This window comes from Haliotis rubra, unplaced genomic scaffold (genome assembly GCF_003918875.1).
Source record: "Haliotis rubra isolate DU_JTF1 unplaced genomic scaffold, ASM391887v1 Scf762, whole genome shotgun sequence".
NCBI lineage: Eukaryota > Metazoa > Mollusca > Gastropoda > Lepetellida > Haliotidae > Haliotis > Haliotis rubra.
In genome coordinates this window covers 182,577-254,665 of record NW_025767482.1, presented here as the reverse complement: position 1 = coordinate 254,665, position 72,089 = coordinate 182,577, and the positions used below count along the sequence as shown (strand labels likewise).

Here is a 72,089-nt window from a genome sequence, read left to right as displayed (position 1 = left end):
CCAGCAGGAGCTGAGAAGTCTTGCCACAGATTAATCAGCATTGGCCAGTGAGTTACCAATGATTCCAAAATGACTGGGTAACCAACAAAAGACGATGTCATTAGGTGATGCGATGCTTACAAGTAAAATTGAACTGATATTTTTATATTGCCTGAAGACAGAACGGACAGTCACAAAACGAGTCCTTCGGTTATCTATTCTAAATCTGTTAAACTGAGGCTTGATGTAGTCTATAATGGATGAGTTACCACTTGAATTCTGAATCTAATTATGGTGGCGCAAGTAACAGCGACACCATACAAGGATCCATGTGTATCTATAGATTTGTAACTATGTCCATGCTCCTTTACTGGCTATATTCGTGTTGAAAGTGCATGTAGTTAATTTGTTTCAGATTTCTTCAGACCAGATAAGGTAGGATCCACCTGCGTGATATCTTGTACAAATAGTTCATTAGAAATGTTTTAGCTCTTTGCATATACTCATGATATAGCTAGATTTAATCGACTATTATCAAAGATTCCTTCTGACTATATACAGAAATATATCATTTTTACATTCAGGAGGTGCACAAAATGTAAAGATTGTCATACCAGCAGATGATTCACGTATGCACACTCTCGTGCTTTGGTCGTCGAACGTGGTGGATAACTGGGTAGTGCGTGCCGTAGATGATGGAGTAGTGGCTGCACTAATGTCGGATGTCGTAGATGACGACCTGGTGATTGCACTGGTGTCGGATGTCGTATGTGACGTCGTTGTGACGGAACTGATTTCGGATGTCGAAGATGACGTGCTGCTGATTCCACTGCTGCTTGGGGTGGGTGATCCTAAGGGTAAACACGTTGTTTCTTTGAGTGGCATTTCAGAAGTTGGGAAAACAACATATTGAACAATCTTTATGGATAACAACTTCTCTTGGTTCGTGAGTGCGACGTTTCCATACAGATTCTTGTACTGTTGTCAAACAGGAATGGAACATGAAGGGAAGGGGGTGTATATATACTGAATGTAACAAAGAAAACAATATAATTAACATGATTGGCTAGGCAGTAAGCTGATGAAGCCAGTGAGTTGACAAAGGAAAGTATCTACAGCCGGAGCTGGATGTGGAACTGAATCTACGTGTGTTGAAAATAGTAACTCATGTGATTTAAGAGGGCAGACCACTGCCATGTTCTTTAAATGACATAATAAAACATGCTGACCATGTTTTGAAGAAGTGAGAATACGAATAATCATGTCGTCTAACCCTGTGATGGTGTCCCTCGGATAGAAGAGGTTGTCGGGGTGGTAGTCGACGTAGTGGCTGATGTACACGACCCTGTAGTGAGACAAACATGCTAGCTTTGCTAGCTTTGAAAATAATCGAAATTGTCGATAATCCAAATTTTCATTTTTTTAAAATTCCGTGAATACAGACTAACCCGTCCTACAAAGAAGTCGGATAGATTACCATGTTGGACAACACAAGATGTTGATTCATAAGTTAATATATTTATCCATCTTATCATTTCATGTTTATGTAAAACCAGGTTCAAAAAATCTTTGAAACAGTGTCAAACGCTTTTTCAAAATCCATCAGAATTAGCAAGCCAGGAATATTTCGTTTCTTTGTTTCAAACATTATATCATATAACAATCTTGTATTTTCACCAATAGTCCTACCCGTATAAAACCAGCTTGGTTAGAGTGAATAAGTTCATCTAAAGTAGTTTTAAATCTATGTGCAATGCAGGCGCTAATAATTATATAACTAGCATTAAGTAAAGTGATTGGCCTCCAATCTTTTATGGGTTTTGGAATACAGGTGATAACACTCCTTTTCATATTCAAAGACATTTCATTTTTTGTTGATACTTCTTTAATGAATCTATAAATCTATATTTTTGATTCTTTCGAAAACAATTAAAGAAATCAATAGGAAATTAATCCCTGGGCTTTTATTATTCTTCATCCTGTAAACAGCATTGCTAAATTCATCCAAACTGATTTCTCTTTAAAGATAATCTCTTAGTGTTTTGTTTAAAGGTGGAGTTTTAATATCCTTTAAGCAGTCTTCTTCCTTATATTGTTCCTGAGAAGCATAGAGAATTTTATAAAATAGTTTTACTTCATTCAGTATTGATTTGCTGTCAGTGATTTCATTCTTATCATTAGTCATTAACTTATTAATTGATTTTTTTAGAATTTCCTATTTTCCAGATGGTAGAAATATTTTCAAGATTTTTCTCCTTCTTCTCACCAAAGAATTCGGTTTCGGATTTGTATTCCTTGCATTTCCTCACTTTTAATTTCTTCCATTTCTTTCTTATATGTTAATAGTTCTCTCAAAAGTTCTTCATCAATGTTTTGAAGTTTTTTCGAATATTATCTTCGACCTGTTTTAGTTTTAATTCTAGTTCTTCTGTATTTTTTACCTTTGTTTTCTATATGTAGGATGAAAAAGATATGGTCTTTGCTCGGATTTTCATTTATAATGTTTCTAGAAATAAGGAGTTGGAAATTGTAAGTTAAATATTTTCAGTGTTTTCAAAGTCATCAATTTTTTTCTGTTGAGTATTCCTGAACAGTGTCATTTAAAATATTCTGACTAAGTTTCCATATTCAGGATTTAACAACAAGGAATTATTAAACTTCCAGTACCCATGTCATCGTTCCTGGCTTAAAGCGTTGGAAAAGGTTAATGTTATTGTTGAGTGATCACTTTTATATATCAAATATATCTTCTGATACAATAAAGAAATCAAGTCTTCATTATTGATGAGGATTAATTGACTTCAAGAGTATAAAAAGTTTAATTAATCAACTTAGTATGTAGATATGTACACATTATTAAGTATTTCAACTCCCTGTCGTGCTAAAACTGCTCTAAAATATGCTCCATAAACTAAGCATGCATGTGATGTCGGCTAAATATAATATTGGAATAATAAACAATCTTCATTATTCATTTGGCGCTTTTGGGTTTTTTGGCCTACATGATGGGGGGTTTGGTCCTAAGGGGCTTTTGTCCACAAGGTATTTTGTTCGCACACCAAAAATAGCGACCTCCACAGACTCGAGGTCTTGGTGTATTGTGAGATGGTATAGGCATGCCCCTATATACAGTGTAAATACCCTATTGAATTTTCCTGGTGTATTGTGAGGTGGTATAGACATACCCCTATATACAGTGTAAATACCCTATTGAAGGCTGTTAGTGTATTGTGAGATGGTATAGACATAGCCCTATATACAGTGTAAATACCCTATTGAATTTTCCTGGTGTATTGTTAGGTGGTATAGACATACGCATATATACAGTGTAAATACCCTATTGAAGGCTCTTGGTGCATTGTGAGATGGTATAGACATACCCCTATATACAGTGTAAATACCCTATTGAAGGCTCTTGGTGTATTGTGAGATGGTATACACATAGCCCTATATACAGTGTAAATACCCTATTGAAGGCTCTTGGTGTATTGTGAGATGGTATACACATAGCCCTATATACAGTGTAAATACCCTATTGAAGGCTCTTGGTGCATTGTGAGATGGTATAGACATGCCCCTATATACAGTGTAAATACCATATTGAAGGTTCTTGGTGCATTGTGAGATGGTATAGACATACGCATATATACAGTGTAAATACCCTATTGAAGGCTCTTGGTGCATTGTGAGATGGTATGGACATAGCCCTATATACAGTGTAAATACCCTATTGAAGGCTCTTGGTGCATTGTGAGATGGTATACACATAGTCCTATATACAGTGTAAATACCATATTGAAGGCTCTTGGTGCATTGTGAGATGGTATACACATACCCCTATATACAGTGAAAATACCCTATTGAAGGCTCTTGGTGCATTGTGAGATGGTATACACATAGCCCTATATACAGTGTAAATACCATATTGAAGGTTCTTGGTCCATTGTGAGATGGTATGGACATAGTCCTATATACAGTGTCTATTAATGTTATGTCGACACATTCTAGTAAACAAATATGTATAGACATGTCGGCCAATACGTATATTGCTGAAAACAGAGAGTGGTAAGTATTTGACCCACACACACACTCAGATTTGTCACGACAAGCATTTGGCCACGCACACAGTCACATTTGTCACGACACGCGTGCGCGCGCGCACGCACACACACACAGAGTCAAACACGGTCAAACACACACACAGAGTCACGCAGTCACATTTGTCACGAGAGGCATTTGGCCCCAACATATACAGAGTCAGACAGTGACAAGTGCACATTTCAAAACGTCCGTGATGAATTGTAAGATTGACTGAACAACCTGCTGGTCTGTTCCTAGATATGTATGTTAGGCCAGGAGGAGACCGAAGCTTGCTATGAAGATAACTGTACCTGGTGTCAGGAGGAGGACCCCCCACAGGAACAGGAACCCTGCCATGTCAGTCAGCACCAGCAAGGAAAACTTCATCCACTCCCATACCAAACACAACAAGGATATTAATATTTCTCCCAGGTTTGCACGATGTGTATAGTTTATTACCTTCCGCAATGTCAACAACTTTATCAGAGCGTAGAGGAAAACCACAATCGTCATCGAGATATAGCGTTCTTTCATAACCTTGATCAGAATCGGAAACTGCAAAACCAGGCATTACGTCCATTTTGTGTGAATGAATCCGTGAGGACTTTAAATGAGTAAAATGTGACGACACAGTAGAGGGCAACATGTTGACATGAGTGCACTCACATGACACGGGAGAGGGCAGCGTGTTGACGTGTGTGTAGCCACATGACACGGTAGAGCGCAACGTGTTGACGTGTGTGTAGCCACATGACACGGTAGAGGGCAACGTGTTTTCATATGTGTAACCATATGACAGTGCAGAGGGCAATGTGTTGACGTGTGTGTAGCCTCATGACACAGAAGGGGACAACATGTTGACATGTGTGTAGCCACTTGTCACGGTAGAGGGCAACGTGTTGACGTGTGTGTAGCCACATGAGACGGTAGAGGGGAACGTGTTGACATGTGCGTAGCCTCATGACACAGAAGGAGGCAACATGTTGACATGTGTTTAGCCACTTGACACGGTAGAGGGCAACATCTTGACATGAGTGTAGCCACATGACAGTGCAGAGGGCAACGTGTTGACGTGTGTGTAGTCACAAGACACGGTAGAGGGCAACGTGTTTATGTGTGTATAGTTGACGTGTGTGTAGCCCATTTGACACGGTAGAGGGCAACGTGTTTTCATATGTAGCCACATGACAGTGCAGAGGGAAATGTGTTGACGTGTGTGTAGCCACAAGACACGGTAGAGGGGAACGTGTTGACATGTGTGTAGCAACATGACACAGTAGAGGGCAACGTGTTGACGTGTGTGTAGCCTCATGACACAGAAGAGGGCAACATGTTGACATGTGTGTAGCCACTTGACACGGTAGAGGGCAACATCTTGACATGAGTGTAGCCACATTACACAGTAGAGGGACACATGTTGTCGTGTGTGTATCCACATGACAGTGCAGAGGGCAACGTGTTGACGTGTGTGTAGCCACATGACACGGTAGAGGACAACATATTGAATGAGTAAAATGTGACGACACTGTAGTGGGAAACATGTTGACATGTGCGTGCACTCAAAAGACACGGTAGAGGGCAACGTGTTGACGTGTGTGTAGCCACAAGACACGGTAGAGGGCAACGTGTTGACGTGTGTGTAGCCACATGACACGGTAGAGGGCAACATGTTGAATGAGTAAAATGTGACGAGACTGTAGAGGGAAGCATGTTGACATGTGCGTGCACTCAAAAGACACGGTAGAGGGCAACTGTGTGTCAAAATGACACAGAAGATGGCAACTTGTTGCCATGTTGGGTGTTGACACGAGTCCTACATGACACAGGGCAACATCTTGACATGAGTGTAGCAAACATGTAGAGGGCATCGTGCTGACGTGTGTGCAGTCACATGACACGGTAGAGGGCAACATGTTGACATGAGTGTAGCAACATGACACGGTAGAGGGCATCGTGTTGACGTGTGTGTAGCCACATGACACGGTAGAGGGCAACGTGTTGACGTGTCTGTAGCCACAAGAGACGGTAGAGGGGAACGTGTTGACATGTGTGTAGCCTCATGACACAGAAGAGGACAACATGTTGATATTGGTGTAGCCACTTGACACGGTAGTGGGCAACATCTTGTGTAGCCACATTACACAGTAGAGGGCAACGTGGTGACGTGTGTAGCCACATGACAGTGCAGAGGGCAATGTGTTGACGTGTGTAGCCACATGGCACGTTAGAGGGCAACATGTTCATGCGTGTGCAGCCATATGACACGGTGGAGGGCAGTGTGTTGACGTGTGTGTAGCCTCATAACACGCAGAGGGTAACGTTTTGACATGTGTGTAACCACATGAAATTGCAGAGGGCAACGTGTTGACTTGTGTGTAGCCTCATGGGTAGAGGGCAACGTGTTGACGTGTGTGTAGTCACAAGACACGGTAGAGGGCAACCTGTTTATGTGTGTATAGCCACATGACACGGTAGAGGGCCACGTGTTTTCATATGTGTAGTCACATGACAGTGCAGAGGGCAATGTGTTGACGTGTGTGTAGCCCATTTGACACGGTAGATGGCAACGTGTTGATGCGTGTGTAGCCACATGACACGGCGGAGCGCAATGTGTTGACGTGTGTGTATCCACATGACACAGTAGAGGGCAACGTGTTGACATATGTGTAATCACACGACAGTGCAGAGGGGAACGCGTTGACGTGTGTGTAGCCACAAGACTCGGTAGAGGGCAACGTGTTGACATGTGTTTAGCCTCATGACACAGTAGAGGGCAACATTTTGACATGTGTGTAGCCACTTGACACGGTAGAGTGCAACGTGTTGATGCGTGTGTAGCCACATGACACGGTGAAGGGCAATGTGTTGACGTGTGTGTAGCCTGACAACTGCTGCAACTAAAGCCCTTGTTCGAGCTCTTGTTACATCTAGGCTTGATTACTGTAACAGCATCCTTTCACGCCTCAGTTCTAAACTCCTTGATAGCTTCAGAAGATCCAAAATACTTCCGCCCGCATCATCAGCAAGACTTCTAAACGTTCCCATATAACACCAGTGTTGAAAGAACTGCATTGGCTACCAGTTAGGGCCAGAATTGACTTTAAGATCCTCTGTCTGACATACAAGTGCCTCCATGGTTTGGCTCCCTCCTACTTGTCTGAACTCCTACATCCGTATGTCCCCGCACGCAACTTGCACGCGACCGACTGGTCATCCCATCCTACAAACTGAAATCCTTCGGACACCGATCATTCTCTTACTCCGCGCCTGTGCTCTGGAACTCTTTCCCATGTGCCCTTAAAAGCCCTGCCACAATTGACATTTTTAAGTCCAGACTTAAAACCCACCTTTTCTCAGTATATTATGTATAACTTCATCTGTAAATACTCCAGTGTAAATATTCTGTAGCGCTTTGAGCATGCCTTAGGGTGTGGAAGGGGCGCATTATAAATATGCATATGCATTTATTATTATTATTATGTTTTACAGATTAAAGATAGTATGCAGCAGAGAGGGTTCGGGTGATCCTGGCACAGTCAGGCTGGTAAGGCTCATCATCAGCTCAGGGCTCTTGCCCCCTCTACACGCAGCCCAGACAGCGAATGGGACTTCTCCCAGGAAACGCTGCCTAGTCGAACCCACCAAGAACTTTCCGGAGAATATGAAGGCTCCCCAACACTGCAGCCTTCTGCATTACCCAGAGTGTCAGAAGGGCTGTACTCCCGGTGGAGAACCCGGGCACTCTCCTGATCTGCGCCAAGAGATCAGGAGGTACCAAACCAAGGGCACCGAGAACAATGGGGAGCCTGGCGACAGTGTACTTGGGATGCAAGCGAGACATTTCAAAGGCGAGGTCCGCATATTTATCATGCTTTTCCTGAATCTTGTCAATCACATTGGTGTCAAAAGGGACAGAAAATTCAATGATATATATAAATTTATTGGCTTTATCAAAAAGGACAAGATCAGGTTTGTTGGCAGGAATTCTTCTGAGGCTGTATATGGGCCTATTCCACAGAAGTTTGAAAGCATGTTCAGGGTCGTACCATGGATGGACCTCGGAGTCAAAGCCACAGGCATGTCGGAGACGGTAGTAAAAGCAGCGAGCCACGCCATCATGTCGTTTAAGATATGCTGTTTGTGCCAAGGAAGGGCATCCACTGACAAGGTGTTGGACAGTCTCTGTAAATTCATTGCAAAGTCGACATTTCATGTTGATATTCTCTTTAAGAATCACATTTAGGCGATTACGAGTGGGAAGTGACTGGTACTGAGCAGCAAAAAGGAAGCCCTCAGTTTCACATTTAAGACCAGCCGACTTCATCCAGGCGAAGGAGTCGGTGGGATTGCTATTCTGTTCAACACACTGCATGTACACACGATGCAATGGCTTCTCAGAAAGCTTCTCCACAAAAGACCGACTCTGGGCAGACTTGGTGAAGGACTTCACCTGGTTTACTCCCATCGCTGTACCGTCCAGCAGTACATTGCCATCAGCAAAGTCAACCTCAAATTTCAGATTCTGTCCAACAACCTTGGCACGCTTAAAATAGCTGTGGAATTCCTTGCTTTCATCATGAGTCTTCACATGCATCACCAGAGGATCATCCGATAAATAAATATGTGCAAAAGTACACAATAAAATTCTGTCATGAAGAGCCTCCACATTAATCAAACCCCGACCTTCAGAATTGATTGGCATATATAAACGGTTAAGAGAGGAACGAGGGTGGTGGGCTCTGTTATCAGACATGATCCTTCTGGTCAGGCGGTCAAGACTCTGGATGTCTTGTTTCGTCCAGTCAACTACTCCAAAGGAATAGGAGAGGACTGGCACAACAAAAGTATTGGTGGCTTTGACCTTGTTTCGAGCATTTAGCTCTGAGCTCCAGATTTTCTTTAAACGAGATTTGTACTGGGCCATAGGTTTGTCTTGAATCTGGGCATTCTGGAGCTTATCTCGAACTTGCATTCCAAGATAGGTGTAGGCCTGATCTTCCACAAGTTGCTGAATAACTCCTCCCCCTTGTAACTTGACCGATCCATCATTAGTTACCTTGTCACGTTTCAAATGAAGAGTATTACATTTGTCGAGTCCAAATGTCATGCCAATATCCTTATCATTAGAAAAGGACTCGACAAGGAGAACCTGCTCTTTCAAATTGGAATCTCCTTTGGCAAGGAGCTCGATGTCATCCATGTAAAGGAGATGAGTAAGAGGTGTTGGGGATCTGTGCTGAGGAGGTCCGGGATGGTAACCCTCCTCTTTATTGAGCAGAAAGCTCAAAGGATTTAAAGACAGACAAAAAAGCAAAGGACTAAAGGAAACCCCCTGAAATATTCCCCTTCTGATTGGAATAGATTCCGAAGTCTGCACCTGCCCTAGCGAGTACATCTCAAGTTGTGTCAGCAACTCATTAAAGACTTGAGTAAATCAAGTAGTCGCTCAGGGAGGTCAATACAATGAAGAGACTTCAGAATCCATTCGTGAGGAACAGAGTCGTGTGCTTTTTTGTAGTCAATCCAGCACATGGAGAGGTTGCGGTGATATCCTTTAGCCTCTTCCAAAATCATTTTTTGTACAAGAAGTTGATCCTTGCACCCCCAACATCCCTTTCTCGCTCCCTTCTGCTCTCTGTAAATCATATCATTGGAAGAGCAGTAAGATGACACGAGGTTTGTCAAACACCCTGTGAATATTTTGTATTGTGTATTCAAACATGTGATAGGGCGGAAGTATTTGGGATCAGTCAAGTCTCCTTTCTTGGGAAGGAGTATTGTGCGACCTATGCAGAACCATGGAGGAACATCACCTGTGTCCACAAGAGAATTGAAACAGTGAAGTAATGGTGTTTGGACACAGGGGACAGTTTCCAATACCGGTTTCGAATGTCATCAGGCCCTGGAGCTGTATTAGATTTGGACTTTTTGATGACACTTTTCAGGCAATCTGGTGAGATGTAACAGACAAACGACCTAGTTACTTTCTCATGCATTGCATGGTCATAATCACGGACCCATAGTGCCTCAAGGTTACAGTGGCCGGGTATAGACCACAACTGTTTCCAGAACCTTTCATTGGCATCCATGGGTGGCCGTTTATCATGCTCACCATCACCTTTTGTTTTCAGTTGCCTGTAGAAGTGTTTTTCATTATTTCTAAAAAGTTTATTTTGTTTGATGAATTTATTTTTCTTTTCCCATTTTGTCTTTCTTTCAGTCCAAACTTTTATTTTGGCCTTAAGGGAATCGACAATTTGAAGAAGTACCTTTTCTTTTGTTGTCTTATACTGCAATTTTAATTTATTCCAAATTGTCTTTTGCCGTTTTGACATTGGACTCCCTGATGATCTTAGTTTCAGGCACAGTTCTATCCAGGAAATGTATTTTCTAGTTTCCGTTAGTTTTACTTGAAACCGGTTTTTCTTCGGTGTATTGTTCTTAGTATTAGATGTTTTTTTCTTTGGAAACTGTGTGAATTTCCTTCAAGGTTCGAGCGGCAGCATAGACACAACAATTAACTTCATGTAATGAACAGTCCGATGAAAGTTTCATAGAAATAATGTCATTTTATAAATTAATTTCATGTTTGGGAAAAGATACATTTGTTTGTTGAATTGGCCTCCGTTTTTCTAAAGGTAAGTCAAATATTTCATCATAAACAGAATGAAACAAAATATACACAGGGTTTTCGGAAAGATCTGCAACTGAAGAAGAGGAAGAGTGAGGGTCTGAAATTTCGGGGCCAATTAGCTCTTTGTCGGAAGAGTTTCCATCAGCAAGAGGAAAGAGGTTGACACGGACGTCCATTCGAAGTTTTGGGTCTGCTGCCACTTGAGCATTCTGTTCATGCAAAGGTTCCTGACGGGCACCAGTTGTGGGTTGAACTGGCTCACGGGGCAAGAGATTTTTAAGCCGCCGGAATTGGTCGCGGAGATTTTGCTCCGTCAGGTAAGCATACATGGGCATGGCATTGTCCCAATGCAGCTTCAGCGACTTGCCATTGATTCGTGGATTTTCAGGCCATCCTGTCGCTCTCGCACACTCAAGTAGTGTGGTTTTAAGGTGGTTTGACCAAGATATTCTTGGTCGGGTTCTGTGCCTTCCCCTGGGGCAAGTCCCATCTCCAGTGTGGTTGGTGTCACTACCGGAGGAAGGCTGACTGGGCTGCGGAAGTGAATTTAAACTTTCCTTTTGGCTGTCTGTAACCCAGTGAAAAACCAGCTTCGGGGGGTCAGCCCTAACTGGGTGATGCACGTTTGGTTCAGGGAATATAATTCCCCTATCTAGGCCCACCACGGAGAGGCGTACATCATCAGGCCATTATTATTATGTTTTACAGATTAAAGATTGTATGCAGCAGAGAGGGTTCGGGTGATCCTGGCACAGTCAGGCTGGTAAGGCTCATCATCAGCTCAGGGCCCTTGCCCCCTCTACACACAGCCCAGACAGCGAATGGGACTTCTCCCAGGAAACGCTGCCTAGTCGAACCCACCAAGAACTTTCCGGAGAATATGAAGGCTCCCCAACACTGCAGCCTTCTGCATTACCCAGAGTGTCAGAAGGGCTGTGCTCCCGGTGAAGAACCAGGGCACTCTCCTGATCTGCGCCAAGAGATCAGGAGGTACCAAACCAAGGGCACCGAGAACAATGGGGAGCCTGACGACAGTGTACTTGGGATGCAAGCGAGACATTTCAAAGGCGAGGTCCGCATATTTATCATGCTTTTCCTGAATCTTGCCAATCACATTGGTGTCAAAAGGGACAGAAAATTCTATGATATAAATAAATTCATTGGCTTTATCAAAAAGGACAAGATCAGGTTTGTTAGCTGGAATTCTTCTGAGGCTGTATATGGGCCTATTCCACAGAAGTTTGAAAGCATCATTTTCCATGACGCCCTGGACATGTTCAGGGTCGTACCATGGATGGACCTCGGAGTCAAAGCCACAGGCATGTCGGAGACGGTAGTAAAAGCAACGAGCCATGCCATCATGTCGTTTAAGATATGCTGTTTGTGCCAAGGAAGGGCATCCACTGACAAGGTGTTGGACAGTCTCTGTAAATTCATTGCAAAGTCGACATTTCATGTTAATATTCTCTTTAAGAATCACATTTAGGCGATTACGAGTGGGAAGTGACTGGTCCTGAGCAGCAAAAAGGAAGCCCTCAGTTTCACATTTAAGACCAGCCGACTTCATCCAGGCGAAGGAGTCGGTGGGATTGCTATTCTGTTCAACACACTGATGTACACACGATGCAATGGCTTCTCAGAAAGCTTCTCCACAAAAGACCGACTCTGGGCAGACTTGGTGAAGGACTTCACCTGGTTTACTCCCATCGCTGTACCGTCCAGCAGTACATTGCCATCAGCAAAGTCAACCTCAAATTTCAGATTCTGTCCAACAACCTTGGCACGCTTAAAATAGCTGTGGAATTCCTTGCTTTCATCATGAGTCTTCACATGCATCACCAGAGGATCATCCGATAAATATATATGTACAAAAGTACACAATAAAATTCTGTCATGAAGAGCCTCCACATTAATCAAACCCCGACCTCCAGAATTGATTGGCATGTATAAACGATTAAGAGAGGAACGAGGGTGGTGGGCTCTGTTATCAGACATGATCCTTCTGGTCAGACGGTCAAGACTCTGGATGTCTTGTTTTGTCCAATCAACTACTCCAAAGGAATAGGAAAGGACTGGCACAGCAAAAGTATTGGTGGCTTTGACCTTGTTACGAGCATTTAGCTCTGAGCTCCAGATTTTCTTTAAACGAGATTTATACTCGGCCCGAAGTTTGTCTTGAATCTGGGCATTCTGGAGCTTGTCTCGAACTTGCATTCCAAGATAGGTGTAGGCCTGATCTTCCACAAGATGCTCAATAACTCCTCCCCCTTGTAACCTGACCGATCCATCATTAGTTACCTTGCCACGTTTCAAATGAAGAGTATTACATTTGTCGAGTCCAAATGTCATGCCAATATCATTAGAAAAGGACTCGACAAGGAGAACCTGTTCTTTCAAATTGGAATCTCCTTTGGCAAGGAGCTCGAGATCATCCATGTAAAGGAGATGAGTAAGAGGTGTTGGGGATCTGTGCTGAGGAGGTCCGGGATGGTAACCCTCCTCTTTATTGAGCAGAAAGCTCAAAGGATTTAGAGAAAGACAAAAAAGCAAAGGACTAAAGGAATCCCCCTGAAATATTCCCCTTCTGATTGGAATAGATTCCGAAGTCTGCACCTGCCCTAGCGAGTACATCTCAAGTTGTGTCGACCAGCAACTCATTAAAGACTTGAGCAAATCAAGTAGTCGCTCCGGGAGGTCAATACAATGAAGAGACTTCAGAATCCATTCGTGAGGGACAGAGTCGTATGCTTTTTTGTAGTCAATCCAGCACATGGAGAGGTTGCGGTGATAAGTTTTAGCCTCTTCCAAAATCATTTTCTGTACAAGAAGTTGATCCTTGCACCCCCAACATCCCTTTCTTGCTCCCTTCTGCTCTCTGTACATTATATCATTGGAAGAGCAGTAAGATGACACGAGGTTTGTCAAACACCCTGTGAATATTTTGTATTGTGTATTCAAACATGTGATAGGGCGGAAGTTTTTGGGATCCGTCAAGTCTCCTTTCTTGGGGAGAAGTATTGTGCGACCTATGCAGAACCATGGAGGAACATCACCTGTGTCCACGAGAGTATTGAAACAGTGCAGTAATGGTGTTTGGACACAGGGGAACAGTTTCCAATACCGATTTCGAATGCCATCAGGCCCTGGAGCTGTATTTGATTTGGACTTTTTTATAACACTTTTCAGGCAATCTGGTGAGATGTAACAGACAAACGACCTAGTTACTTTCTCATGCATTGCATGGTCATAATCACGGACCCATGGTGCCTCAAGGTTACAGTTGCCGGGTACAGACCACAACTGTTTCCAGAACCTTTCATTGGCATCCATGGGAGGCCGCTTGTCATGTTCACCATCACCTTTTGTTTTCAGTTGCCTGTAGAAGTGTTTTTCATTGGTTCTAAAAAGTTTATTTTGTTTGATGAATTTATTTTTCTTTTCCCATTTTTTCTTTCTTTCAGTCCAAACCTTTATTTTGGCCTTAAGGGAATCGACAATTTGAAGAAGTACCTTTTCTTTTGTTGTCTTGTATTGTATTTTTAATTTTCTCCAAATTGACTTTCGCCGTTTTGACATTGGACTCCCTGATGATCTTAGTTTCAGGCACAGCTCTATCCAGGAAATGTATTTTCTAGTTTCCGTTAGTTTTACTTGAAACCGGTTTTTCTTTGGTGTTTTGTTCTTAGTGTTAGATGTTTTTTCTTTGGAAACTGTGTGAATTTCCTCCAAGGTTCGAGCGGCAGCATAGACACAACAATTAACTTCATGTAATGAACAGTCCGATGAAAGTTTCATAGAAATAATATCATTTAATAAATTGATTTCATTTTTGGGAAAAGATTCATTTGTTTGTTGAATTGGCCTCCGATTTTCTAAAAGTATGCCAGATATTTCATCATAAATGGAATGAAACAAAATATACACAGGGTTTTCGGAAAGATCTGCAACTGAAGAAGAGGAAGAGTGAGGGTCTGAAATTTCGGGGCCAATTAGCTCTTTGTCGGAAGAGTTTCCATCAGCAAGAGGAAAGAGGTTGACACGGACGTCCATTAGAAGTTTCGGGTCTGCTGCCACTTGAGCATTCTGTTCATGCAAAGGTTCCTGACGGGCACCAGTTGTGGGTTGAACTGGCTCACGGGGCAAGAGATTTTTAAGCCGCCGGAATTGATCTCGAAGATTTTGCTCCGTCAGGTAAGCATACATGGGCATGGCATTGTCCCAATGCAGCTTCAGCGACTTGCCATTTATTCGTGGATTATCAGGCCATCCTGTCGCTTTCGCACACTCTAGTAGTGTGGATTTTAGATGGTTTGACCAAGATATTCTTGGCCGGGTTCTGTGCCTTCCCCTGGGGCAAGTCCCATCTCCAGTAAGGTTGGTTTGACTACCGGAGGAAGGCTGACTGGGCTGCGGAAGTGAAAGACTATACTCTTCTTGGCTGTTAGTAACCCAGTGAAAAACCAGCTTCGGGGGGTCAGCCCTAACTGGGTGATGTACGTTTGGTTCAGGGAATATAATTCCTTATTATTATTATTATTATTATTATTATTATTATTATTATTATTATTATTATTATTATTATTATTATTATTATTATTATTATTATTATTACAGTAGAGGGCCACATGTTGAATGAGTAAAATGTGACGACACTGTGGAGGGAAACATGCTGACATGTGCGTGCACTCACAAGACACGGTAGAGGGCAACGTGTTGACGTGTGTGTAGCCACATGACAGTGCAGAGGGCAACGTGTTGACGTGTGTGTAGCCACAAGACACGGTAGAGGGCAACGTGTTGACGTGTGTGCAGCCACAAGACACGTTAGAGGGCAACGTGTTGATGTGTGTGTAGCCACATGACAGTGCAAAGGGTAACGTGTTGACACGAGGGTTGCCACATGACACAGTAGAGGGCAACGTGTTGACACGAGGGTTTCCACATGCCACTGGCAGCATGAACCGTAGTACTGACATAAAGTGCCGAGTGGATCATAGTCACTGGCAGCATGAACCGTAGTACTGACATAAAGTAACGAGCGGATCATAGTCACTGGCAGCATGAACCGTAGTACTGACATAAAGTAACGAGTGGATCATAGTCACTGGCAGCATGAACCGTAGTACTGACATAAAGTACCGAGTGGATCATAGTCACTGGCAGCATGAACCGTAGTACTGACATAAAGTAACGAGTGGATTATAGTCACTGGCAGCATGAACCGTAGTACTGACATAAAGTACCGAGTGGATCATAGTCACTGGCAGCATGACACGTAGTACTGACATAAAGTACCGAGTGGATCATAGCCACTGGCAGCATGACACGTAGTACTGACATAAAGTACCGAGTGGATCATAGTCACTGGCAGCATGAACCGTAGTACTGACATAAAGTAACGAGTGGATCATAGTCACTGGCAGCATGAACCGTAGTACTGACATAAAGTACCGAGTGGATCATAGTCACTGGCAGCATGAACCGTAGTACTGACATAAAGTACCGAGTGGATCATAGTCACTGGCAGCATGACACGTAGTACTGACATAAAGTACCGAGTGGATCATAGTCACTGGCAGCATGACACGTAGTACTGACATAAAAGTAAGTGGATCATAGCCACTGGAGCATGACACGATCACTGAGCCACCGAGTGGCATAGTCACTGCAGCATGACGTAGTACTGACATAAAGTACCGAGTGGATCATAGTCACTGGCAGCATGAACCGTAGTACTGACATAAAGTACCGAGTGGATCATAGTCACTGGCAGCATGAACCGTAGTACTGACATAAAGTACCGAGTGGATCATAGTCACTGGCAGCATGAACCGTAGTACTGACATAAAGTACCGAGTGGATCATAGTCACTGGCAGCATGACACGTAGTACTGACATAAAGTACCGAGTGGATCATAGTCACTGGCAGCATGACACGTAGTACCTGACATAAAGTACCGAGTGGATCATAGATCACTGGCAGCATGACACGTAGTACTGACATAAAGTACCGAGTGGATCATAGTCACTGGCAGTGAACCGTAGTACTGACATAAAGTAACAGTGGATTATAGTCACTGGCATGAACCGTAGTACTGACATAAAGTACCGAGTGGATCATAGTCACTGGCAGCATGAACCGTAGTACTGACATAAAGTACCGAGTGGATCATAGTCACTGGCAGCATGAACCGTAGTACTGACATAAAAGTACCGAGTGGATCATAGTCACTGGCAGCATGACACGTAGTACTGACATAAAGTACCGAGTGGATCATAGTCACTGGCAGCATGACACGTAGTACTGACATAAAGTACCGAGTGGATCATAGTCACTGGCAGCATGAACCGTAGTACTGACATAAAGTACCGAGTGGATCATAGTCACTGGCAGCATGCGTAGTACTGACATAAAGTACCGAGTGGATCATAGTCACTGGCAGCATGAACCGTAGTACTGACATAAAGTACCGAGTGGATCATAGTCACTGGCAGCATGACACGTAGTACTGACATAAAGTACCGAGTGGATCATAGTCACTGGCAGCATGACACGTAGTACTGACATAAAGTACCGAGTGGATCATAGTCACTGGCGTACGTAGTACTGACATAAAGTACCGAGTGGATCATAGTCACTGGCAGCATGACACTGACATAAAGTACCGAGTGGATGACATAACTGGCAGCATGAACCGTAGTACCGACATGGATCATATCCACACTGGCAGCATGACACGTAGTACTGACATAAAGTACCGAGTGGAGCCACTGGTATCATAGATCACTGGCAGCATGACACGTAGTACTGACATAAAGTACCGAGTAGATCATAGCCACTGGCAGCATGACACGTAGTACTGACATAAAGTACCGAGTGGATCATAGTCACTGGCAGCATGACACGTAGTACTGACATAAAGTACCGAGTGGATCATAGTCACTGGCAGCATGAACCGTAGTACCGCCATGTTCAGTATATGTCCAGGTATGATGACATGTACATATTAAGAACATACATTATGAAGAGCCAGGCGGTGTCAGGTGTGGTTGTGGTTGTGATGGGGTCGGCGAAGACAAAAGATTAAATCGTCAGTGCCTTTTCAAACCTTTAATGAGTATATTTTTAAAACCTGCCGCGACTATTTGACGTGGTTAAATCTCCTTTAAACTATTATTTTCCAGCAGTTTTAGGCATTTTACAGAAGTATATCCAGGGTCCAACCCCCGACCCCTGATACACAACCCCGAATATATAAGTGGTCAGCCTCTCACGAACTGCCCAACCCCCTGACCCCTGATACACAAGCCGGAATATATAAGTGGTCAGCCTCTCACATACTGCCCATCCCCGACCCCTGATACACAACCCCGAATATATAAGTGGTCAGCCTCTCACGAACTGCCCAACCCCCGACCCCTGATACACAACCCCGAATATATAAGTGGTAAGCCACTCACATACTACCCAACCCCCTGACCCCTGATACACAACCCCGATTATATAAGTGGTCAGCCTCTCACACAGTGCCCAACCACTGACCCCTGATAAACAACCCCGAATATATAAGTGGCCAGCCTCTCACACAGTGCCCAACCACTGACCCTGATACACAACCTCGAATATATAGGTGGTCAGCCTCTCACGCACTGCCCGACCCCTGATACACAACCCCGAATATATAAGTGGTCAGCCTCTCACATACTGGAGTTCTCAAGGGATATCCAGGGAGTGAAAAGCACAAATGACCACTTCTCCTTGTCATCTCCGTACGAAGGCACCCGAATGTCCAGTGGAACCTATAACAGCTGCCGGAGGCAAATCTGAACACCAATGTGGATCACGATAACTGATGGCAGTACCTGTACCGCTGGTACTTGGATGACATTGTCATTACAGTAAGATACACTCCGTGTATGTACAGCATAGGGAACATCGGGGACCTCCATCACAGCATCGTCAACATGATCTGTCTGTCCAGATAAAGGTCGTTCATAACTTGTCACTTAACGATAGTGATGTTAAACTGGTGTACCTACAGAAATACATGTTAGTAATGGACTTTGGAAGATTGCCTTATGGCATCATAACCGTATGGTTACTATGTTGGTGTCCTTCACTTCAGCTGATGGAACAACAGTGGTATATACATGCTCATTGCTAGTCGTGTTGGTGTCCTTCACTTCAGCTGATGGAACAACAGTGGTATACACATGCTCATTGCTAGTCGTGTTGGTGTCCTTCACTTCAGCTAATGGAACAACAGTGGTATATACATGCTCATTGCTAATCGTGTTCTTGTCCAACTTGCTGTACAGCTCAGCAGCTTCCTTTGTCTGCGATGCTTCAACAGTCTGACGTTGGCCAACAGATTTACTTTGTGACGTTTTCAGTGTCTCTGACACTGGGCTAGAGATGATAGGATCGACCGGTGATTCTGGGACATGGGAGATGACGATGTTGTCATATACGACAGCTTGTCGTCCTTTCTCAGTATCGGTAGATACGAGTTGTCCGAGTTTCATGGATTGCTGGGTTGCTTTGTGCTTTCTGTAAAAGAGATAATACCCTGGCAATATGATCAGAAATTACTTTAACAAAGATTATAAATTCCTGAACGTTTGCACGACGGATGAAAGTACAGTTTTGTTGTCACAACAGAGGATAACTGATTATGTCATCGTAATAGAACATTCTTCATTAATCTTTAATAAAGGTTTCGATTTAGGTATGCCTAGTGTGCTGTCTGTCATAGTGAGGCATTATGTTGCTTCCGATAGGCCTAATGTGTTGTCTCTGCCTGTGCGGACAGAGATATAGGCCGTTTCACACTGGTTACTTACCTCCTGCACTGTGATACAGATCGTTTCACGCTGGTTACTTACCTCCTGCACACAGATACAGGTTGTTTCACTCTAGTTACTTACCTCCTGCACAGAGACACAGGTCGTTTCACACTAGTTACTTACCTCCTGCACACAGATACAGGTCGTTTCACACTGGTTACTTACCTACTGCACAGAGATACAGGTCGTTTCACGCTAGTTACTTACCTCTTACACAGTGATACAGATCGTTTCACACTAGTTACTTACCTCTTGCACAGAGATACAGGTCGTTTCACTCTAGTTACTTATCTCCTGCACAGTGATACAGATCGTTTCACACTAGTTACTCACCTCCTGCTCAGAGATACAGATCGTTTCACTCTAGTAACTTACCTCCTGCACAGTGAAACAGGTCGTTTCACGATAGTTACTTATCTCCTGCACAGTGATAAAGTTCGTTTCACACCAGTTACTTACCTCCTGCACAGTGATACAGATCGTTTTACGCTAGTTATTTACCTACTGCACAGAGATAGAGGTCGTTTCAAGATAGTTACTTACCTACTGCACAGTGATACAGATAGTTTCACGCTGGCTACTTACCTCCTGCACCGTGATACAGGCCGTTTCACTCTAGTTACTTACTTCTTGCACTGTGATACAGATCGTTTTACTCTAGTTACTTACCTCCTGCACAGAGATACAGGTCGTTTTACTCTAGTTACTTACCTCCTGCACTGTGATACAGATCGTTTTACCCAGTTACTTACCTCTTGCACAGAGATACAGGTCGTTTTACTCTAGTTACTTACCTCTTGCACAGTGATACAGATCGTTTCACACTAGTTACTTACCTACTGCACAGAGATACAGGTCGTTTTACTCTAGTTAATTACCTACTGCACAGTGATACAGGTCGTTTTACTCTAGTTACTTACCTCCTGCACAGTGATACAGATCGTTTTACGCTAGTTATTTACCTACTGCACAGAGATAGAGGTCGTTTCAAGATAGTTACTTACCTACTGCACAGTGATATACAGATAGTTTCACGCTGGCTACTTTACCTCCTGCACCGTGATACAGGTCGTTTCACTCTAGTTACTTACTACTTTGCACTGTGATACAGATCGTTTTACTCTAGTTACTTACCTCTTGCACAGAGATACAGGTCGTTTCCCACTCTAGTTACTTACCTCCTGCACTGTGATACAGATCGTTTTACTCTAGTTACTTACCTCTTGCACAGAGATACAGGTCGTTTTACTCTAGTTACTTACCTCTTGCACAGTGATACAGATCGTTTCACACTAGTTACTTACCTACTGCACAGAGATACAGGTCGTTTTACTCTAGTTAATTACCTACTGCACAGTGATACAGGTCGTTTTACTCTAGTTACTTACCTCCTGCACAGTGATACAGATCGTTTTACGCTAGTTATTTACCTACTGCACAGAGATAGAGGTCGTTTCAAGATAGTTACTTACCTACTGCACAGTGATACAGATAGTTTCACGCTGGCTACTTACCTCCTGCACCGTGATACAGGTCGTTTCACTCTAGTTACTTACTTCTTGCACTGTGATACAGATCGTTTTACTCTAGTTACTTACCTCTTGCACAGAGATACAGGTCGTTTCACTCTAGTTACTTACCTCCTGCACTGTGATACAGATCGTTTTACTCTAGTTACTTACCTCTTGCACAGAGATACAGGTCGTTTTACTCTAGTTACTTACCTCTTGCACAGTGATACAGATCGTTTCACACTAGTTACTTACCTACTGCACAGAGATACAGGTCGTTTTACTCTAGTTAATTACCTACTGCACAGTGATACAGGTCGTTTTACTCTAGTTACTCACCTCCTGCTCAGAGATACAGATCGTTTCACTCTAGTAACTTACCTCCTGCACAGTGAAACAGGTCGTTTCACGATAGTTACTTATCTCCTGCACAGTGATAAAGTTCGTTTCACACCAGTTACTTACCTCCTGCACAGTGATACAGATCGTTTTACGCTAGTTATTTACCTACTGCACAGAGATAGAGGTCGTTTCAAGATAGTTACTTACCTACTGCACAGTGATACAGATAGTTTCACGCTGGCTACTTACCTCCTGCACCGTGATACAGGCCGTTTCACTCTAGTTACTTACTTCTTGCACTGTGATACAGATCGTTTTACTCTAGTTACTTACCTCCTGCACAGAGATACAGGTCGTTTTACTCTAGTTACTTACCTCCTGCACTGTGATACAGATCGTTTTACTCTAGTTACTTACCTCTTGCACAGAGATACAGGTCGTTTTACTCTAGTTACTTACCTCTTGCACAGTGATACAGATCGTTTCACACTAGTTACTTACCTACTGCACAGAGATACAGGTCGTTTTACTCTAGTTAATTTACCTACTGCACAGTGATACAGGTCGTTTTACTCTAGTTACTTACCTCCTGCACAGTGATACAGATCGTTTTACGCTAGTTATTTACCTACTGCACAGAGATAGAGGTCGTTTCAAGATAGTTACTTACCTACTGCACAGTGATACAGATAGTTTCACGCTGGCTACTTACCTCCTGCACCGTGTGATACAGGTCGTTTCACTCTAGTTACTTACTTCTTGCACTGTGATACAGATCGTTTTACTCTAGTTACTTACCTCTTGCACAGAGATACAGGTCGTTTCACTCTAGTTACTTACCTCCTGCACTGTGATACAGATCGTTTTACTCTAGTTACTTACCTCTTGCACAGAGATACAGGTCGTTTTACTCTAGTTACTTACCTCTTGCACAGTGATACAGATCGTTTCACACTAGTTACTTACCTACTGCACAGAGATACAGGTCGTTTTACTCTAGTTAATTACCTACTGCACAGTGATACAGGTCGTTTTACTCTAGTTACTTACCTCCTGCACAGTGATACAGATCGTTTTACGCTAGTTATTTACCTACTGCACAGAGATAGAGGTCGTTTCAAGATAGTTACTTACCTACTGCACAGTGATACAGATAGTTTCACGCTGGCTACTTACCTCCTGCACCGTGATACAGGTCGTTTCACTCTAGTTACTTACTTCTTGCACTGTGATACAGATCGTTTTACTCTAGTTACTTACCTCTTGCACAGAGATACAGGTCGTTTCACTCTAGTTACTTACCTCCTGCACTGTGATACAGATCGTTTTACTCTAGTTACTTACCTCTTGCACAGAGATACAGGTCGTTTTACTCTAGTTACTTACCTCTTGCACAGTGATACAGATCGTTTCACACTAGTTACTTACCTACTGCACAGAGATACAGGTCGTTTTACTCTAGTTAATTACCTACTGCACAGTGATACAGGTCGTTTTACTGTAGTTACTTACCTACTGCACAGTGATACAGATCGTTTTACGCTAGTTATTTACCTACTGCACAGAGATAGAGGTCGTTTCAAGATAGTTACTTACCTACTGCACAGTGATACAGATAGTTTCACGCTGGCTACTTACCTCCTCCACCGTTATACAGGCCGTTTCACTCTAGTTACTTACTTCTTGCACTGTGATACAGATCGTTTCACTCTAGTTACTTACCTCCTGCACAGAGATACAGGTCGTTTTACTCTAGTTACTTACCTCCTGCACTGTGATACAGATCGTTTTACTCTAGTTACTTACCTCTTGCACAGAGATACAGGTCGTTTTACTCTAGTTACTTACCTCTTGCACAGAGATACAGATCGTTTCACACTAGTTACTTACCTACTGCACAGAGATACAGGTCGTTTTACTCTAGTTAATTACCTACTGCACAGTGATACAGGTCGTTTTACTCTAGTTAATTACCTACTGCACAGTGATACAGGTCGTTTTACTGTAGTTACTTACCTCCTGCACAGTGATACAGATCGTTTTACGCTAGTTATTTACCTACTGCACAGAGATAGAGGTCGTTTCAAGATAGTTACTTACCTACTGCACAGTGATACAGATAGTTTCACACTGGCTACTTACCTCCTGCACCGTGATACAGGTCGTTTCACCTCTAGTTACTTACTTCTTGCACTGTGATACAGATCGTTTTACTCTAGTTACTTACCCTCTGCACAGAGATACAGGTCGTTTCACTCTAGTTACTTACCTCCTGCACTGTGATACAGATCGTTTTACTCTAGTTACTTACCTCTTGCACAGAGATACAGGTCGTTTTACTCTAGTTACTTACCTCTTGCACAGTGATACAGATCGTTTCACACTAGTTACTTACCTACTGCACAGAGATACAGGTCGTTTTACTCTAGTTAATTACCTACTGCACAGTGATACAGGTCGTTTTACTGTAGTTACTTACCTACTGCACAGTGATACAGATCGTTTTACGCTAGTTATTTACCTACTGCACAGAGATAGAGGTCGTTTCAAGATAGTTACTTACCTACTGCACAGTGATACAGATAGTTTCATGCTGGCTACTTACCTCCTCCACCGTTATACAGGCCGTTTCACTCTAGTTACTTACTTCTTGCACTGTGATACAGATCGTTTCACTCTAGTTACTTACCTCCTGCACAGAGATACAGGTCGTTTTACTCTAGTTACTTACCTCCTGCACTGTGATACAGATCGTTTTCTCTAGTTACTTACCTCTTGCACAGAGATACAGGTCGTTTTACTCTAGTTACTTACCTCTTGCACAGAGATACAGATCGTTTCACACTAGTTACTTACCTACTGCACAGAGATACAGGTCGTTTTACTCTAGTTAATTACCTACTGCACAGTGATACAGGTCGTTTTACTGTAGTTAATTACCTACTGCACAGTGATACAGGTCGTTTTACTGTAGTTACTTACCTCCTGCACAGTGATACAGATCGTTTTACGCTAGTTATTTACCTACTGCACAGAGATAGAGGTCGTTTCAAGATAGTTACTTACCTACTGCACAGTGATACAGATAGTTTCACACTGGCTACTTACCTCCTGCACCGTGATACAGGTCGTTTCACTCTAGTTACTTACTTCTTGCACTGTGATACAGATCGTTTTACTCTAGTTACTTACCTCCTGCACAGAGATAGAGGTCGTTTTACTCTAGTTACTTACCTCCTGCACTGTCATACAGATCGTTTTACTCTAGTTACTTACCTCTTGCACAGAGATACAGGTCGTTTTACTCTAGTTACTTACCTCTTGCACAGTGATACAGATCGTTTCACACTAGTTACTTACCTACTGCACAGAGATACAGGTCGTTTTACTCTAGTTAATTACCTACTGCACAGTGATACAGGTCGTTTTACTGTAGTTACTTACCTCCTGCACAGTGATACAGATCGTTTTACGCTAGTTATTTACCTCTTGCACAGAGATAGAGGTCGTTTCAAGATAGTTACTTACCTACTGCACAGTGATACAGATAGTTTCACGCTGGCTACTTACCTCCTGCACCGTGATACAGGTCGTTTCACTCTAGTTACTTACTTCTTGCACTGTGATACAGATCGTTTTACTCTAGTTACTTACCTCCTGCACAGAGATACAGATCGTTTCACACTAGTTACTTACCTACTGCACAGAGATACAGGTCGTTTTACTCTAGTTAATTACCTACTGCACAGTGATACAGGTCGTTTTACTCTAGTTACTTACCTCCTGCACTGTGATACAGGTCGTTTCACTCTAGTTACTTACCGACTGCACTTTGATACAGATCGTTTTACTCTAGTTACTTACCTACTGCACTGTGATGCAGACCGTTTTACTCTAGTTACTTACCTACTGCACAGAGATACAGATCGTTTTACTCTAGTTACTTACCTCTTCCACAGAGATACAGGTCGTTTTACTCTAGTTACTTACCTCCTGCACTGTGATACAGATCGTTTTACTCTAGTTACTTACCTCTTGCACAGAGATACAGATAGTTTTACTCTAGTTACTTACCTACTGCACTGTGATACAGATTGTTTCACACTAGTTACTTACCTACTGCACTGTGATACAGATCGTTTCACTCTAGTTACTTACCTATTGCACTGTGATACAGATCGTTTCACTCTAGTTACTTACCTCTTGCACAGAGATACAGATCGTTTCACTCTAGTAACTTACCTACTGCACTGTGATACAGATCGTTTTACCCTAGTTACTTACCTCCTGCACTGAGATACAGATCGTTTTACTCTAGTTACTTACCTCCTGCACTGAGATACAGGTCGTTTTACTCTAGTTACTTACCTCTTGCACAGTGATACAGGTCGTTTTACTCTAGTTACTTACCTCTTGCACAGTGATACAGATAGTTTCACTCTAGTTACTTACCTCCTGGACTGTGATACAGATCGTTTTACTCTAGTTACTTACCTACTGCACTGAGATACAGATCGTTTTACTCTAGTTACTTACCTACTGCGCTGTGATACAGATCTTTTCACTCTAGTTACTTACCTACTGCACTGTGATGCAGATCGCTTCACACTAGTTACTTACCTCCTGCACAGTGATACAGATCGTATTACTCTAGTTACTTACCTCCTGCACTGTGATACAGATCGTTTCACACTAGCTACTTACCTCCAGCACAGTGATACAGGTCGTTTCACTCTAGTTACTTACCTCCTGCACTGTGATACAGATCGTTTTACTCTTGTTACTTACCTCTTGCACAGAGATAGAGGTCGTTTTACTCTAGTTACTTACCTACTGCACTGTGATACAGATCGTTTCACACTAGTTACTTACCTACTGCACTGTGATACAGATCGTTTCACTCTAGTAACTTACCTCCTGCACTGTGATACAGATCGTTTTACTCTAGTTACTTACCTACTGCACTGTGATACAGATCGTTTTACTCTAATTACTTGCCTCCTGCACTGAGATACAGGTCGTTTTACTCTAGTTACTTACCTCTTGCACAGTGATACAGGTCGTTTTACTCTAGTTACTTACCTCTTGCACAGTGATACAGATCGTTTCACTCTAGTTACTTACCTACTGCACTATGATACAGATCGTTTTACTCTAGTTACTTACCTACTGCACTGTGATACAGATCGTTTCACTCTAGTTACTTACCTACTGCACTGTGATACAGATCGTTTCACTCTAGTTACTTACCTACTGCACTGTGATACAGATCGTTTTACTCTAGTTACTTACCTACTGCACTGTGATACAGATCGTTTTACTCTAGTTACTTACCTCCTGCACAGAGATACAGATCGTTTTACTCTAGTTACTTACCTACTCCACTGTGATACAGATCCTTTTACTCTAGTTACTTACCACTTGCACAGAGATACAGGTCGTTTTACTCTAGTTACTTACCTACTGCACTGTGATACAGATCGTTTCACACTAGTTACTTACTTACTGCACTGTGATACAGCTCGTTTTACGCTAGTTACTTACCTCCTACACTGTGATACAGATCGTTTCACTCTAGTTACTTACTTCTTGCACAGAGATACAGGTCGTTTTACACTAGTTACTTACCTACTGCACAGAGATGCAGGTCGTTTTACTCTAGTTACTTACCTCCTGCACAGTGATGCAGATCGTTTCACACTAGTTACTTACCTCCTGCACTGTGATGCAGATCGTTTCACACTAGTTACTTACTTCCTGCACAGTGATACAGATCGTATTACTCTAGTTACTTACCTTCTGCACTGTGATACAGATCGCTTCACACTAGTTACTTACCTACTGCACTGTGATGCAGATCGTTTTACACTAGTTACTTACCTACTGCACTGTGATACAGATCGTTTTACTTAAGTTACTTACCTCTTGCACAGAGATACAGGTCGCTTTACTCTAGTTACTTACCTACTGCACTGTGATACAGATCGTTTTACTCTAGTTACTTACCTCCTGCACTGTGATACAGATCGTTTTACTCTAGTTACTTACATCTTGCACAGAGATACAGGTCGTTTTACGTTAGTTACGTACCTCCTGCACTGTGATACAGATCGTTTTACTCTAGTTACTTACCTCTTGCACAGAGATTCAGGTCGTTTTACTCTAGTTACTTACCTCCTGCACTGTGATACAGATCGTTTTACTTTAGTTACTTACCTCCTGCACAGTGATACAGATCGTTTACTCTAGTTACTTACCTACTGCACTGTGATACACAGATCATTTTACTCTAGTTACTTACCTACTACACAGAGATACAGGACGTTTTACTCAGTTACCTTACCTCTTGCACAGTGATACAGATCGTACATCTACTCTATTTACCTACTTCACTGTGATGCAGATCCTTTCACACTAGTTGCTTCACCTACTCCACTGTGATGCAGATCGTTTCACACTAGTTACTTACCTCTTGCACAGAGATACAGGTCGTTTTACTCTGGATTACTTACCTACTGCACTGTGATGCAGATCGTTTCACACTAGTTACTTACCTACTGCTGCACTGTGATGCAGATCGTTTCACTAGTTCTTACCTCCTGCACAGTGATACAGATCGTTTTACTCTGATTGCTTACCTACTTCACTGTGATGCAGATCCTTTCACACTAGTTACTTACCTACTCCACTGTGTGCAGATCGTTTTCACACTAGTTACTTACCTCTTGCACAGAATACAGGTCGTTTTACTCAGTTACTTACCTACTGCACTGTGATACAGATCGTTTCACACTAGTTGCTTACCTACTGCACTGTGATACAGATCGTTTTCCCACTAGTTACTTACCTCCTGCACAGTGATACAGATCGTATTACTCTAGTTACTTACCTACTTCACTGTGATGCAGATCCTTTCACACTAGTTACTTACCTACTCCACTGTGATGCAGATCGTTTCACCTAGTTACTTACCTACTGCACTGTGATGCAGATCGTTTCCACGGCTCTAGTTACTTTACCTACCGCACAGAGATACAGGCCGTTTCACACTAGTTACTTACCTCCTGCACGGTGATTCAGGTCGTTTGACCTTAGTTAATTACCTCCTGCACAGTGATACAGGTCGTTTCACACTGATTCTTACCTACTGCACAGAGATACAGGTCGTTCACGCTAGTTACTTACCTCCTGCACAGTGATTACAGGTCGTTTCACGCTAGTTACTTACCTCCTGCACAGTGATACAGGTCGTTTCACGCTAGTTACTTACCTCTTACACAGTGATACAGATCGTTTCATGCTGGTTACCACCTCCTGCACAGAGATACAGGTCGTTTCACACTAGTTGCTTACCTACTGCACAGTGATACAGATCGTTTCGCTCCTGGTTGCTTACCTACCGCACAGAGATACAGGCCGTTTCACATTAGTTACTTACCTCCTGCACAGTGATACAGTTCGTTTTACTCTAGTTACTTACCTCTTGCACTGTGATACAGATCGTTTTACTCTAGTTACTTAGCTACTGCACTGTGATACAGATCATTTCACTCTAGTTACTTACCTCCTGCACAGAGATACAGATCGTTTTACTCTAGTTACTTACCTCTTGCACAGAGATACAGGTCGTTTTACTCTAGTTACTTACCTACTGCACTGTGATACAGATCGTTTCACACTAGTTACTTACTTACTGCACTGTGATACAGCTCGTTTTACGCTAGTTACTTACCTCCTACACTGTGATACAGATCGTTTCACTCTAGTTACTTACCTCTTGCACAGAGATACAGGTCGTTTTACACTAGTTACTTACCTACTGCACAGAGAAGCAGGTCGTTTTACTCTAGTAACTTACCTCCTGCACAGTGATGCAGATCGTTTCACACTAGTTACTTACCTCCTGCACTGTGATGCAGATCGTTTCACACTAGTTACTTACTTCCTGCACAGTGATACAGATCGTATTACTCTAGTTACTTACCTTCTGCACTGTGATACAGATCGCTTCACACTAGTTACTTACCTACTGCACTGTGATGCAGATCGTTTTACACTAGTTACTTACCTACTGCACTGTGATACAGATCGTTTTACTTTAGTTACTTACCTCTTGCACAGAGATACAGGTCGCTTTACTCTAGTTACTTACCTACTGCACTGTGATACAGATCGTTTTACTCTAGTTACGTACCTCCTGCACGGTGATACAGATCGTTTTACTCTAGTTACTTACATCTTGCACAGAGATACAGGTCGTTTTACTCTAGTTACGTACCTTCTGCACTGTGATACAGATCGTTTTACTCTAGTTACTTACCTCTTGCACAGAGATTCAGGTCGTTTTACTCTAGTTACTTACCTCCTGCACTGTGATACAGATCGTTTTACTTTAGTTACTTACCTCCTGCACAGTGATACAGATCGTTTTACGATAGTTACTTACCTACTGCACTGTGATACAGATCGTTTTACTCTAGTTACTTACCTACTACACAGAGATACAGGACGTTTTACTCTAGTTACTTACCTACTGCACAGTGATACAGATCGTTTCACTCTAGTTACTTACCTACTGCACTGTGATGCAGATCATTTCACACTAGTTATTTACCTCCTGCACAGTTATACAGATCGTATTACTCTAGTTACTTACCTCCTGCACTATGATACAGATCGTTTCACACTAGTTACTTACCTCCTGCACTGTGATGCAGATCGTTTCACACTAGTTACTTACCTCCTGCACCGTGATACAGATCGTTTTACTCTAGTTACTTACCTCTTGCACAGAGATACAGGTCGTTTTACTCTAGTTACTTACCTACTGCACTGTGATACAGATCGTTTCACACTAGTTACTTACCTACTGCACTGTGATACAGATCGTTTCACACTAGTTACTTACCTCCTGCACAGTGATACAGATCGTATTACTCTAGTTACTTACCTACTGCACTGTGATGCAGATCATTTCACACTAGTTATTTACCTCCTGCACAGTTATACAGATCGTATTACTCTAGTTACTTACCTCCTGCACTATGATACAGATCGTTTCACACTAGTTACTTACCTCCTGCACTGTGATGCAGATCGTTTCACACTAGTTACTTACCTCCTGCACTGTGATACAGATCGTTTTACTCTAGTTACTTACCTCTTGCACAGAGATACAGGTCGTTTTACTCTAGTTACTTACCTACTGCACTGTGATACAGATCGTTTCACACTAGTTACTTACCTCCTGCACAGTGATACAGGTCGTTTGACGCTAGTTAATTACCTCCTGCACAGTGATACAGGTCGTTTCACGCTAGTTACTTACCTACTGCACAGAGATACAGGTCGTTTCACGCTAGTTACTTACCTCCTGCACAGTGATACAGGTCGTTTCACGCTAGTTACTTACCTCCTGCACAGTGATACAGGTCGTTTCACGCTAGTTACTTACCTCTTACACAGTGATACAGATCGTTTCACGCTAGTTACTTACCTCCTGCACAGAGATACAGGTCGTTTCACACTAGTTACTTACCTACTGCACAGTGATACAGATCGTTTCGCTCTAGTTACTTACCTACCGCACAGAGATACAGGCCGTTTCACACTAGTTACTTACCTCCTGCACAGTGATACAGTTCGTTTTACTCTAATTACTTACCTCTTGCACTGTGATACAGATCGTTTTACTCTAGTTACTTAGCTACTGCACTGTGATACAGATCATTTTACTCTAGTTACTTACCTCCTGCACAGAGATACAGATCGTTTTACTCTAGTTACTTACCTCTTGCACAGAGATACAGGTCGTTTTACTCTAGTTACTTACCTACTGCACTGTGATACAGATCGTTTCACACTAGTTACTTACCTCCTACACTGTGATACAGATCGTTTCACTCTAGTTACTTACCTCTTGCACAGAGATACAGGTCGTTTTACACTAGTTACTTACCTACTGCACAGAGATGCAGGTCGTTTTACTCTAGTAACTTACCTCCTGCACAGTGATGCAGATCATTTCACACTAGTTACTTACCTCCTGCACTGTGATGCAGATCGTTTCACACTAGTTACTTACTTCCTGCACAGTGATACAGATCGTATTACTCTAGTTACTTACCTTCTGCACTGTGATACAGATCGCTTCACACTAGTTACTTACCTACTGCACTGTGATGCAGATCGTTTTTCACTAGTTACTTACCTACTGCACTGTGATACAGATCGTTTTACTTTAGTTACTTACCTCTTGCACAGAGATACAGGTCGCTTTACTCTAGTTACTTACCTACTGCACTGTGATACAGATCGTTTTACTCTAGTTACGTACCTCCTGCACTGTGATACAGATCGTTTTACTCTAGTTACTTACATCTTGCACAGAGATACAGGTCGTTTTACTCTAGTTACGTACCTTCTGCACTGTGATACAGATCGTTTTACTCTAGTTACTTACCTCTTGCACAGAGATTCAGGTCGTTTTACTCTAGTTACTTACCTCCTGCACTGTGATACAGATCGTTTTACTTTAGTTACTTACCTCCTGCACAGTGATACAGATCGTTTTACGATAGTTACTTACCTACTGCACTGTGATACAGATCGTTTTACTCTAGTTACTTACCTACTGCACAGAGATACAGGACGTTTTACTCTAGTTACTTACCTACTGCACAGTGATACAGATCGTTTCACTCTAGTTACTTACCTACTGCACTGTGATCCAGATCATTTCACACTAGTTATTTACCTCCTGCACAGTTATACAGATCGTATTACTCTAGTTACTTACCTCCTGCACTATGATACAGATCGTTTCACACTAGTTACTTACCTCCTGCACTGTGATGCAGATCGTTTCACACTAGTTACTTACCTCCTGCACTGTGATACAGATCGTTTTACTCTAGTTACTTACCTCTTGCACAGAGATACAGGTCGTTTTACTCTAGTTACTTACCTACTGCACTGTGATACAGATCGTTTCACACTAGTTACTTACCTACTGCACTGTGATACAGATCGTTTCACACTAGTTACTTACCTCCTGCACAGTGATACAGATCGTATTACTCTAGTTACTTACCTACTGCACTGTGATGCAGATCGTTTCACACTAGTTACTTACCTACTCCACTGTGATGCAGATCGTTTCACACTAGTTACTTACCTCTTGCACAGAGATACAGGTCGTTTTACTCTAGTTACTTACCTACTGCACTGTGATACAGATCGTTTCACACTAGTTACTTACCTACTGCACTGTGATACAGATCGTTTCCCACTAGTTACTTACCTCCTGCACAGTGATACAGATCGTATTACTCTAGTAACTTACCTCCTGCACTGTGATACAGATCGTTTCACACTAGTTACCTACTGCACTGTGATACAGATCGTTTCACTCTAGTTACTTACCTACCGCACAGAGATACAGGCCGTTTCACACTAGTTACTTACCTCCTGCACAGTGATACAGGTCGTTTGACGCTAGTTAATTACCTCCTGCACAGTGATACAGGTCGTTTCACGCTAGTTACTTACCTACTGCACAGAGATACAGGTCGTTTCACGCTAGTTACTTACCTCCTGCACAGTGATACAGGTCGTTTCACGCTAGTTACTTACCTCCTGCACAGTGATACAGGTCGTTTCACGCTAGTTACTTACCTCCTGCACAGAGATACAGGTCGTTTGACACTAGTTACTTACCTCCTGCACAGTGATACAGATCGTTTCACACTAGTTACTTACCTCCTGCACAGTGATACAGGAAAGACGTTTCTTTTCAACCAGTTACCTACCTCCTGCACAAGCCAATGGCGACAATAACGACGAGGATGAATATTCCACCGGCCACGGCACCGACGACTACGCCAACGTTTGATCCTGGAAAACATCCACATTTGATTTCTTGACAAAACTGTTCCTTGCACACTCGGCGACAATACAAAACTGTTCCTTGCACACTCGGCGACTATACAAAACTGTTCCTTGCACACTCGGCGACAATACAAAACTGTTCCTTGCACACTCAGCGACAATACAAAAATGTTCCTTGCACACTCGGTGACTATACAAAACTGTTCCTTGCACACTCGGTGAAAATACAAAACTGTTCCTTGCACACTCGGCGACTATACAAAACTGTTCCTTGCACACTCGACGACAATACAAAACCGTTCCTTGCACACTCGGCGACAATACAAAACTGTTCCTTGCACACTCGACGACAATACAAAACTGTTCCTTGCACACTCGGCGACAATACAAAACTGTTCCTTGCACACTCGGCGACAATACAAAACTGTTCCTTGCACACTCGGCGACAATACAAAACTGTTCCTTGCACACGCGGCGAAAATGTTCCTTGCACACTCGGTGACATTACAAAACTGTTCCTTGCACACTCGGCGACAATACAAAACTGTTCCTTGCACACTCGGCGACTATACAAAACTGTTCCTTGCACACTCGGCAACAATACAAAACTGTTCCTTGCACACTCGGTGACAATACAAAACTGTTCCTTGCACACTCGGCGACAATACAATACTGTTCCTTGCACACTCGGCGACAATACAAAACTGTTCCTTACACACTCGGCGACAATACAAAACTGTTCCTTACACACTCGGCGACAATACAAAACTGTTCCTTGCACACTCGGCGACAATACAAAACTGTTCCTTGCACACTCGGCGACAATACAAAACTGTTCCTCACAATAGTGGACATTACAAAACTGTCGAAGGTGCTGGGAAGTTATGTTTTATGTTTCCACACCCTGCTTTATATAGTTTATACAGAGATACAAGGTTGTGTACTTAGTCACATATTGTTTTCTCATAGTGTATTATCAGAATAACTATCAAAACATGGTAAATACGGCATAGTGTATTATCAGAATAACTATCAAAACATGGTAAAACCTGATTTGTTAGAAATTCTACATCCCATGTTTTCAGACGATGTTGTACTTGTACTTGTACTTGATACTGTTCCTGGATTACCACATCAACTCAACATATTACATGATTTTATACAACACTTCGGTTTAATGGTGAAACTTGATAAAACCAATGTTGTTGTTTTTCGAAGGGGTGGACTCTTACCTAAGCATGAACAGCTGTTTTTAGAAACAGTTCATTCATTTGCATGTAAAAGATATTTAAATGTTAGCCCACAAATCACGAAAGCAATTGTATATGGAGAATGCGGCAAGTATCCGCTTTATATTAACGCAATGTGTAAAACATTAAGATATTGGCTACGGGTTTTAACCGGATCCCACTGAAAGTATTCAAACGCAATTATATTATCATAACTGTGGTTACACTACTTATGCATCATATATTCGTAATATCTTATTCTCACATGGTTTTGGGGCGGTGGGGTAGCCTAATGGTTAAAGCGTTGGCTCGTCACGCCGAAGACCCGGGTTCGAATCCCCACATGGGTACAATGTGTGAAGCCCATGTGAAGCCGTGATGTTGCTGGAATATTGCTAAAAGCGGCGTAAAACCGAACTCAGTCAGTCTGTCACATGGTTTTGGTTATGCATGGATGTATCCTTTTTCGTTAATGCCTTTAAAAAATGTTGCTATTACTATGTTCTTCTAATCTTGGACTCATACTCTGAATAATAGCTCCTGAGTAATATTTAGATTGCATTATTGACAAACGACTTAGACACATATTTGTTAAGTTCAGATGTGGTTTATTAAGAATAAAATATAATGAAGGGAGATGGAAAATAGATAATTTCAACGTTTATGTCCATTGTAGTTCAGGTACTGAAGACGAGTAACATTATATGGCACTCTACGAATTACATACTTTCCATATGTAATCCGAACATGTACAAATAAATAATAAATAATGTAACAGTTTTAAAAAGCTTAAGTAAATTCTTATGGAATGCATATAAATTAAGAGAGAGAATATGTAAAACTTAAGATGATAGATATATATACAATACTGGTTCACCGTAATATGTATAATGTTTTGTAAACTACTGCAATATTGTTAGCACAACTCGTACAGCTTGTGAAATTCAACTCGGGATATTTAAGCATGCGTCTTTCAAAAGATGAAATAGGACCGCGATAACGCAGTGAACATTGTGAAGTGTAACTTGATCACGGGTGACAGTACGTTGGGCCAAACAGATTCGTTCATTGAAATAGTCAGTTAGAGCCTCGCCGCCACCTCCATATAATATGGTTCGAATTCTTTCAGATAGTGAGTGAGTATGGTATTCCGTCACGGTTAGCAATATTCCAGCAATATCACGATGGAGGACACCACAAATGGGCTTCACACATTGTACCCATGTGGGGAACAGAACATGGGTCTTCAGATGGTTTAACCATTAGGGTACCCCGCTGCCCCTCTTTCAAATGACTCTAGCACCTAATATAATCAAACCACTTTGTTTCGATACCAGTGCTAAAGAACATGTTTAGAACTCCAGCCTTCGCTTTGAGAACACTGTCGCCCGTGAGGGATGAAAGTGACATTTGCCCTGCTAATCACACTTTGATTGACATCAGAGACATTTGCACAGTGTCAAGCATGCCTATACATTTGCAACGTGTTGACCCAGTGTCAAGCATGCCTATACATTTGCAACGTGTTGACCCAGTGTCAAGCATGACTGTACATTTGCCCATTCGTCAATCGTTGTGACTGACGCTGAGGAAGGTGGGTCTAAATGCATTCTCAGTAGGAAACGTTGTAGTGCATGGATTTTGTCCCAATACATGCAGGTTTCTCTGCACCTAGCAAACACTATGCCAGTTGTTGCATGTCCAGTCTTGTGTATATTTTAAAACTTTATACTTTGGATGATTTTTATATGATCATCAGCAGCAAACTTTCAGAAACATAATACCAGAAACGAAAGCCAGCAATCAAAAGCCTCACCTGCAGCCCCTTGTGCCCCAGATGTTGTCCCAGGTCCGACTGCCTCTGAAACAAGAACAGTACAGCCAATTGCAAGTACAGCAAAGTACAGTATAGTACAGTATAGTACAGTTCAGTAGAGTGGATACAAGTAAACAGGATACCACTTACCTGTTGACGTGGTCCACGTCTCCGGTGTCACGCTGATGCTGACAGTCTTTGATGCTGACGATGTGGTAGGCGTAGAAACTACTGTGATTGTTGACTTGGGCGTCGTAGCGAGCTCGTTTGTGGTAGCTGATGTGGCACTGGTCGCAGGGGAGGAGGAAGAGGATTGAGTCGGTGGTTGCGTAGTGATCGGTGGTGAGGCCGTTGGGTAAGTAACGGTAGTAGAAGTCGCAGTAGGAGTTGTCGTTGTTGTAGGTGCAGCTTGAATGACATAAGTAAAGGCGTTCATGTTAGGCTTTTTAATATCTCCAATTAAAAGAAATGAATCTTTCAATACGTGGTTTTATATCAGTGCAACCCCGCTGCCGTGTATGTATCAAGACAAAAGGAGGCAACACCGACACTAACCAATCACATCACTCCTCCTGCAGGGGGATACTCTGTCTCCTCTTACCAGGTAGGAGTTATGCTGAAAACTTTGATTTCATAAAGTATTGACCCGTGCAATGGTCAAATGTTATGTTGGTATTTTAAGGACATCACATTTACATCACTTAAAATGAAATGCTGTAACTTCTTTTAAGATATATAAAGAGACGAAGTCATCCCAACTATGTAGATATACATCGTGTATGTTTCAAAACTTACATGTTTCTTTCTTTCAGTACATACGTGGTACTTACTGAACGACAACAGACCTTCACACGTGTAACCTCATTTGCCAAACATACGCATATAGAACAAATTGTTGCCTGTGGATAAATCTAGTTTATGGACGTAATGAGCGTACACGAAAAATAGATGAGGCACTTAGTTGAGGTTAGTGCGGTTGCTGTACTTAGAGGATGCATGTTCCAGTACTTAGAGGATGCATGTTCCAGTACTTACAGGATGAATGTTCCAGTACTTACAGGATGCATGTTCTTGTACTTACAGGATGCATGATCAAGTTCCTACAGGATGCATGTTCTAGTACTTACAGGATGCATGTTCCAGTACTTACAGGATGCATGTTCTAGTACTTACAGGATGCATGATCCAGTACTTACAGGATGCATGTTCTTCTTACAGGATGCATGTTCCAGTATTTACAGGATGCATGTTCTAGTAGTTACAGGATGCATGTTCCAGTATTAACAGGATGCATGATCCAGTACTTACAGGATGCATGTGCCAGTACTTACAGGATGCATGTTCCAGTACTTACAGGATGCAGGATCCAGTACTTACAGGATGCATGTTCCAGAATTTACAGGATGCATGTTCCAGTAGTTACAGGATGCATGTTCCAGTAGTTACAGGATGCATGTGCCAGTAGTTACAGGATGCATGTTCTAGTACTTACAGGATGCATGTTCCAGTACTTACAGGATGCATGTTCCACTACTTACAGGATGCATGTTCCAGTAGTTACAGGATGCATGTTCTTCTTACAGGATGCATGTTCCAGTATTTACAGGATGCATGTTCTAGTAGTTACAGGATGCATGTTCCAGTACTTACAGGATGCATGTTCTAGTACTTACAGGATGCATGTTCCAGTATTTACAGAATGCATGTTCTTCTTACAGAATACATGTGGCAGTAGTTACAGGATGCATGTTCTAGTACTTACAGGATGCATGTTCCAGTATTTACAGGATGCATGTTCTTCTTACAGGATGCATGTTCCAGTACTTACAGGATGCATGATCCAGTATTTACAGGATGCATGTTCCAGTATTTACAGAATGCATGTTCTTCTTACAGGATGCATGTTCCAGTACTTACCCGATGCATGTTCCAGTATTTAGAGGATGCATGTGCCAGTACTTACAGGATGCATGTTCTAGTACTTACAGGATGCATGTTCCAGTATTTACAGGATGCAAGTTCTTCTTACAGGATGCATGTGCCAGTAGTTACAGGATGCATGTTCCAGTACTTACAGGATGCATGTTCCAGTATTTACAGGATGCATGTTCGAGTAGTTACAGGATGCATGTTCTTCTTACAGGATGCATGTTCCAGTACTTACAGGATGCATGTTCCAGTACTTACAGGATGCATGATCCAGTACTTACAGGATGCAGGACCCAGTACTTAAATGATGGAGGCTCCAGTACTTAAAGGATGCAGGATCCAGTACTTACAGGATGCATGTTCCAGTACTTACAAGATGCATGTTCCAGTAGTTACAGGATGCATGTTCCAGTCCTTACAAAATGCATGTTCCAGTACTTACAGGATGCATGTTCCAGTAGTTATAGGATGCATGTTCCAGTACTTACAGGATGCATGTTCCAGTACTTACAGGATGCAGGTTCCAGTACTTACGTGTTGTATGATCAGGAGGAGGCAACTACAGTCTAACCTAGTGAGTAAAGCATTCGCTCGTTCGATTCCACACAGGGGTACATATGTGTGAAGCCCATTTCTGGTGTCACCTAAGTGATATTGGTAGATTATTGCTAAAAGCGGCGTAAAAATCTTACTCACCCATTCACTCACTGTATTTCAGTACTTACACGTTGAATGTTTCAGTACTTACACGTTGAATGTTTCAGTACTTACGCGTTGTGGTGTGGACGGCGTTCAGGCTACAAGCAACCGTCAACGCATTCGTTCCTGAAAATGTATGAAATAGACGCAGGATTTGCTCCAAATGATTCACAGTGAGGTAAACGGTTTCTCCGTGTGAAACAAGGTACACCGCCATAGATACTGACAGCATCAACTACAACAGTCTCTACACCGCCAGAGACACAGACAACATCAACTACAACAGTCTCTACACCGCCAGAGATACAGACAACATCAACTACAACAGTCTCTACACCGCCAGAGATACAGACAGCATCAACTTCAACAGTCTCTACACCGCCAGAGATACAGACAGCATCAACTACAACAGTCTCTTCACCGACAGAGATACAGACAGCATCAACTACAACAGTCTCTACACCGCCAGAGATACAGACAGCATCAACTACAACAGTCTCTTCACCGCCAGAGATACAGACAGCATCAACTACAACAGTCTCTACACCGCCAGAGATACAGACAGCATCAACTACAACAGTCTCTACACCGCCAGAGATACAGACAGCATCAACTACAACAGTCTCTACACCGCCAGAGATACAGACAGCATCAGCTACAACAGTCTCTACACCACCAGAGATACAGACAGCATCAACTACAACAGTCTCTACACCGCCAGAGATACAGACAGCATCAACTACAACAGTCTCTACACCGCCAGAGATACAGACAGCATCAACTACAACAGTCTCTACACCGCCAGAGATACAGACAGCATCAACTACAACAGTCTCTACACCGCCAGAGATACAGACAGCATCAACTACAACAGTCTCTACACCAACATCAACTACAACAGTCTCTACACCGCCAGAGATACAGACAGCATCAACTACAACAGTCTCTACACCGCCAGAGATACAGACAGCATCAACTACAACAGTCTCTACACCGCCAGAGATACAGACAGCATCAACTACAACAGTCTCTACACCGCCAGAGATACAGACAGCATCAACTACAACAGTCTCTACACCGCCAGAGATACAGACAGCATCAACTACAACAGTCTCTACACCGCCAGAGATACAGACAGCATCAACTACAACAGTCTCTACACCGCCAGAGATACAGACAGCATCAACTATCAACAGTCTCTACACCGCCAGAGATACAGACAGCATCAACTACAACAGTCTCTACACCGCCAGAGATACAGACAGCATCTACAACAGTCTCTACACCGCCAGAGATACAGCAGACTACAACAGTCTCTACCACATCAACTACAACAGTCTCTACACCGCCAGAGATACAGACAGCATCAACTACAACAGTCTCTACACCGCCAGAGATACAGAGTCTCTACACCGCCAGAGATACAGACAGCATCAACTACAACAGTCTCTACACCGCCAGAGATACAGACAGCATCAACTACAACAGTCTCTACACCGCCAGAGATACAGACAGCATCAACTACAACAGTCTCTACACCGCCAGAGATACAGACAACATCAACTACAACAGTCTCTACACCGCCAGAGATACAGACAGCATCAACTACAACAGTCTCTACACCGCCAGAGATACAGACAGCATCAACTACAACAGTCTCTACACCGCCAGAGATACAGACAGCATCAACTACAACAGTCTCTACACCGCCAGAGATACAGACAGCATCAACTACAACAGTCTCTACACCGCCAGAGATACAGACAGCATCAACTACAACAGTCTCTACACCGCCAGAGATACAGACAACATCAACTACAAGAGTCTCTACACCGCCAGACCGATATAGACAGCATCAACTACAACAGTCTCTACACCGCCAGAGATACAGACAGCATCAACTACAACAGTCTCTACACCGCCAGAGATACAGACAGCATCAACTACAACAGTCTCTACACCGCCAGAGATACAGACAGCATCAACTACAACAGTCTCTACACCGCCAGAGATACAGACAGCATCAACTACAACAGTCTCTACACCGCCAGAGATACAGACAGCATCAACTACAACAGTCTCTACACCGCCAGAGATACAGACAGCATCAACTACAACAGTCTCTACACCGCCAGAGATACAGACAGCATCAACTACAACAGTCTCTACACCGCCAGAGATACAGACTACACCGCCACATCAACTACAACAGTCTCTACACCGCCAGAGATACAGACAGCATCAACTACAACAGTCTCTCTCACCGCCAGAGATACAGACAGCATCAACTACAACAGTCTCTACACCGCCAGAGATACAGACAGCATCAACTACAACAGTCTCTACACCGCCAGAGATACAGACAGCATCAACTACAACAGTCTCTACACCGCCAGAGATACAGACAACATCAACTACAACAGTCTCTACACCGCCAGAGATACAGACAGCATCAACTACAACAGTCTCTACACCGCCAGAGATACAGACAGCATCAACTACAACAGTCTCTACACCGCCAGAGATACAGACAGCATCAACTACAACAGTCTCTACACCGCCAGAGATACAGACAGCATCAACTACAACAGTCTCTACACCGCCAGAGATACAGACAGCATCAACTACAACAGTCTCTACACCGCCAGAGATACAGACAGCATCAACTACAACAGTCTCTACACCGCCAGAGATACAGACAGAGATACAGACAGCATCAACTACAACAGTCTCTACACCGCCAGAGATACAGACAGCATCAACTACAACAGTCTCTACACCGCCAGAGATACAGACAGCATCAACTACAACAGTCTCTACACCGCCAGAGATACAGACAGCATCAACTACAACAGTCTCTACACCGCCAGAGATACAGACAACATCAACTACAACAGTCTCTACACCGCCAGAGATACAGACAACATCAACTACAACAGTCTCTTATTGCAAAAAAAAAAGTTGTCTATCCATATAAAGTGTTACTCAATTACCCATACTTTACTGCGAGCACATTTACATTTCACACAAAAGAATTTCGTAATGCATATCTTCGACCATGGCAGTTGTTTACACAGAGAACGTAATTTAGACTACCCGTTGTAAGACTTCCATTTGTCATTGCAGGAGTTGTATATCAGATCACAGATATCGTGAGCTGGCGATTTTGGTGCATGACTCTGAGAGTGTCGGGTTGAATCACGGATTGGACTCAAACAAAAACACACACACACACACACACACACACACACACACACACACACACACACACACACACACACACACACACACACACACACACACACACACACACACACACACACACACACACACACACACACACACACACACACACACACACACACACACACACACACACACACACACACACCTCTTTAAAAGTCCCATATTTAACATATGTTTCCTCTGACCAGTTTCGTAAGGGCGGTTGTGTAGTTGGAAGATAGTTGGTGAGTATTCTCAAGTCAGTGGATAGCTGTAAGGATTTGATATCTTCATTCTTAAGATGGTTGCATAGGTCTGATATCCTCTGGCATAAGATGGTTGTATAGGTTTGATATCCTCTGGCATAAGATGCTTGTATAGGTCTGATATCTTCTGTCATAAGATGGTTGTATAGGTTTAATATCTTTGGTCATAAGATGGTTGTATAGGTTTGATATCTGTATTCATAGGATGGTTGTATAGGTTTAATATCTTCTGTCATAAGATAGTTGTATAGGTTTGATATCTGTATTCATAGGATGGTTGTATAGATTTGATATCTCCTGTCATAGGATGGTTGTATAGATTTGATATCTGTATTCATAGGATGGTTGTATAGGTTTGATATCTTCTGGCATAAGATGGTTGTATAGGTTTGAGATCGTCTGTCATAAGATGGTTGTATAGGTTTGATATCTTCTGTCATAGGATGGTTATATAGGTTTGATATCTTCTGTCATAAGATGGTTATGTAGGTTTGATATCTTCTGTCATAAGATGGTTATATAGGTTTGATATCTTCTGGCATAAGATGGTTGTATAGGTTTATTATCTTTGGTCATAAGATTGTTGTATTAGTTTAATATCTTCTGTCATAAGATGGTTGTATAGGTTTGATATCTTCTGTCATAAAATGGTTGTATAGGTTTGATATCTTCTGTCATAAGATGGTTGTATAGGTTTGATATCTTCTGTCATAAGATGGTTGTATAGGTTTGATATCTTCTGTCATAAAATGGTTGTATAGGTTTGATATATTCTGTCATAAGATTGTTGTATTAGTTTAATATCTTCTGTCATAAGATGGTTGTATAGGTTTGATATCTTCTGTCATAAAATGGTTGTATAGGTTTGATATCTTCTGTCATAAGATGGTTGTATAGGTTTGATATCTTCTGTCATAAGATGGTTGTATAGGTTTGATATCTTCGGTCACAGGATGGTTTGTAGGTTTGATCTCTTCTGTCATAAGATGGTTGTATAGGTCTGATACCATAAGATACCCTACAACTATAATGTGGTATTTTCAACTATGTTTACTCAATACATATATAGCATACATATTCAGTTTACCTTTGAATCTTATCCAGACAAATTCTGCCAGATTAGTCAGCGTCAAGAAGAAGTAGTAATCTGACGTCTGCGCGAGTGTCAGTGACGGCCATGGTGACAATGAGTTGCAGGTCTGCTGTGTGAATGTGGAACTGCTGTTGTAGATGCCCAGGACTCCACATTGGCCGGCTGGTCCAGTCATGCGAACGTCTATGCCTTCAATGGTGACTCGGTTCCTGTTGGGCTGGGACACGGTACAGTAACAGACATCAGTAGCCACCATGTACTGCTGTGTCGGGTCGTACAGGACGGAGACTGACGTACCAACGGTGTATGTCGCAGCGCCACACATCGGGATGGTGGAAGACTCTGTCAGTAACAGATACATGTATACTGCGGCCGTGAGATACATGAGTCGTAAAACAAATGCCCCAAGACAATTAGAAGAACATGCTAACTCTGACAGAGAGCTGCTGAAAAACGTCATTTCTGAGCTTTCCCGCATCATTTAGTTATAAATAGGAGGTTTATGCCCAGCGATACAAACACTGAAATTACAAAAGATGGTATTTAGGGTGGGGGCGCATTTGTTGGGCGTACACTCATCTTAAAGACATTAAACATTACTGACTCCTACCTTCCACACATTCATACTCTACTACTGAATAACTGGAGACCGCCTGAAACCCAGAGCACGGTTCAACCAGGCGCGGTGTACGGAAATCACAGAAGTGGGAAGAACAGTTGCGATAGATATCGCTGATGTCGTCAGCGATGAAGGTGTGGAAGCAGTCGCTGTTGCGGAGGTAGGAGCAGCAGGTGTCGCTGCAGCTGATGACCCCGGTGGTGCAGTTGACCCATGTCTTGTGGCCGTAGACGGCCTTCTTTATCGCTACCCGGGCCGTGTCGGAGCACGTCAAGTTATGGTTCAGACATGAGCCCGCAGACCCAAAGCATCCAAGAGATACGTTGTCCACCGCAAGAGCTGTAAGGGAACATGAGTGTTGACAGTGAATGAGAAGAAGCCAGAATTACTTTACGTATTGAACCAAGAACTAAACTGACTCCGTATTGATCTGTGTTGTCAATATTGCAGCAGATATCGAACAAAACTAAAATAGAAGTCAACATTACAGCATCACTCATCAAAGACAAATTGCAAAATCAATCTAAAGACAACTGAAGATTGCACAATGTACAGGATGATCAATCTCATCTGAAACAAGGTGGGAGAACTGAGGTGGGAGTCAATATAACAGGATGCTGTCATCCCCATCTGTAAACAACAATTGAGGTGGGAGTCAATATAACTGGATGCTGTCATCCCCATCTGAAACAACAATTGAGGTGGGAGTCAATATAACTGGATGCTGTCATCCCCATCTGAAACAACAATTGAGGTGGGAGTCAATATAACAGGATGCAGTCATCCCCATCTGAAACAACAATTGAGGTGGGAGTCAATATAACAGGATGCTGTCATCCCCATCTGAAACAACAATTGAGGTGGGAGTCAATATAACAGGATGCTGTGATCCCCATCTGAAACAACAATTGAGGTGGGAGTCAATATAACAGGATGCAGTCATCCCCATCTGAAACAACAATTGAGGTGGGAGTCAATATAACAGGATGCTGTGATCCCCATCTGAAACAACAATTGAGGTGGGAGTCAATATAACAGGATGCTGTGATCCCCATCTGAAACAACAATTGAGGTGGGAGTCAATATAACAGGATGCTGTGATCCCCATCTGAAACAACAATTGAGGTGGGAGTCAATATAACAGGATGCAGTGATCCCCATCTGAAACAACAATTGAGGTGGGAGTCAATATAACAGGATCATCCTCATCTGAAACAACAATTGAGGTGGTCGAAAGTCAATATATCAGAATGCAGATCCCATCTGAAACAACAATTGAGGTGGGAGTCATCTGAAACAACAATTGAGGTGGGAGTCAATATAACAGGATGCAGTCATCCTCATCTGAAACAACAATTCAGGCAGGAGTCAATATAACAGGAGGTCGAGGTGGGGAGTCAATATAACAGGATGCAGTGAAACAACATCCTCATCTGAACGGCGGGGGAACCAATTGAGGTGGTGAGTCCAACGCTATAACCAGGATGCTACCCCACCGCCCTCATCTGAAACAACAGTTGAGATGGGAGTCAATATAACAGGATGCTGTCATCCCCATCTGAAACAACAATTGAGGTGGGAGTCAACAACGGTACAAGAATCTGTATCGAAACGTCGCACTCACGAATAAAAAGAAGTTGTTATCCATAAAGTTTGTTCTATATTGTACTTCCCAACTTTGAGAAATGATCACCATCTACATCAACAGTCAATATAACAGGATGCTGGGATCACCATCTACATCAACTGAAGTCAATATAACAGGAGGCCACTCAAGGAAGAGTAACAGGAGGCTGTGATCAATATAACAGGAGGCTGTGATCACCATCTACAGCAACTACAGTCAACTGAGCTGGGAGTCAATATAACAGGTCATCCCCATCTAGTCAATCAACTGAGGTGAAGTTGAGTCAATATAACAGGAGGCTGTGTGATCACCATCTACAGCAACTGCAGGTGAGGGGAGTCAATATAACAGGATGCTGGGATCACCATCTACATCAACTGAGGCTGGTCACCATCTACAGCAACTGAGGTGAGAGTCAATATAACAGGAGGCTGTGATCACCATCTACATCAACTGAGGTGGGAGTCAATATAACAGGATGCTGGGATCACCATCTACAGCAACTGAGGTGGGAGTCAATATAACAGGAGGCTGGGATCACCATCTACATCAACTGAGGTGGGAGTCAATATAACAGGATAATTGAGGTGGGGCTGGGATCACCATCTACACGGCAACTGCTTAACACATTTGTGCCCATGTGGGGAATCGAACCCGAGTCTTCGGCGTGACGAGCCAACGCTTTAACCACTAGGCTACCCCACCGCCCTCATCTGAAACAACTGAGGTGGAGTCAATATAACAGGATGCTGGGATCACCATCTACATCAACTGAGGTGAGAGTCAATATAACAGGAGGCTGTGATCACCATCTACATCAACTGAGGTGGGAGTCAATATAACAGGATGCGGTGATCACCTTCTGAAACATCAACTGAGGTGGGAGTCAATATAACAGGATGCTGGGATCACCATCGACAGCAACTTAGGGACGCAGGATGATCAATCTACAGCAACTGATTGGTTACAGGTCTATAACACATCAGAACTGAGGTGAGAATGTATGGATTGGTTTCTGTGGGATCACCATCTACATCAACTGAGGTGAGAGTCAATATAACAGGAGGCTGTGATCACCATCTACATCAACTGAGGTGGTAAGTCAATATAACAGGATGCGGTGATCACCTTCTGAAACATCAACTGAGGTGGGAGTCAATATAACAGGATGCTGTGGTCACCATCGACAGCAACTTAGGGACGCAATGATAAAGTACTGATTGGTTACTGTCTGTAACACATCAGAAGGCAGTGAGAATGTATGGATTGGTTTCTGTTTAAAACCAAAACTATGGTGGAAGGTAATAATTAAGTACGGATTGGTTACTGTCTGTAACACATCAGAAGGCAATGAGAATGTATGGATTGGTTTCTGTTTAAAACCAAAACTAAGGTGGAAGGTAATAATTAAGTACGGATTGGTTACTGTCTGGAACTCATATGGAACAAAAAATATGGCTTTCCACGATTTCATCTGTCTGACCCTTTGCGCGATATGATATAATCAGGCAGTTTGGGTTAACATATGTGTTCGTGATTACAGTAGAACGTGCCTGTATCCCAACCGGAAGTATGTAGACACTAAACGCCCAAAATACGTTATCCTCCTACCTTTATGAATTACTTCAAAACTTAAAGCTTAGATGCAACAACAACAAAAAAAGAAACATAATTAAAACACAATTATCATTTATTCATGACATATAATATACATTGTTCATTATGTAAAAGCAAATAAACAAATTATAAGCGTACAATCGCAAATCAAAAGTGCAATATTTTGAACTTGGGTTTACTTCCCTCGAAACGAAGCATCCGGGATACCGAACCCAATCAGAACGGGTGGGCGTGCACTTAATTCCAACAAAGGCTGGTTCCTTTGTCGATATACTCAGGGCTCGTGTGTGTATAGAGATGTTGGGTTTTGTAAATATATTTTCATTTTTTGTGTATAACATTTTGCAATCAACAGACACCATAACATGTCATGTGTACAAGTATCACACCTGCCTGTCTGTGTGATTACATAATCTGACAGAGACAGAACTCGGGTGCACGAGCCATAAATCAATGCGTTTTGTTTATGATGTATAGCATGATAGGTATTGAGTTCAAATTGCATGTGGTCAGTGATCGAAGTCGTGTATTGCTCATTGTCATTTGCAGACATGCAGGCAGACACATAGGTGTCAATAAAACAGACATTGAGTTTTGTCTGTGACAGAGGCACATCTATATCACAGTTAGACACTCTGACAATGCTAAATAATGACGTTGCTTTTAAGTATCGAACTGACAAAGTGACTCGCTAAGAAGAACGTGTGGTGAAATAGTCAAATGAAATTATATAAACAGTTAAATCGGTAATATACTGCCATAAGATATATAAAGCTCGCGCCTATGAAATATCAACAAAAGACACAACATTAGAAAAATAGTTCACATCAAAGCCTACTCCGAGTACACATTGCCAGCGAAGGTTTTCCGTCTTAAAATGTCGAACGCCTCACTGGTTGACACATAGATCTAGATCCTTAACAAGGTTCGTTTATGTAACAAGTAGATTATTTACTATTTGTGTACACAACCAAGATTAGACCACTCCTGCTCACGACCTTATAATTTTCGCATCCCGCTTCGAACCTGTTCACTGTGCATTCGCTATGAGCCCAGCGCACCACAGTTGTTGAAACCACTTTTCACCCCAGCTGGGGTGAATTTACTGAATCGTTTGAACTCCGATTTCGTGGGGTTCATCGAGTTATTTTTCAACTTTTTGAATTTGCATTTTTGATAATTTGTCACTATAAGTCGATATCAGAATCTGCAATGTTTTGCGTTGCATGCGACCTTTAACAAAGACAATTGTAGGAAAACGAACCAACCAATGAAAGACTTCGTTACACTTAAATGCACGCCAACCCGCTCTGACTGGTTTACTCCCATAACGCAGACCTCCCAAAACGCAGACCTTCTAAAATGCGGATAAAAAGAACACATTAATTAATTGGGCCATGCTTGTCACCCCTAATTAATAAATGGCCTGGTCCACACTTTGATAAATATGGAGAACAACGAGGGACTAAGTGAACATCCTTGTCTAACACCAGTGGAACAATCAAAATATTTTTTTCCATGGATACCATTTCTTAAAGACGATAAAGTAATTTATTTCGGTTAACCATACCGAACGCTTTCTTGAAATCCACGAAAGCACGGTAGAATCTGCCTTTTCTTCAAGTTATATGCTTTTGAACAATAGATAGAAGAATAACTTACACAAAGTGTTCAATAACAATATGCCCCTACAGTTACTAGGTTCATTATTAATTCCCTTTCTGTATATAGATATTATAACAGCAGTAGTCCATGCAGATGGGAAATGACCTTTACATAATATTTGTAAAAACAAATAAGGCAAGGTAGGGTGCAATCATATCATTAATTTTCTTTCAAACTTCTGTTCGAATACCGTCGTCCCCTGGTGACTTATTCAGTTTAGCATCGTCTGTTGCAGATATAACCTCTGCTATTGTTATATCATAAGACAGTTCATCATTTACACAATCAGTATAATGTTCATAACTATGTTCAGGAGTATAGTTTCCAATATAAGCATCCCACTCCTGGTCACAGTCATCACGTGATACAGGATTAATAAATCTTTAAACTATGTATGCCATGTTTCTGGTACAATATTATTCTTATCAGATCGCCTAGATAAATATTTGTTTTACAACCTTTACATATTATTCATTAAAGAAATATTGACGAAATAAGGGATCACTTGCTACATTGTCAAAACTCGTTACGTGGGTGATATCATTTTTCTTAATCAAGAGTACAGCCTACGAATCACGGATGCAGCCAACCATAACAAGTGTTGTTTTAACGGGTCTGCGTTTTGGGAGGATACCCTCAAACTGGGTTCCGTATGCCGGGTGCTTCGTTTCGAGGGAAGTAAACCCATTTAACAAAATATTGCACTTTTGATTTGCGATGGTACGCTAATAATTTTGTTTATTTGTTTTTTCATAATCAGCAATGTATATAGTATGACCAGATATTATTGAGAATTTTAGGAATATGTTTAATTGGATTTCTAGTATAAACAACCTTGACCAGCTATCAAGTGCTCGGTTTCATTCGTTAATCCTTTTTCATTAGTTTGTGAAGAGTTATCCCCCTTTGTTTACTTGCTAGCAGACGACATTTTCAGTGATCCTCAGTATGGATGATTTAGAGAAAAGGAAGTTGATTTTAGAGTATTATAACAAGGACATCAGCTAAAGTGGAATCTGGAGTTATGTTCTGCTAATATTCACATTTAATACGTGAGTAATGAATGAAAAAAAATAAATAAATACAATCTTAAAGTCTCAATAATGTCTGGTTGTACTCATGAATACATGATAAATGTGTTTTAATTATGTTTCTATTTTTTGGTTGCATTTAAACTTAACTTTTGTGCTTGCAAGTAACATTTTTCCATTTCTTGTTTTCACATTGCAATATCATTCGCCAAAACATAGCACTATCCAAGCGGTATTTGCATCAATTTCACGTGTAGAATGGTTCTATAGGGTATAAAGAGAGACTAGAATGCATGATATGATACACAAATACGAGAAATATGCCACGATTAACAGCTGAAGAGAGAGAAAGAGCCATTGGGATGTTGCAGATGGGGTCGACGTACAATGTTGTTGCCAACTCCCTCGGATGTCACCATATCACGGTTATAAGACTTATTCAGCGCTACAGACAGACAGGGGTCACCGAAGACAGACCAAGAGTGGGTGTCCACGTATCAAAATACAGCTGAAAATTTGGTCTACTCCCATCTGTGAGAACTCAAAATTGTGAGTCTCCCAGTTATGAGACAGTGGAGTAGGTAATTAACAAAGAAAACACACCATACTCCCCTGTCTGATAGAATGGTAGACTAACAACTAGTCTCTGAAATGAACATATTTTACTGAAAAAAGTTCATAGTAAAAAAATATAAAATATAATGAAAAGGAGCCTTGAGACCTTCTTCATTTGCAGCCTGAAGCTGAGGAAATCTAGACTTGCCACATTTTCTAGACTTTCTTGGATATATTTGCTTCAGGGTCTGTACGAGAGACTAATAGAATGGATTCACCCTAGCTAATTACTGATTTGCTATGTAACTGAATCTTGTGGAAATCTAAAGAAACTTTATAAGATAAATTGATTAACATATACCCAGGTAAATGTCTTTAATAATGAATCACTTTGAATAACTTTGTGTAGGTAACTTTTGAAAGAGAAATTAATTTACCTACTCAGATTTACATCCGTCTCCGAAACTACAAGATATAGTTTAAGAATAACTCTAAAATACAAGTTTACAGTCGAACGGCCTCTTATGCCATACCCTTTTTACCTGACACTACCGGTTATAACCTGGATACCATTTTGAACGGAAACAAAGAATTTACTCCTTGTGTAAACCAGAAAATAGTTGAATCCGTCCACGATTATATCATCAAGACACAACCTTCAAATTTTCTCAGGAAAATACTGAAATTAACTCAACAACCTTCCCATGATTGATTTATATTCCTACAATAGCTTGTTAGACACACACAACTGTAACTCTCTAATTATGACTACTTAGAGAATAGTTGTATTTAATGTAATCTGTATATATTTATATGTACTTAAACATATATTTATGCAATAGTCAATATCGATGACGTCACATCCTCGATTTCATGTTGTATTATATGTTGCATGGGAGCGGTGTTAACATAAGCAGTAATGCTTGTTCACCAATCCCAATTCATTTTCATAAATAATAATAAACTATGTTTAAACCAAAATGACTTTCAAATTTCATAATAGTCAATAAAAATGTGTTATCATAATTACATATTCTTCTGAATAAATAAAATATTTAATGAACTATTTCTTCTGTGTAAATAGAATCTGATAATCTATTTTATTAATCTACTCATCAATGACTCCTGTGGGTACTCTTCAACAACTGGGCTGATCCCCACTTTCATTGTAGGGATGCGGAAACACCACTTATGTGCACTGAACCATTAATTAATGTGTCTCACAACTGGGAGTTCTCATAACTGGGAGAACACCGAAAATTTAATCCTCACTTGGGTAGATTTTAATAAATTCATGTGTGCGTGTGTGTGCGAGCGTGCGCGCGCGCTTATGTGTTACTCAGTCTGACACCTGAGATGTGCAACGTCCTTGGTAAGCATCGCCTCTCGAGAGACATCAATATGGGTGTGAGATGGAAATATAATACGATGTTAGCATTGCTTATTTACGGTTTGAAAACACAAATCGTGACAATACTAGATAGTCTTGTTTGATATGGCTCCAAACATGGAGAACGCAATGACGTCACACCAGATGTCATACCTGTACGCAGGTATACTGTGGGAAAAACAATTCTATGTGTGTGATGTACGTGACGACTGTAACCAGCCTGGCGTAATGTACACGGGTTGTAACTGCGCTGTAACTGCTGGAGCCCATCTGTCATGTGGAAGACAACAGGCCAGACAAGTCAGTGGGAGGAATGTGACATTCGATCACACCCAGGTGACACTGTTGCTCGTGTGGCAGACAGTACAGATGACGTTAACGTGTGCCTTATACTCGAACATCATCTGAGATACATTAAAACCTCGGATGGGTAGGCTCATCTCTGTGTTAGGTCTCGCCATTGTTGGGTACGGCGACCTAACCGACGTATATCATATAACCTCCCAGTACCACACAACAGGATATGTAGTGTCCTACATACATACGCCATACTGTTCGTTGAACAGGAAGCTCAATGACTTCATTAATATGCTATGACCAATAAATCCGCCTGTCCCGGCGTTGACATATGTAAGCACGGGGACATGGAGTTGTGTTATCAAGGGTTCCTTCTGCTAACTCGGGGTTGCCACATACCTGCTTGTGTTAATTAACCAGGGATTTCCATTAAACACCACGCACATACCTGCTTGTATTAATTAACCAGGGATTTCCATTAAACACCACACACATACCTGCTTGTGTTAATTAACCAGGGATTTCCATTAAACACAACAAACATACCTGTTTGTGTTAATTAACCAGGGATTTCCATTAAACACCACGCACATACCTGCTTGTGTTAATTAACCAGGGATTTCCATTAACCACCACACACATACCTGCTTGCGCTAACCAGGGATTAATACCACACATGTACGTGTCAAACCATCACCCATACGTACACATTATGATACGCGGAGATGTTCGAGGGAATGTACACCTGGTCTGTGGTGGTCAGCTTCAACTTCATTTCAACTTACCTGTGTGGATCACAATTCCGCAAGTGAACAACGTCAAACACAACACACCTTGGCCCGCCATTGTGATGGTGATTCTTACTTAACCACCCGCCTGAGGTCCGGATGTCCTCCACAGGGTGTGTCCTCTCCTACCCACTCGCAGACTTGAGATAAGGAAGTGCTGCACACAAAGCTTATATCACAAGGGGAACGAACACAACGAACAAGGAGAGCCACGGAGAGCGGTCATGCGATACGGCATTTTTTGTGATAATCAGTACAGGTGCGCGGCTGCTCGGGATCCATGTCAGGAGACCAGAAATGACAAGATGAATGCAGATTAACTTTTAAAATGACTTGACTTGACTTGACTTGAGTGACAATACTTTGTTCAGTCATTGCCATTCTCCACGCATTCCTTCACACATGCTGTTTGTTGCTGCGTGTTACTTTTATTCTCAAGTAGATGCTATCTCTTCAAGCAGTAGCGACATGTCACACTGAACTTACCTAGGGTCTATCTCTCCTGCTGGGAACATATCACACTGAACTAAACAAGGGTCTGCTTCTCCCGGTGGGAACATATCACACTGAACTAAACTAGGGTCTATCTCTCCTGCTGGGGACATATCACACTGAACTAAACAAGGGTCTGTGTCTCCTGGTGGGAACATATCACACTGAACTAAACTAGGGTCTATCTGTCCTGCTGGGGACATATCACACTGAACTAAACAAGGGTCTGTGTCTCCTGGTGGGAACATATCACACTGAACTAAACTGTTGTCTATATCTCTTGGTGGGGACATATCACACTGAACTAAACAAGAATCTGCTTCTCCTGGTGAGAACATATCACATTGAACTAAATTAGGGTCTATCTCTCCTGCTGGGGACATATCTCACTGAACTAAACAAGGGCCTGTGTCTCCTGGTGGGAACATGTCACACTGAACTAAACTAGGGTCTATCTGTCCTGCTGGGGACATATCACACTCAACTAAACAAGGGTCTGTGTCTCCTGGTGGGAACATATCACACTGAACTAAACTGTTGTCTATATCTCTTGGTGAGGACATATCACACTGAACTAAACTAGGGTCTATCTCTCCTGGTGAGGACATATCACACTGCACTAAACTTGGGCCTGTGTCTCCTGGTGGGGACATATCACACTCAACTAAACTAGGGTCAGTGTCTACTGGTGGGGACATATCACACTCAACTAAACTAGGGTCAGTGTCTACTGGTGGGGAAATATCACACAGTACAAAACTAGGGTCTGTGTCTCCTGGTGGGAATATATCACAATGAGGAAAAGTAGGGTCTATCTCTCCTTGTGGGACATATCACACTGAAATAAACTAGGGTCTGTGTCTCCTGGTGGGGACATATCACACTGAACTAAACTAGGGTCAGTGTCTACTGGTGGGGACATATCACACTGAACTAAACTAGGGTCTGTGTCTCCTGGTGGGGACATATCACACTCAACTAAACTAGGGTCAGTGTCTACTGGTGGGGACATATCACACTGAGGCCAAGTAAGGTCTATCNAGGGTCAGTCTCCTGGTGGGGACATATCACACTGAACCAAAATAGGGTATGTGTCTCCTGGTGGGGACATATCACACTGAGCTAAACTAGGGTCTATCTCTCCTGGTGGGGACATATCACACTGAAGCTAAACTAGGGTCTATCTCTCCTGGTGGGGACATATCACACTGAACTAAACTAGGGTAGTCTCTCCTCGGTGGGGACATATCACACTGAACTAAACTAGTGTCTCCTGGTGGGGACATATCACACTGAACTAAACTAGGGTCTGTGTCTCCTGGTGGGGACATATCATCACTAAACCAGGGTCTATCTCTCATATGGTGGGGACATATCACACTGAACTAAACTAGGGTCTGTGTCTCCTGGTGGGGACATATCACACTGAGGCCAAGTAAGGTCTATCTCTCCTGGTGGGGACATATCACACTGAACTAAACTAGGGTCTGTGTCTCCTGGTGGGGACATATCACACTGAGGCCAAGTAAGGTCTATCTCTCCTGGTGGGGACATATCACACTGAACTAAACTAGGGTCTGTGGCTCCTGGTGGGGACATATCACACTGAACTAAACTAGGGGCAATCTCTTCTGCTGGGGACATATCACACTGAGCTAAACTAGGGTCTATCTCTCCTCGCGAGGACATATCACACTGAACTAAACTAGGGTATATCTCTCCTCGTGGGGACATATCACACCGAGGTAAAGGGTCTATCTCTCCTGGTGGGGACATATCACACTCAACTAAACTAGGGTCTGTGTCTCAAGGTGAGGACATATCACACTGAACTAAACTTGGGTCAGTGTCTACTGGTGGGGAATATCACACTCAACTAAACTAGGGTCTGTGTCTCCTGGTGAGGACATATCACACTGAACTAAACTAGGGTATGTGTCTCCTGGTGAGGACATATCACACTGAACTAAACTAGGGTCTATCTCTCCTGGTGGGGACACATCACACTCAACTAAACTAGGGTATGTGTCTCATGGTGAGGACATATCACACTGAACTAAACTAGGGTCTATCTCTCCTGGTGGGGACATATCACACTCAACCAAAATAGGGTATGTGTCTCATGGTGAGGACATATCACACTGAGCTAAACTAGGGTCTATCTCTCCTGGTGGGGACATATCACAATGAGCTAAACTAGGGTCTATCTCTCCTGGTGGGGACATATCACATTGAACTAAACAAGGGTATATCTCTCCTCGCGGGGACATATGACACTGACTTAAACTAGGGTCTATCTCTCCTGGAGGGGACATATCACACTGAGGCCAACTAGGGTCTGTGTCTCCTGGTGGGGACATATCACACTGAACTAAACTAGGGTCTATCTCTCCAGGTGGGGACATATCACACTGAACTAAACTAGGGCCTGTGTCTCCTGGTGGGGACATATCACATTGAACTGAACTAGGGTCTATCTCTCCTGGTGGGGACATATCACACTCAACTAAACTAGGGTCTATCTCTCCTGGTGGGGACATATCACATAAAACTGAACTGGGGTCTGTGTCTCATGGTGAGGACATATCACACTGAACTAAACTAGGGTCTGTGGCTCCTGGTAGGGACATATCACACTGAACTAAACTAGGGCCTGTGTCTGCTGGTGGGGACATATCACATTGAACTGAACTAGGGTCTGTGTCTCATGGTGGGGACATATCACATTGAACTAAACTAGGGTCTATCTCTCCTGGTGGGGACATATCACACTGAACTAAACTAGGGTCTATCTCTCCTGGTGGGGACATATCACATAAAACTAAACTAGGGTCTATCTCTCCTGGTGGGGACATATCACACTCAACTAAACTAGGGTCTATCTCTCCTGGTGGGGACATATCACACTGAACTAAACTTGGGCCTGTGTCTCCTGGTGGGGACATATCAAACTCAACTAAACTAGGGTCTGTATCTCAAGGTGGGGACATATCACACTGAACTAAACTAGGGTCTATCTCTCCTGGTGGGGACATATGACACTGAACTAAACTTGGGTCAGTGTCTCCTGGTGGGGACATATCACACTGAACTAAACTAGGGTCAGTGTCTCCAGTGTCTCCTGGTGGGGAACTAAACTAGGGGTCAGTGTCTCCTGGGGGACATATCACACTGAACTAAACTAGGGTCAGTGTCTCCTGGTGGGGACATATCACACTGAACTGGTGGGGAAACTAGGGTCAGTGTCTCCTGGTGGGGACATATCACACTGAACTAAACTAGGGTCAGTGTCTCCTGGTGGGGACATATCACACTGAACTAAACTAGGGTCAGTGTCTCCTGGTGGGGACATATCACACTGAACTAAACTAGGGTCAGTGTCTCCTGGTGGGGACATATCACACTGAACTAAACTAGGGTCAGTGTCTCCTGGTGGGGACATATCACACTGAACTAAACTAGGGTCAGTGTCTCCTGGTGGGGACATATCACACTGAGGCCAAGTAAGGTCTATCTCTCCTGGTGGGGACATATCACACTCAACTAAACTAGGGTCTGTATCTCCTGGTGAGGACATATCACACTAAACTAAACTAGGGTCAGTGTCTCCTGGTGGGGACATATCACACTGAACTAAACTAGGGTCAGTGTCTCCTGGTGGGGACATATCACACTGAACTAAACTAGGGTCAGTGTCTCCTGGTGGGGACATATCACACTGAGGCCAAGTAAGGTCTATCTCTCCTGGTGGGGACATATCACACTCAACTAAACTAGGGTCTGTATCTCCTGGTGAGGACATATCACACTAAACTAAACTAGGGTCAGTGTCTCCTGGTGGGGACATATCACACTGAACTAAACTAGGGTCAGTGTCTCCTGGTGGGGACATATCACACTGAGGCCAAGTAAGGTCTATCTCTCCTGGTGGGGACATATCACACTGAACTAAACTAGGGTCTGTGTCTCCTGGTGGGGACATATCACACTGAGGCCAAGTAAGGTCTATCTCTCCTGGTGGGGACATATCACACTAAACTAAACTAGGGTCTGTGGCTCCTGGTGGGGACATATCACACTGAACTAAACTAGGGGCAATCTCTTCTGCTGGGGACATATCACACTGAGCTAAACTAGGGTCTATCTCTCCTCGCGGGACATATCACACTGAACTAAACTAGGGTATATCTCTCCTCGCGGGGACATATCACACCGAGGTAAAGTAGGGTCTATCTCTCCTGGTGGGGACATATCACACTCAACTAAACTAGGGTCTGTGTCTCAAGGTGAGGACATATCACACTGAACTAAACTTGGGTCAGTGTCTACTGGTGGGGAATATCACACTCAACTAAACTAGGGTCTGTGTCTCCTGGTGAGGACATATCACACTGAACTAAACTAGGGTATGTGTCTCCTGGTGAGGACATATCACACTGAACTAAACTAGGGTCTATCTCTCCTGGTGGGGACACATCACACTCAACTAAACTAGGGTATGTGTCTCATGGTGAGGACATATCACACTGAATTAAACTAGGGTCTATCTCTCTAGGGACATATTAAACTAGGGACATATCACACTCAACTAAACTAGGGTATGTGTCTCATGGTGAGGACATATCACACTGAGCTAAACTAGGGTCTATCTCTCCTGGTGGGGACATATCACAATGAGCTAAACTAGGGTCTATCTCTCCTGGTGGGGACATATCACACTGAACTAAACTAGGGTATATCTCTCCTCGCGGGGACATATGACACTGAATTATACTAGGGTCTATCTCTCCTGGAGGGGACATATCACACTGAGGCCAACTAGGGTCTGTGTCTCCTGGTGGGGACATATCACACTGAACTAAACCAGGGTCTATCTCTCCAGGTGGGGACATATCACACTGAACTAAACTAGGGCCTGTGTCTCCTGGTGGGGACATATCACATTGAACTGAACTAGGGTCTATCTCTCCTGGTGGGGACATATCACACTCAACTAAACTAGGGTCTATCTCTCCTGGTGGGGACATATCACATAAAACTGAACTGGGGTCTGTGTCTCATGGTGAGGACATATCACACTGAACTAAACTAGGGTCTGTGGCTCCTGGTAGGGACATATCACACTGAACTAAACTAGGGCCTGTGTCTCCTGGTGGGGACATATCACATTGAACTGAACTAGGGTCTGTGTCTCATGGTGGGGACATATCACATTGAACTAAACTAGGGTCTATCTCTCCTGGTGGGGACATATCACACTGAACTAAACTAGGGTCTATCTGTCCTGGTGGGGACATATCACATAAAACTAAACTAGGGGCTATCTCTCCTGGTGGGGACATATCACACTAAACTAAACTAGGGTCTATCTCTCCTGGTGGGGACATATGACACTGAACTAAACTAGGGTCAGTGTCTCCTGGTGGGGACATATCACACTGAGGCCAAGTAAGGTCTATCTCTCCTGGTGGGGACATATCACACTGAACTAAACTAGGGTCTGTATCTCCTGGTGAGGACATATCACACTAAACTAAACTAGGGTCAGTGTCTCCTGGTGGGGACATATCACACTGAACTAAACTAGGGTCAGTGTCTCCTGGTGGGGACATATCACACTGAACTAAACTAGGGTCAGTGTCTCCTGGTGGGGACATATCACACTGAGGCCAAGTAAGGTCTATCTCTCCTGGTGGGGACATATCACACTCAACTAAACTAGGATCTGTATCTCCTGGTGAGGACATATCACACTAAACTAAACTAGGGTCAGTCTCTCCTGGTGGGGACATATCACACTGAACTAAACTAGGGTCAGTGTCTCCTGGTGGCGACATATCACACTTAACTGAAATAGGGTCTGTCTCTTATGGTTTGCACATTGTCAACGGAACCAAAGAAGACACCCCTAACCCTTCACCCTAGTTATATGTCTCCCATGTCTCTCCTAGTTATGTTGTCTTGGTGTTCCCCTTAGTTATGTGGTCCCTATGCTCACCCTACTTATGTTGTCTTGGTGTTCCCCTTAGTTATGTGGTCCCCATTGTTCCCCCAGTTATGTTGTCTTGGTGTTCCCCTTAGTTATGTCGTCCCCATGCTCACCCTACTTATGTTGTGTTCGTGCTCCCCCTACTTGTGTTCGTGTTTTCACTACTTCTGTTGTGTTCGTGTTCCCCCTAGTTATGTTGTGTTCGTGTTCCCCCCAGTTATGGTGTGTTCGTGTTCCCCCTAATTATGTTGTGTTCGTGTTCCCCCTTGCCATGTTCTGTTCGTGTCCCCCCTACTTATGTTATGTTCGTGTTCCCCCTACTTCTCTTGTGTTTGTGTTCCCCCTAGTTATGTCAGTGTTACCCCTAGTAATAATGTGTTCGTGTCCCCCCTACTTATGTTGTGTTCGTGTTCCCCCTACTTATGGTGTGTTCGTGTTCCCCCTAGTTGTTGCATTCGTGTTCCCCTTAGTCATGTTGTGTTCGTGGCCCCCCTACTTCTCTTGTGTTTGTGTTCCCCCTAGTTATGTTGTGTTCGTGTTCCCACTAGTTATGTCAGTGTTACCCCTAGTAATAATGTGTTCGTGTTACCCCTACTTATGTTGTGTTCGTGTTCCCCCCCTAGTCATGTTGTCTTCGTGTTTCCCTTAGTTATGTTGTCTCTGTTTCAGCTAGATGTGTGGTATCCATGTTCACTTTTAGTTGTGGTCCGCACGTTCCCCTTTGCATGGTTGTTTCCATGTTAACCCTAGTTATGTGGGCTCCATGTTAACCCTAGTTATGTGGGCTCCATGTTAACCCTTGTTACGTGATCTCCATGTTAACCCTAGTTCTGTGGGTCCGTGTTAACCCTATTTATGTGAGCTCCATGTTAACCCTAGTTATGTTGTCTCCATGTTAACCCTAGGTCTCCATGTTAGCCCTAGTTATGTGGTCTCCATGTTAGCCCTAGTTATGTGGGCTCCATGTTAACCTAGTTATGTGGGCTCCATGTTAACCCTAGTTATGTTGTCTCCATGTTAACCCTAGTTATGTGGTCTCCATGTTAGCCCTAGTTATGTGGTCTCCATGTTAGCCCTAGTTATGTGGGCTCCATGTTAACCCTAGTTATGTTGTCTCCATGTTAACCCTAGTTATGTGGTCTCCATGTTAACCCTAGTTATGTGGTCTCCATGTTAACCCTAGTTATGTGGTCTCCATGTTAGCCCTAGTTAACCTATGGTCCCATAGTTAGCCCTAGTTATGTGGTCTCCATGTTAGCCCTAGTTATGTGGGCTCCATGTTAACCCTAGTTATGTTGTCTCCATGTTAACCCTAGTTATGTGGGCTCCATGTTAACCCTAGTTATGTGGTCTCCATGTTAACCCTAGTTATGTGGGCTCCATGTTAACCCTAGTTATGTGGTCTCCATGTTAGCCCTAGTTATGTGATCTCCATGTTAACCCTAGTTATGTGGGCTCCATGTTAACCCGTTACGTGATCTCCATGTTAACCCTAGTTATGTGGGCTCCAAGTTAACCCTAGTTATGTGAGCTCCATGTTAACCCTAGTTATGTTGTCTCCATGTTAACCCTAGCTATGTGGTCTCCATGTTAGCCCTAGTTATGTGGGTCCATGTTACCCTAGTTGTGTGGTCACCATTTTAACCCCCGTTATGTGGTCTCCATCTTCCACGTAATTATGTGTACCCCATTGTTCCCAAGAGGTATGTGGTCACCACATTCCAAAAGTTATGTGGTCTCCATGATCTCTCTAGTGATGTGAAGTCCATGGTGCCCAAAAGTTGGTTGTCCTCATGTTGCCCCTAGTTGTGTGGTCTCCATGTTGCCCCTAGTTGTGTGGTCTCCATGTTCCCCCTAGTTGTGTTGCCTCCATGTTCCCCCTAGTTGTGTGGTCACCATTTTAACCCCCGTTATGTGGTCTCCATGTTCCCCCTGGTTGTGTGGTCTCCATGTTCCCCCTAGTTCTGAGGTCTCCATGTTCCCCCTGGTTGTGGTCTCCATGTTCTCCCTGGTTGTGTGGTCTCCATGTTCTCCCTGGTTGTGTGGTCTCCATGTTCTCCCTAGTTGTGTGGTCTCCATGTTCCCCCTAGTTATGTTGTCTGCATGTTCACAATAGTTGTGTGGTCTTCATGTTGCCCCTAGTTGTGTGATCTCAGTGTTTACCTTTGTTATGTGATCTTTACATGTTGCACACTCTTGAGAAAGGGGAACTGCACACTTCATTTTTGTCCGTTTTCATGAGAGTTTGAAACCCCTGCACCCCCTGTCTGGATCCGCTGATAGGATACATTTGTTTATTGTATAACATTTCTTTGTTGTTTGTTTGTTTCACACTCCATGCTTTCACATATTTCTGGAAGTTGACACTCAACATGGGCAGGGAAGAATCCTTTGTTGTAGTTTAGATCAACAGGTGAAGGGAGTACACTTTCGGCAGTGGTAACTCTGGTTGCACGTCACCTCTACGTAATAAAATTTATTTATTCAGAAACAAACTACAGTGAAAACAAAATAATTTGACACTGTTATTTATTCAAATAAATTAGATGTAAAAAGTCAAATATTCATTTTCTATTCATGCATATATTGACTAATGTCACTCCATTCACTCAGTGGAATAACAGGTTGTAACACTGACCGCCAGTGTTAAGTAGCATGCTCAGTGGTACATATATGAAAACATTTCAAGTAGCTCACACAGTCTTACATACACACCTCTGTTACAAGTAGCTCACACAGTCTTACATACACACCTCTGTTACAAGTAGCTCACATAGTCTTACATACACCTCTGTTACAAGTAGCTCACACAGTCTTACATACACACCTCTGTTACAAGTAGCTCACACAGTCTTACATACACACCTCTGTTACAAGTAGCTCACACAGTCTTACATTCACACCTCTGTTTCAAGTAGCTCACACAGTCTTACATACACACCTCTATTTCAAGTAGCTCGTACCTTCTGGGTTATATGAACACGATGTTCCTCCTGGGTTATGTGTACACAATGTTCCTCCTGGGATATGTGTACACTATATTCCTCATGGGTTATGTGTACACAATGTTCCTCCTGGAATATGTATACATGGTGTTCCTCCTGGGTTATGTGTACACAATGTTCCTCGTGGGTTATGTGTACACAATATTCCTCCTGGGATATGTGTACACTATATTCCTCCTGGGTTATGTGTACACAATGTTCCTCCTGGAATATGTGCACACAATGTTCCTCCTGGGTTATGTGTACACAATGTTCCTCCTGGAATATGTGTACACAATGTTCCTCGTGGGTTATGTGTACACAATGTTCCTCCTGGAATATGTTTACACGGTGTTCCTCCTGGGACATGTGTACACAATGTTCCTCCGGGAATATGTGTACACAATGTTCCTCCTGGATTATGTGTACACAATGTTCCTCATGGGTTATGTGAACACAATGTTCCTCCTGGGTTATGTGTAAACAATGTTCCTCCTGGAATATGTGTACACAATGTCCCCTCATGAGAGAGTACCTGGGATATGTGTACACAATGTTCCTCCGGGAATATGTGTACACAATGTTCCTCCAGGAATATGTGTACACAATGTTCCTCCTGGGTTATGTGTACACAATGTCCCCTCATGTGAGAGTACCTGGGATATGTGTACACGATGTCCCCTCATGTGAGAGTACATGGGATATGTGTACACAATGTCCCCTCATGTGAGAGTTCCTAGGATATGTGTACACGATGTCCCCTCATGTGAGAGTACCTGGGATATGTGTACACGATGTCCCCTCATGTGAGAGTACCTAGGATATGTGTACACGATGTCCCCTCATGTGAGAGTACCTGGGATATGTGTACACGATGTCCCCTCATGTGAGAGTACCTGGGATATGTGTACACGATGTCCCCTCATGTGAGAGTACCTGGGATATGTGTACACGATGTCCCCTCATGTGAGAGTTCCTAGGATATGTGTACACGATGTCCCCTCATGTGAGAGTACCTGGGATATGTGTACACGATGTCCCCTCATGTGAGAGTACCTGGGATATGTGTACACGATGTCCCCTCATGTGAGAGTACATGGGATATGTGTACACGATGTCCCTCATGTGAGAGTACCTGGGATATGTGTACACGATGTCCCCTCATGTGAGAGTTCCTAGGATATGTGTACACGATGTCCCTCATGTGAGAGTTCCTAGGATATGTGTACACGATGTCCCCTCATGTGAGAGTACCTGGGATATGTGTACACGATGTCCCCTCATGTGAGAGTACCTGGGATATGTGTACACGATGTCCCCTCATGTGAGAGTACATGGGATATGTGTACACGATGTCCCCTCATGTGAGAGTACATGGGATATGTGTACACGATGTCCCTCATGTGAGAGTACATGGGATATGTGTACACGATGTCCCCTCATGTGAGAGTACATGGGATATGTGTACACGATGTCCCCTCATGTGAGAGTACATGGGATATGTGTACACGATGTCCCCTCATGTGAGAGTACATGGGATATGTGTACACGATGTCCCCTCATGTGAGAGTACATGGGATATGTGTACACGATGTCCCCTCATGTGAGAGTACATGGGATATGTGTACACGATGTCCCCTCATGTGAGAGTACATGGGATATGTGTACCACGATGTCCCCTCATGTGAGAGTACATGGGATATGTGTACACGATGTCCCCTCATGTGAGAGTACATGGGATATATGTGTACACGATGTCCCCTCATGTGAGAGTACATGGGATATGTGTACACGATGTCCCCTCATGTGAGAGTACCTGGGATATGTGTACACGATGTCCCCTCATGTGAGAGTACCTGGGATATGTGTACACGATGTCCCCTCATGTGAGAGTACCTGGGATATGTGTACACGATGTCCCCTCATGTGAGAGTACATGGGATATGTGTACACGATGTCCCTCATGTGAGAGTACCTGGGATATGTGTACACGATGTCCCCTCATGTGAGAGTACCTGGGATATGTGTACACGATGTCCCCTCATGTGAGAGTACCTGGGATATGTGTACACGATGTCCCCTCATGTGAGAGTACCTGGGATATGTGTACACGATGTCAATCAAACACATGCCTAAAAGTAAATGTTTGCTAAAAGTGTCAGTTTCTGAACAACCACAAATGATTCAAATGCAATCCACACCACAGTCACATATATCATATTTGTAATATCATGGCCTGCCATATTCATACAGAAAAACAGAGTAGGCCAATATAAGTGAATTCATTTTTGTAAAAATGACCTGCCGAAAATCTCACAACCTCCATAGCTTATTTCTCATGCCATCTTTGAATCGAAGTATTCTGGGTAGGTATTCTGCTTTTAAAAGGCAAAAGGAATATACTCGATGATGAAGATAAAGGCTAAGATTTAAAGCCTCCATTACCAAACTCTGTACAAAGCTGCGTATGAAATTGTTTTCCACTATAATTGAGACATCCTACTTATCATTGGTCCTGGACTCCAACACCCACTAACCCCTATGGTTACCATGGCAATACTGAATGTCAGGCACTATTTCCTTTCCATCTGGTTCTAGCATATCACTAATATTTAACAAAAAGTGCTATCATACTTGCATTGGAAGGTCTTTGCATTTTTGAAAATCAAGTATATATCCTAATTCAACCCAAACAACCAATGTAGCTGTTAACACCCCAAATCAATAGCATAGAAACATGCTGATAAAACCCTTTTGAAAAACAATACAAGATAATACCTGATTTCATATACAAGATTTCTGTACCATTATTTCAGATGAAATGTTATAGTATTCCCAGAAATTGAGAAAGTTGTTTCGGCACATATCTAATACATGTATATACACTATAGAAGGTTTACACTATAGAAGGTTTACACTATAGAAGGTTTACTTTAATGAATATGCTGAGATATGATTCTTTTACAGTCTAAGTGTCTGTTCAGTACTTTGTGAGATCTCCCTGCAATACACGACTGAATGCACCCAGGTACACTACCGATCAAAGGTTGTAGGAAATTGGATCACAGCGTATTCCAATACTCAACCACTTCTTTCTTCATATCCTCAAAATTTCTACGTCCATTTTGGTTTATTCTGTCCTTCATTAGTCCCCACACATTCTCAATAGGGTTAAAACCTGGGCTGTGGCTGCGCCAGTCTAAAACTTGAACATATTTGTCAGACAACCACTGTTTTGTGTAGTCAGCAGTGTGTTTTGGGTTGTTATCATGCTGGAAAATCCAATTACTGGTATCTTCATACAGTGTTTGGGCCGTTGGAAGGAGGTTATCATTTATTATGTCAACATATCGTTCATTCGTCAAATTTCCAATGCAAATACACAATGGCGTCACTCCACGTGATGATATCCAACCCCACATGTGAAATTTCGGGCTATGTCTTGGGAGTTGGTTGACAGGTTTCAAGGCATCTTTTGTCCAACTTTTCACACAGTTTGGAAAAAAACAGACAGAACTTTCATCAGAAAAGAAAACATTATCATATCTTGAATTTTGTGAGCCCTACACCAGTTAGAATGTCTTTCTTTTTGTGCATCTTTCATCAATGGTGAGGGAATTCCACACTTTTTTCACCCTGTTAAGTCTTTGTAATTCTTGTCTAAGAGTTTCATTACATACCTGAGGACTTCCTCTAAAAATCATCTCATTTCTGATATTATCAATGCTTTTCAGTTTTCCCCTATTCACAATCTGACCAAGTTGCCGGCGATCCGTAGTACTGAACTTCCTTGGCCTCCCTGCCCCTGTCTAGTGCTCAGTCCCAACTCCTGACTGAATATTCTTCAAAGTTCTGTATACTGTAGACAGAGGAATGTCATGTCTACCAGCTAACTCTTTGCCTTAGTCACACCCCTCTCAAAATCATCTAAAACCAGACTTTCTTTTCTCTTCTGCTGTCAAATCTGCCATGCCAACAAAGGAAGCTGTCTGCTACTCCAGGGGACATAACTCTTGATGTGGTAAGGTTCATTTTTAAGCCTACAAGAGTTGCCCCCCATATTGAGTACCTTACTACATAATGTAACAACGATTTTAAAATTCTATAATCAGTATTAGGGAACAAAGATTTTCTCCAAGAAAACCAAGATGCAAAGGTCCAAGAGTGTAAAGTTTAGGTTGCAGATCACTACCCCCAGATACAGCTGCTGAAGATCACTAACCCAGATACAGCTGCTGATCCACACAGCAGATCCTGCAGCTATAGATCACTACCCCCAGATACAGCTGTCGAAGATCAACACAGCAGATTGTGCCGCTAGATATCACTGCACCCAGATACAGCTGCTGAATATTGGCACAGCAGATCGTGTTACTGGATATCACTACACCAAGATACAGCTGCTGAATATTGGCACAGCAGATTGTGTCGCTGGATATCACTACCTCCAGATACAGCTGCTGAAGATCAACACAGCAGATACTGCAGCTACAGATGACTACCCCCAGATACAGCTGCTGAAGATCAACACAACAGATACTGCAGCTACAGATGACTACACCCCAGATACAGCTGCTGAAGATCAACACAGCTGCAGATCACTACCCCCAGATACAGCTGCTCAACAGATCCTGCTAACATCAACATTGGGATTGAGACTGAAAACACCATTTGCAAAGACAACAGAGAAAGGATCCTCTGTACAATTAGAGTTTCCTCAGTCACCCATATGAACCACTGACATGGTTTTGCCAAAGGTATTGTTACAAAGATGTATGAAACATGAATACTGTATAAAATTAGCAAACTGTACACTTGCTACCAAGTCTCAGATATCACCATCTGTCAACGCCAGTTCAACAACCAGAGTTTTCAACATGAAGTTCACATCATGGTAGAACATGTAAAACATGGTAATCCTTACATTAGTAAGACACCTTCATTTCTCACTGGCACATTCAAATAGCATCTGAATACGAAGATAGTTATATATACATATATTATATATACATTCTCTCCCCCATAAAAGAAACTACATACATCAACATGTACACATGTTGTCCCTATATTATATACTTGTAACAAATGACATACATCCAAATAACATAATAAAACAAACTACATACATCTACACAGATACATGTTCTAGCCCATATAAAATACTCGTAACAAACTACATACATCTACATAGATACATGTTCTAGCACATATAAAATACTTGTAACAAACTACATACATCTACACAGATACATGTTCTAGCCCATATAAAATACTCGTAACAAACTACATTCATCCACACAGATACATGTTCTAGCCCATATAATATACCCATAACAAACTACATACATCCACACACACATCCACACACACACTTCAGATGAGTATTCTCAATGATCACATGACCACAACAGTTTTTTTTATTTGAATTTCACATTGGTTGTTTCATTTATCTTATCAATGCTAATGCCTACAGACTTTGATTCATTTTACAAGTTGTAACATGGGCAATACTGACAGAGGTATAACAGAGATGGGTTCAACAACTATTGTGAAAATACACATATACACCTACTGAGGGGTGCAACAACTCCAGTGAAAATATACACATATACACCTACTGAGGGGGGCAACAACTCCAGTGGATATACACATATACACCTACTGAGGTGTGCAACAACTCCAGTGGATATACACATATACACCTACTGAGGGGGGCAACAACTCCAGTGGATATACACATATACACCTACTGAGGGGTGCAACAACTCCAGTGGATATGAGGGGTGCAACAACTCCAGTGGATATATACACCTACTGAGGGGTGCAACAACTCCAGTGGATATACACATATACACCTACTGAGGGGTGCAACAACTCCAGTGGATATACACATATACACCTACTGAGGGGGGCAACAACTCCAGTGGATATACACATATACACCTACTGAGGGGGGCAACAACTCCAGTGGATATACACATATACACCTACTGAGGGGTGCAACAACTCCAGTGGATATAACTCCAGTGGATATACATACACCTACTGAGGGGTGCAACAACTCCAGTGGATATACACATATACACCTACTGAGGGGTGCAACAACTCCAGTGGATATACACATACACACCTACTGAGGGGTGCAACAACTCCAGTGATATACACATATACACCTACTGAGGGGGGCAACAACTCCAGTGGATATACACATATACACCTACTGAGGGGGCAACAACTCCAGTGGATATACACATATACACCTACTGAGGGGTGCAACAACTCCAGTGGATATACACATATACACCTACTGAGGGGGCAACAACTCCAGTGGATATACACATATACACCTACTGAGGGGTGCAACAACTCCAGTGGATATACACATATACACCTACTGAGGGGGCAACAACTCCAGTGGATATACACATATACACCTACTGAGGGGGGCAACAACTCCAGTGGATATACACATATACACCTACTGAGGGGTGCAACAACTCCAGTGGATATACACATATACACCTACTGAGGGGTGCAACAACTCCAGTGGATATACACATATACACCTACTGAGGGGGGCAACAACTCCAGTACACATATACACCTACTGAGGGGTGCAACAACTCCAGTGGATATACACATATACACCTACTGAGGGGTGCAACAACTCCAGTGGATATACACATATACACCTACTGAGGGGGGCAACAACTCCAGTGCTATGCTACACCTACTGAGGGGTGCAACAACTCCACATATACACCTACTGAGGGATGCAACAACTCCTACTGAGGGGTGGATATACACATATACACCTACTGAGGGGTGCAACAACTCCAGTGGATATACACATATACACCTACTGAGGGGTGCAACAACTCCAGTGGATATACACATATACACCTACTGAGGGGTGCAACAACTCCAGTGGATATACACATATACACCTACTGAGGGGGGCAACAACTCCAGTGCTACTGAGGGGTGCAACAACTCCAGTGGATATACACATATACACCTACTGAGGGGTGCAACAACTCCAGTGGATATACACATATACACCTACTGAGGGGGGCAACAACTCCAGTGCTACTGAGGGGTGCAACAACTCCAGTGGATATACACATATACACCTACTGAGGGATGCAACAACTCCAGTGGATATACACATATACACCTACTGAGGGGTGCAACAACTCCAGTGGATATACACATATACACCTACTGAGGGGTGCAACAACTCCAGTGGATATACACATATACACCTACTGAGGGGTCCAGTGCTACTGAGGGGTGCAACAACTCCAGTGGATATACACATATACACCTACTGAGGGGTGCAACAACTCCAGTGGATATACACATATACACCTACTGAGGGGTGCAACAACTCCAGTGGATATACACATATACACCAGTATAAACCTGATACGTAAAATTTCAAGGGACTCACCAAAATTGTTTACTTATCAGGTATTTAACTTATCAAAACTTATCAAAACCCGGAAATGACGCCTGCGAGCTGTAAGTAGGATGTTTGTTTAGCCGGAGACTGACACGTACCCCTCTTGTCGGATTATGTGTTGATCGCTTATTTAGTTGTCCGGTTTCTTTTGTTAAGGAATTTACTTCCAGGGATCGTGAAAAAACGTTTAGTTAAGCGTTATTGTTTACTTATCTGAGTTTAGTTAACCGGACTCTAATAATGATAAGTAATGAAGAAATTTGCCTGGACCAAAAAATAGTGTTTACTTATCTGGTATGTTTAGTTTCCACTGTATATATTATATATTTACTGAGGGGTGCAACAACTCCAGTTGATATACACACATTGACAAATTGAAAAATTGTAACTATGAATTGTATATTTATAATACTTATCCTATCTCACTTTTTGTATTCTCTCCGGTATGATCGACTGTTGAGTGGAAACCAACCGTAAACAAAGTTTCTGGCGTCTCTTGTACCATTCGCACAAAAACAGTCTTTACTGCTCCCCCTACTGGACAGCCTGGTAGCCTCCTTAGAAGCTTGCAGCATGGCCTCGGTTGATCATGTGACTCCTTTGTCTAGTCATTCTCTTTCGTGGAGCCAATGTTGTAATATGTGTAGTGGGGTAAGTCCATTGAATCCATTGTTTGAGTTAGGATAAGTATTATAAATACACAATTTACAGTTAAGATTTTCAAATTATTAACCTTATCCTATCTCAAGTTTTGTACTTATCCCACAGTCGGACGGACTGTTGTGTGTACAATCTCCGATTGACTACATGACTCCTATACTGGTGATGGGTTGCTTCTTCCAAAACCCAATGGCTTACTTGGCGCTCCTGAGTAAATGTGGTTTTCCACCATATATTTGTCATTCGACAAATGCAGAACTCAGCAAGTGACTCGCCTTGCCCCTGATTTTCAGAAGGCACCGGTAAATTTAAAGTCTTGTGACCCTGCTTTGAAACCATCCACACAGTCACCATGCAGGTGAAAGGGAAATCGGCTCGGTTAGCTCAACTGTTTTAATGTTCAGTTCCGAATGACATCAAATGACCCAAGTTCCTTTGCTTAAGGTTAGTCAAGGAAGTGAACGGCAGCTTAGGAGCAGAACGCATCGAAATCCACTTGAATTACGCGAAGAGTAGAGGCCAGTAAGCATGAGTGTCAATCGCCTTTGGATCATAGTAAAACAGTCAACAGTGACTGTACTGCAATGCCCGGGCATGAAGTTAGGTGAGGTATATCTATGCAATACTATTGCAATGATTTTTCTCTCCTTGAATTGTCTCATCTGAAGCCATTTCCCTAATGATTGTACAGCTTTTATGAAATAGAAACGAGTTGAAGTAGTTTCAGTCTCTTTTAACAAATGAGAAGAAACTTGAAACCCAGATCAAGTAAACAGTTTATACAGCCTCGTGTAAGAATGTCGAGTTTTGATTGGTTCACGTGACTCTGATAAAATAACCTGTACACCCGTCACGATCTGAGAGCAGGGAGTACAAAAGTCATATTATCCCGCCACGCCTCGGTGACCACGCGAAGTGAGAAATGCGTGCATTGCCAAGCCTTTAGTAACGTGCGCTGCGTTGAGGTCAACTGATCAGCTGTTGTCAACATGGCAGCAAAATGTTAACATTGTGTTAACAAATGAAGGGTTTTAAAAAACTGAACACTCCCTTTGATTGAACTTTGACTCATGACCGTGACCCGTAATCTGTGAACTGTGGAATCTCACATAAATAAAAACAAGTCGATTCGATGCGTATTGTTTTCTTTTGATTTAGTAAAAACATTCGGCTAGATAAATGCGTTATCACATAGTGTCAAGGGAAATACGGGATTTTATTCCCCGAGCCAGAGGCTCGAGGAATACAACCATACTCGGGACTGATAAAACCCTGTATTTCCCTCGACACGATGTGATCACTTATAGAATGACTAGACAAAGGAGTCACATGATCAACCGGAGGCCATGCTGCAAGCTTCTAAGGAGGCTA

At 42.6% G+C, this 72,089-nt stretch overlaps 2 protein-coding genes and 2 long non-coding RNA genes across 12 annotated transcripts in view; all 4 read right to left on the bottom strand.

Annotated features, from left to right (window-relative positions):
* Positions 1-4,745, bottom strand: part of LOC124260429 (cell wall protein DAN4-like) — a 9,108-nt gene extending 4,363 nt beyond the window's left edge. The window contains exons 1-3 of one of the 2 annotated variants that reach the window (XM_046694738.1): positions 4,371-4,741; positions 1,253-1,324; positions 594-830 (exon numbers count right to left, since the gene is read on the bottom strand). In XM_046694738.1, the coding sequence (XP_046550694.1) occupies positions 594-830; positions 1,253-1,324; positions 4,371-4,593 (532 nt within the window). In that variant the 5' untranslated portion in view covers positions 4,594-4,741. Of the gene's footprint in view, positions 1-593; positions 831-1,252; positions 1,325-4,370 lie in introns of both variants that reach the window. The other variant, XM_046694741.1, reaches the window with a different exon arrangement.
* Positions 4,746-17,789: 13,044 nt separating this feature from the next.
* On the bottom strand, positions 17,790-53,423 carry LOC124260424 (cell wall protein DAN4-like). 2 transcript variants are annotated; one of them, XM_046694736.1, is made up of 9 exons: positions 53,126-53,423; positions 44,150-44,497; positions 43,534-43,881; positions 39,028-39,081; positions 36,478-36,735; positions 36,328-36,372; positions 33,204-33,288; positions 18,963-19,244; positions 17,790-18,899 (listed from the first exon to the last, which is right to left on the bottom strand). In XM_046694736.1, exons 1-9 carry the CDS (start codon positions 53,184-53,186, stop codon positions 18,779-18,781), a joined length of 1,602 nt encoding a protein of 533 aa, XP_046550692.1. In that variant the 5' UTR covers positions 53,187-53,423; the 3' UTR covers positions 17,790-18,778. The 2 variants fall into 2 exon arrangements, with proteins under 2 accessions (XP_046550692.1, XP_046550691.1); XM_046694735.1 differs by having other exon boundaries at positions 17,790-19,244; positions 53,126-53,421.
* Positions 53,424-62,121: 8,698 nt separating this feature from the next.
* Positions 62,122-63,328, bottom strand: LOC124260428. Its single transcript, XR_006894076.1, has 2 exons — positions 63,129-63,328; positions 62,122-63,088 (listed from the first exon to the last, which is right to left on the bottom strand). It is a non-coding gene; the product is annotated as an uncharacterized LOC124260428 (long non-coding RNA).
* A 2,519-nt stretch (positions 63,329-65,847) lies between these two features.
* Positions 65,848-71,509, bottom strand: LOC124260426. Of its 7 annotated transcripts, none has more exons than XR_006894073.1 (5): positions 69,921-71,509; positions 69,612-69,858; positions 69,453-69,540; positions 68,405-68,580; positions 65,848-68,161 (listed from the first exon to the last, which is right to left on the bottom strand). It is a non-coding gene; the product is annotated as an uncharacterized LOC124260426 (long non-coding RNA). The 7 variants fall into 7 exon arrangements; XR_006894071.1 differs by lacking the exon at positions 69,453-69,540 and adding an exon at positions 68,941-69,312; XR_006894074.1 differs by lacking the exon at positions 69,453-69,540 and adding an exon at positions 69,028-69,312.
* Positions 71,510-72,089: the final 580 nt, after the last annotated feature.

Coding starts and splice junctions, on each gene's coding strand:
- LOC124260424 (XM_046694735.1), bottom strand. CDS start 53,186: ATGGCGGGCCAAGGTGTGTTGTGTTTGACGTTGTTCACTTGCGGAATT. Junction 44,498..53,125: donor CGGAATTGTGATCCACACAG/GTAAGTTGAAAT, acceptor GTTCCCTTACAG/CTCTTGCGGTGGACAACGTA. Junction 43,882..44,149: donor AGAGTATGAATGTGTGGAAG/GTAGGAGTCAGT, acceptor TGTTACTGACAG/AGTCTTCCACCATCCCGATG.